We start from the raw sequence: 71338 nt of genomic DNA on the forward strand, positions 1-71338 counted from the left end.
CTAGCCAATAAAGTGAGATGAGCGCCACAAACCCAGAGTTGTCCGCGACTGGACCTAGTGGTCAGGGGTCCCTTTACCTTTACTTTTATGCAGATGCTTAGAAAGATGAGGTAACTCTAATCTGTATTTTAACTTTTGTATGTTTTAAAGTATGGTTGTGAATTTCCCCTGATTTTATTGTTTGATCTTTTTTGTCAACTGCTTTGAACTTTATTACAATCAAATGGTGTATACATTTTATGAAATAAATACAAATCGTAAATAAAAGAGATAAAATGGAACTGTGTCCTTTCAAAGGCATTGGGGTTGTGCTTGACCAGGAGTCAGACTGATATGCCTCCGAAAGTGCAAAATTCCCAGTGTGACTGTACCAGCTCGTGGAAAAAATCTGACAGCTCTTCCAGCCACTTGAAACAGTCATCTAACAGCCACCAGGAGCAGCGCTATTTAATATTTTAAACGCTATTACATTTTAAGTGTTAGTTAATATTTACATTTTTGTAAGTTGCTTTGAGAGTGCTTTTGTTGCTCCTTAAAGCAACAAACATGGGATGTGGGTGGCACTGTGGGTTAAACCACAGAGCCTAGGACTTGCCAATCAGAATGTTGGTGGTTCGAATCCCCGCGATGGGCTGAGCTCCCATTGCTCGGTCCTTGCTCCTGCCAACCTAGCAGTTCGAAAGCACAAAGTGCAAGCAGACAAATAGGTACCGCTCTGGCAGGAAGGTATACGGCGTTTCTGTGCACTGCTCTGGTTCGCCAGAAGCGACTTAGTCATGCTGGCCACATGACCCGGAAGCTGTACGCCAGCTCCCTCAGCCAATAAAGCGAGATGAGTGCCGCAACCCCAGAGTTGGTCACGACTGGATCTAATGGTCAGGGGTCCCTTTACCTTTACCTTTAAAGCAACAAATAAATTAATAATACACTACAGTATTAGCAGGGCCAGCCCACCCATGAAACCACATGAGGCAATTGCCTTACGCAGCAGGATCCATGAGACATCAGATCCTTATGTTGATGTTACTTCCCCCCTTGTTCCTGATGTAGATCTCCCCTCACCCCTTTTTTCTGCGGTGGCGAGGGGAATGCCATTTTGGGGTCCAAGATGCCTTGGGCCGGCCCTGCTCTTAGGGAGGCACAATGCGCAACGACTGGCTGCAATCACCGAAGCTCAGGCTACGACCATTTCGCGGAGCCTTCCTCCAGGTGGCGCTGCAGCCCCCGCAAGCGAGACTCCTCCGCCAGATCCTTGCGCGAAGGCGTCGCGTGCCCGACCTGTGCGTGTGCGAGCGGCTCGCGGGCGACTCCGAGCGTGCGTGGTGACGTGTTGGGCCCCTTGGCCCCGCCCCTTGCTGAAGCGCGGCGGCCGCAGTCTTGGCGGTTGCAGAGGGAGGTCGCGGCGGAGCCGGTGAGAAGCAGCAGCTGCCTTCGGCCTCGGCGCCCGGACGCTTCCGCGCTCGCCCTCACGATGTCTTCTGTGCCGGACGCCGCCGCCGGCGACGAGCTGAAGCAGACGAAGGAGATGGAGGACGCCGAGAAGTACTCCTTCATGTCCACGCTCACCAAGGCGCCCAAGAAGGTGCGGGCCGGTGGCCGGAGGAGCGGGGAGCTCGGGGGGCGCTCGCGGGGCGGGGCGGCAGCGACGGGGCTCGGCGCCTCAGGGCCTCCGGAGCGAGAGGGGCCGGGGCTTGAGCCCCCCACCCCTGAAAGTCACGCCCTCTGAGCGGGGAAAAGCCTTTCCTTCCCCTTGACCCCTGACGCGCTTGCAGGTTCAACGGGCGCTCTGCACATGCCCAGGGGAACTCTTTTCTGCGTCGGCATTTCTCGTGTCTCGGCGCTGAGACCTGGCCCTGAAAACTGGTTCCGGGGCTTAAGGCATGTAGACGTGACCCCCTCCGGCAGGGAGCGGGGACTGGGAAATAGGGGGGAAACTCCAGGGAGAGGAGGAGATGTGGAGGAGTCTGGAGCTGTGGTTCAGCTGTGGCAGCTCTGGGCAGCTGTAAGAACTGGGAAGGAAGGTCCTTTAGGACACGGATCCTCAGCTTGGCAGGCCTGGGCGGTGTTCGTGCGAACACTTTTCTTTGCAGCTGAAAGGCTGGACCGTCTGCCTCGAAGGTCTCTATCCCCATGTCTGCCAGTGGAAAGCATTTCCGTCTAGCAGTCGCAGAGGAGATTGGACTCTGGTTTCCTCCATCCACCTGGCTAGCTAGGAACAGTGTGGAGCCCAGCATGCATATGTGATATCTGATTGCTGTCTGTCAAGACTGCCCCTGGGAACGAGGTGCTATGGATGCTGTGCAAGCTAAAAGTGGCCTGTAGCTTTTTCCATATCATTATGTCTCTCTCTCTCTTTCACAAGTCCTCAGTATATTCTTCCAGTATATTATCGGTCCTAGCATAGCAGTACAGGCTTAATCCAGGCAGTCTTGTGGGAGCTCCCACAAGAGTTATTGCTTGACTTGTGCGAATGTACCTTCAGATAGAGGCATGGTGTCTTGTGCTACCTGGAATATGCTCTCAACTTTTTGTTCGTCATTGAGAATGTCAATCCAGAGATCAGAAAACGCCTTTGTGCTATTCCTAAGTGCTGTTTAGTAGGAAGGGCTATTTTTGCTTTGTATTCCTACCTGGTTTAGGATTTTCAAAAACCATCTTCCTGCAGCCTCAGTGATTGTAACTGTTAGTAATCATTGCTGTTAGTGGAGCTGTAATTGTGAACTCTTCAGTTATGCATGGGCAGATATAGCCAGAATTCTCGGCTTAGATTTCCTGTGGGAAGGAAGTCCTTCTGGGCTGAACATTGCGTTCTCCCTAGCTTTGTGTTGCATGGCTTTGAACTTAAACCTGAATGGAGTATGGCGCAAAAGCTTTTCTTGGGAGAATGGGCATTTTCCTTTTGATGGCTGAACTGAAGCAGAATTAAACTTGTGAAGAAAGTTTATTTCCTTAAACTCACATTTGAAACCTTTTGTGAAACCTTTTGTACAGCCCAACCTTTCAATGACTAGCAGAAACATTTTGGTGCTAGCTGGAAGATCAAACTTCATGCTTAGCAGGTGCCCAAGGACCACGCCTATAACATTCCAGTTTGCTCCACCTGAATATAATGCAAAACCATTAGTTCCACCTTAGAAAGTGAAATTTGAGAAACTAGAGATGTTATTCCTTTTGGCTTTGGCAAATTCTAAGTTACAAAATAATCACAAGTGTGTTAATAAAAATATACATACATACTTATTTTGCTGTGCCCATGAACTCCAGCAGGAAGCATTCCTGTCCTCCAAAATCAACTGTCAGAAAAGGGATATGGTCACCTATTCCAGACACACATCATCTCTGATAATGTTTCTGTAATTTGTGTGGAGTTGGTGGTTGGGGTACCTATCAGGACTGTTTCTGTGACCTTGTACTTTTGATGATCCAAACATGGATGGAGAACTGCATATATTAGGTTGGCAGAGGGAGGACGACCTCAGGTGGCAGATGCTGGGGGGATGGTGTCAGCAGCCCTCCAGTTGTACCCTTTTGTTGGAGGACAAAGCTGTAGGTGCCACATGAACTTAACTACACCTTCTAAACTAACCTGCTATCCTCGGCTGTGGTGGATGATACTGTCCTGTCCCTAGCCAACCTGTTCAGTTTCTGTACATGAAATGAGGCTGGGGCAGGGGCCTTGCCCTTAAGGTAACTTGGGCCAGCCCTGGACACACGCTCTCTCTGATCTGAGATCTCAGATTATGGAAAAGACATCCAAACCTACCTCATGAGTGTTCCCCCATTAAAAAGTGCTGTGAAGGGGTTGGCATCAATGCTATACTAGGCATGGCCAAACTTGGCCCTCTAGATGTTTTTGGACTACAATTCCCATCATCCCTGACCACTGCTCATGTTAGCTAGGGATGATGGGAGTTGTAGTCCAAAAACATCTAGAGGGCCAAGTTTGGCCATGCCTGCGTATACGTTCTTTATCCAGCTATAGTTATGCCATTGGTATACACTATTACAGCCAGTTTGCTTATTTGAGTGTATTTAGTACTGCATTGTATTGTATTTAGTTGTATATGTGTGGCCTCAATATCCCATTGAAGTATAACGTGCTATGTTGTTGGTTCGAGTGGTTTAGAAGAACACTGCAGGGAAAGAAGTTCTCAAATTTCTGGTTGCAAATAGTTGCTCTTTAAAGTTGCTTTAACTTTAAGCCTGTATTTAACTCCAATGTCGTCATTTATGCTACTTATATGGGTCTCAAGAACAGTTTGATTGAAATGTTGCTTAGAGAAATATAGAATGTGCAGCTAATTTCTGAGACTCATAAATCAGAAAAGACTGTTAAATCTTGGTTGATCTGGACATAAATTAATGTTTTCAGCTACCGTTTATTCAAATCTTATCCGATATGTAATGTTAATAGTGGAGTTCCTGTTACACAGTTTCCTTATCAATGTTTTTAAATGTAACAGAAAGGAGGTTTAATTGGATCTGTGAATTTCTTTGCCCTCATCTATTCCCAGAAGCTTGTCTGTTTATTTAGGAAGGTGTACATAAGGTATCTTTTTAAGTTTAAGCATAGTTTATTTATATGCCATTTCCCCACTGTAAACATATGCCCAAAGTGGTCTGCAATTTGAAAACAGTTTATTAGAAAACATATCAGGAAAACTAAAAGCAGTTAATTAACCTGATAAGTTAGTGTTGCAGTAGAATAGTCTAGACTTAATTTTGACATTGCCCTGTATATATGTATTTACAGGCTAGTAATAATAGGACTAACCAGTGCTAGTAGTTATAGTCTTGCTACCCTCCCAAGGGGCCACAGCAGCCTGGCTTAATTACTGTTCAGAGTGGATGGGGCTGTGTTCCCCCCACCCCCACCAAATGGTTCAAAGTCAGCTTAGCCACCTCTCCTCCAGAGGACTCTGGCATCAGTAAAAGGGACTTACTGGGAGAGTATCAGTGATGTAACCCCTCTTGCCAAGCCTTCCAGGTGTTCCAGTTGCTAGCATTGCTCCTACTGTGATTGTTGTGACTATTGTGTGACCTGATTTGTGTCGATTGGCATCAGGATGGATTATTGCCCATACATTGTTAGCCTGCCCAGAGGATCAGTGATGACTACAGCTAGGATGTCGGATTGGTGGTATGGATGGCCCTTTCTTTATTTTCTAAAGACTCATTTAAGGGGGTTTGTCTGTTCAGGGAATGGCCGTTTCGTGGGTGCAATGCTCTGTAGTAGGCAAGAGTTTTTGCTTCTGACTCCTTTGAACTCTGCTTTTACGAATTTAAATGAGTGAAAACTAGTGCTCAAATTATATTTTGCTTTTCATAAAATAAATAAGCCAAGACTTACGGGTGCAGGCCACTTAAACTGCCAAGGGTGTAATTGAGAAGGCTTGTTTAGCCAATGGGCTAAGGCACACTTTTTATATTACAGCAGTTAGAATGCTAATAGTATAGTGCTGCAGCTTTACCATAGTGCAGCTTGAGTTCCTACATACAGACTGAGGAGATAGGGTAGTATCTTAGTCACTATAAGTCTACAGCAGAGTACAACAACACCCCCACCCCTATTAAAAGAGAGTTCCTGGGTTGCTGTGGATGCCACAAAGCTCCCTCATGGCTTCTTTGATAGATTCAAGAAGAATATTTCTTTCTGTCTCCTCTCTCCGTCTTCCTAACAGCTGGTCAAAGAAAGTAGAAGGTCAAGCATATTTTGCTCTTCCACCCATACCAAATATAGGATTGTTTCCTTTCATTGTACTGTCATATTCTAGCACTCCTATATAATCCGTTAAAATGCTTCAAGCTGTGGCCTATTCCCCCGCCTCAAAGCTCTTACCACCACAGTGCTAAAATCTCCCCTGGAGTCTTTGTGAAGTACATTCATATCATGAATAACTCCTTCAGATATTTACAAGTGGCTCATAGATCTTCTTAGTTGCATCAATATTAATCAATCCCTCTATGCGAATTTGTGTTTCGTTGTTTGCTTTTTAAAAAAACCAACCTTACCATCATCAGCCTGGATGGTAAGGTTGGTTAGCATCAGTTGGTTAGAGCATGGTGCTGATAAAGCTAAGGTTGTAAGTTTGATCTCTGTATGGGACAGCTGCATATTCCTTCATTGCAGGGGGTTGGACTAGATGATCCTCAGGGTCTCTTCCATCTCTACAACTCTGTAATTAGGACACAGGGTTGTGTTTTACTGTCTTACTCAGAGTAGACCCATTGAAGTTAATAAACCTAAGTTAGTCATGTCCATTAATTTAAGTAGGTCTAGCGTTGAATACTAATCACAGCTTTAAAAAAATGTTAATAGCATGTAATAAAAGAAAACAAAGAGAGGTTAGGAGTTATAAAAGAGAGATTAATGTTCAAAAACAGCTTTAAGTTTTAGTCACTCCTTGGATTCCCCCCCCCCAAATCGTGCCACTCATGTAGGTAGCAAACTGAGGCAAGTGGAGTCATGTACTCCCACTCTACAGAATCCCTTCCAGTGACAACATATTAACAAGTATAAAAAAGTGTTACTCTTCCTCTCTGCCCACTTCTTTTTTGTGCTTCTCAGCAATCAGTATTTCTGCTTCTCAGCTTCATTGCTCATTGTAGCTCCCTCCAGTATGTTCCTTATGCTTACATATACACATTGGACTGACACTTTCCGCATTGATGTGGGGTTTTTTTTTTGCTTTACAATTGTATACTGTCAATTTTGTAAATATACCTTTGGGTTTCAGAATCTTAGGTGAAAAAAATTAGCAGCAAGATTGCTATAGGCACAAAGATGGAAAGATACAGCCCTACCTACTATAAATGAATGGTTGATAAAATTATTGGACTTAACTGAGATGCCAAATTAATGTGTTTAATTAGAGAAAATCGTTATTGGCATTTATTAAGGATTGGAAACTTCTTATGCACTTTTTGCATGAAAGAGAAAATGAACTTATAATATCTGGATCTGAAGATTGAAAAAATTAGCTAATAGAAAATAGACTAGGTAAAGGGACTCTTGACCGTTAAGTCCAGTCATGGACAAATGTGGGGTTGTGGCACTCATCTCGCTTTAGTGACTGAGGGAGCCGGCATTTGTCCGCAGACAGCTTCTGGGTCATGTGGCCAGCATGACTAAGCCGCTTCTGGCGAACCAGAGCAGCGCACAGAAACACTATTTACCTTCCCGCCGGAGCGGTACCTATTTATCTACTTGCACTTTGACGTGCAGGAGTGGGGATTTGAACCGCCGACCTTATGATCAGCAAGCCCTAGGCTCTGTGGTTTAGACCACAGCGCTACCCGTGTCCCATAGAAAATAGACTACTTCAGTGTTAATGAGTGAATACTATATTTGTCTGCAGGACAGAGAACTGGAAGTCTTTTTCATTTTCTTTTCTTTCTCTTTGCCCCCTTTTCTTCTTTTTTCTTCTGTTTCTTTTAAGATTAGATTTTTAAAGCATTTCATTTATTATGGTGTATCATAAAATGTTAGTTTGTACTGGGTATGAACTTTTGTATATAATGGACAAGTATCAATAAAAAAGATAATAAAAAAAAAGAATTTTATATGCCGGTTAATTTACCCTAAATGGTATTTCTCTACTGCTATATGTGCACTACAACTGCAACAGAAAACTCAAACTAGTTTTCTTATTTTTCTTAAACGAACAATAAGAAATTAGAAAATGTACAGTTTGTTGTGCTGAATAATCAGGAATCAGAATGTGACAATGCATATTTGTATATTTCCCTGTTCCTTTCTATTTTTCTAGCATATGTTCCATACATGATTTGTCAAAGTCCCAATTCTGCAAAAATATTGCAGTTTGAATAAATTGCATTTATTTATTTTGCATAAATTTGCAGAATTCAAGCTCTGATATCTTCTCCACATTAATACAGAACATGGATATATTTTGTATAACACAGTCCACTTAACACAAGAAACTCCTTCCTTTTTCCTTCCCTGCATGAATGGATATGAAAAATCCTCTTTTTTTCAAATCTACATATGCCATCTTGAGAAACAGATAGATTTCCTCTTAACATGCAATAAACTTCTCCAGTTTTCATTGGTTCTTGACCAATAGCTTATTTATATCTTGACTAGAAGCAATATTCTCAGCCAAATTGCTTGGGAAAAGATTTTCCCCCGCCTTAGTTTGGCCAAACCCTATACAGTGGTACCTCAGGTTAAGAACTTAATTCGTTCTTAACCTGAGGTACGACTTTAGCTAATGGGGCCTCCCGCCGCCGTGCTGCCGCTGCATAATTTCTGTTCTCATCCTGAAGCAAAGTTCTTAACCTGAGGTACTATTTCTGGGTTGGCAGAGTCTGTAACCTGAAGCGTCTGTAACTTGAGGTACCACTGTATGCCCATTGTTTCCCAATCCTACATTGCCTTTTAATTATATCTAAGAAGTAGCTGTGCTAGTGTTGCCCATGAGATTGTTGCTCACCCCTGCAGACCCACATTGATTTCTGACCATTCATTTTCATTTTTGTTATGCATAGAAATTGTTGCCCCAAACGTCTTGCAGGGTGTATGGGTCTCTGGTTTTCCTGGTGCCAATCTCTCAGCACATTTTTTGTGTGTGTTCAACATTGTTTGGTTCTAAGCAGTGCTTTTTTTTCTTAAAAAATGTTTGGGGGTACTCTCATCTTGACTCAAGAAAAATCACCATTTTATAGTTCAAATTGGGAAAAATAAATACAGTGAATGGACAAAAGTACAAAGATTCACAAAATGTTTAGGAGTATGTGTCCCCCCAGAAAAAAACTACTGGTTCTGTGTCTTTCAGAATTGGCCAAAAGCTGCTGCTGACAGGGTTGTTCATCCTAGAAGATAGCTAGGCAACCTTTAGAAGTTGCATTGTAGAATACAGTGGTACCTTGGGTTACAAACACTTCAGGTTACAAACTCCACTAACCCGGAAGTAGTACCTTAGGTTGAGAACTTTGCCCAAGGATGAGAACGGAAATTGCGCACCAGCGGCGGCGGGAGGCCCCATTAGCGAAAGTGCACCTCAGGATAAGAACGGTTTTGGGTTAAGAACGGACCTCTGGGACGAATTGAGTTCATAAGCCGAGGTACCACTGTACATGGTACTTGCTTGCTGCTTAGTGCTAAAATGTTTGTAGTAATGCAAATAGTTGTTAGAAAGCGAAAGACCTACTATGCTCCCCTTTCAACTTCCTGATAGCACACCCTGGCATACGGTAGATAATCCAAGGACTTATACAGGTAGACAGATGTGCAGACTTAAAATGGACTTACTAGTGCTTGAGTTGATAATAGTCATTCATCATCCCTTAATAGAAGAAAGTTTTGTCATTCAGATTCTTTGGAGCAACTCTGATGGATTTCCCAAGAGTCTCATTATGATAAGTGCTTCAGTTGTTGATGAAATGATCAGCTCTAGAAATTCTCAAGTTTGCCTATCTCCTTCTCTTTGTTGTTGTGTGTCCTCATAGCAACAATGGAGATGTGATTATTTTGCCGGTTGTGAAGTCTGTGAAAGACATACTGGGGGATGCTGAAGGGCTGTAGATTTTGAAACAGGCTTATAAATTTATAAATTTCTCCCCCCCCCCCCCGTTTTGCATTATAGATTAGGTTATAATGCTTCCTTTGGGCTTATGATAATCATTTTTGGGGGTTCCAGTTTGTGTAAACTTAAAGATCCTTTCCTGATTTATTCTGAATATTGCTATGGTAACTGCCTCACAGAGTGTGGTTGGAACACAGCAATCTTGTTTATGCATATAGAAACTCTAGTTGTAAATTATTTGTGATCTATTCAGTAACCAAACAGGAACATGACAACAACAAAAATAAACTACTAGGTGTTCTTGGGATCCATTAGCTGAAAATAGTTTTGTCTGATTTGAGAGACCCCCTTACACTGGCAGTATACTCCTCAGGTGGATAATCTATTGTAAGCTTTAAGAATGTCACTTTTTTCCATTCCAGGTGAGAAATGTGTGGCATAAATGACTGATGCAGATGTGTGAGCAGAAGGGCTTGTAAAATATCGTAGTTGTAGTCATAGTAGTAGTATTGTTGCTGTTGTAGGTTAGCAATTTTGCAGTTATTTTCAAGGTTGCTTTCATTGAATGAATTTTTAAGAAGTTATATTTCAATTACTTGATTGAATTTTTGCTGATGCCTCATAAGTTGCTGAACTTCTTCTAAAGTCATTGCATATTATTTACCAAAAGTACTCGTTTATGTTTGAATCCATTAGTTCTTGGGGACATAGCAGCCTTCAGGGCTTACCAGCACTGAACTTGCTATCTTTGGCTGCCCTTTGTGCTGTTCCATTGTGAAGTTTCCTCAACCAGAGGCCAAGTAGCTTTAAATGTTTGTTTTAGTGAAACACTGAAAGGTTTGTCTGTAGTCTTGTAGCACAACTTAAAAACCTTTTCCTTAGGATGTACGCAGTTCAGCATGCTACTCAAAACTGTCCCTGATGGTGACAACATGAAAGTGATTTTGAAGGAATGACAGCACAAGGTTGACTTGTGGTCATACAACTTGCTTAAAATCTTAGCCAATCCTTTTTTTAAACAAAAGAATCTAGTGAGCAGCTTTTTAGAAAGGATATTTCCTGTTGACATGGTTCAAGTCTTAGAGCTCAGGAACTGCCTTTTCCCTTTCATAGTGAGCTAGTTGAACTATATTATGTGTTGTGATCAATACTGTGCCCTTGGTAACAGGCTTATTGCTGCTGCAGAATCTGTTCACTTTAGGCTTGTAACGGGGGGGGGGGGAATCAACTAGCTTGCCATGGATTGGGTATTCTAATCAAGTTGGAAGCATGGTGGTGTATGCTGAGAATCCAGGCGTGAGGGTGGGACAGGGTGCTCTATTTCCGCGTACAGGTGGATGATCTCGAGCTAAATATCTGGTACCATTGCTCTCCTGGCACTAGGGGTGGGAGGGCTGTCATTCATAGATATCAGAACTAAAGCATGGGAGTTTGTTGTTAGAAATGGGCATAACCAGACTTATTGTTGAATCATTGGGAATTCCTTCTTCATCTTCTTGCAAAATTCTTTATGTAATTTGAACCTGTATTCTGGAAGCTTTCATCTTCAGCCATTCATCCCACACACACAAGAATCCTGGTCAGAATTTTGTGCATTCTTTTCCAGCCCCACAGGGAGAGGATTAATTTGGATCCAGGCAAGCTCTAAATAAGAGGGTATTGCCAATTCTTATTAAAGTTGGATTGAATGACTGTATACATAACAAAGCATGACCTTCCTCTGTCTCGATGAAGCTAATTCTCCTGTGTTCTCATTGCTGCAGCTGTGTGGGCTGAATATTGCATTTTGCAATTAAGCTAGGGCATGATTGAAAATACTTTATAGCCTGTATGAGACCAACCAAAAATGCATTTTAGGGATTGGGTTTTGAAAAATTATTATTATTCATTAGATTTCTTACACTCACTTTACCATGAGGTCCTAGAATGATTTTTAAAAAGGTTATTAAAATTAGTTAAAACAGATTACAGTTGAGAGATTTAAAGTTGTGCTTGAATCCTGCTTGCTGGTTTTCCACAGGCATGTGGTTGGCCACTGTGAGAACAGGATGCTGGACTGGATGGGCCATTGGCATATAAAAATTAAGCATATGTTGACTAATTCTGTGCAGATATTTCCTTTCCCGACTATCTGATATGTATAAATATGACTGAATAGTTGCCACATTAGGCAATACATTAAAACCATACCATTTGCCACATTTTGCTGTAAGTTTCCTTGAATTTAAGCTGCCTAAGTATTTGCTGCAGGTTTTCAGTTCTTTTTTAGAATGGTTATATACTGTAGCAGACAGGGTTGAACCATTTTCTACAATGGCTCTAATGCAAATGTGCAAATCTGAAATGAAAGAATTAATTAATTAATTAACTCTTCCCTGGATGCTGAGAAGCAAGAGCAAAGGGGTATGGTGGAAGGTGACTTTCCTGTACATGTTCCCCTGGCAAACCTCCCCCCAAGTGTTGGGGACCCTACTGAATGGGGTGAGCTCTGGTGCAGAGAGGCTTAAGAAGGAAGGGGGAGTCACTGAAAATTGGCTGGAGGTTCGTTCCAGGAATGGAGTTTTGGCCATGAAATGTGCCTCAGCTCCTTGCATCCCAACTAACTCCCATGTGCCACCCTTAATGCAAAAGAGACAGGACAACCACCTCTCATAAACAGTTTGGCACCCTTTTGAAAAGAAGTGCCAAAAATCACCAAAAGGAGGAGGGAAGTGTCTCACAGTGGTGAAAATTTTTGCAAAATCTGCCTCCTCCATTTCAGCTCTCCTCTACTTTCAAACGTTTTGACTCTTCCATTTTTTGATTGAGCACAGCTTGTTGTGTCATCCAAAACCAACAAATGGTGGTTTAGAAGATCACAGAACATCCCTTCTGTCATTTTTATTTGGATTTGTTCATGAGGTCCATAACTTTTAGTATATGCTGAAAGGGGTAAGTTCCTCCAGTGTGCAGGAGTTGTGATCTTTTCAACCATAAAGGATGTTTTGCTTTGTGTTTGGTGCTCACCGAGTTTTTCTTAAACCTTGTTACCTGCTTTACAACCTGTGGCTGAATATATAACCTTCATTAAGATCTTTGCCAAGAAACAACTTTATATTTTCCTCATTTTAAAAGCAATTAGCTGGTTTTTATTTAAGACCTTGGGGTAATTGCTGTCCATGCATCAGTACACTTAATATTAGTATGTTAATTTATAATGTGGCCCAAGGGTTGGATATGCTGGAAATAATGGCAGTCTGGATCCCCTCTTGACTCTTCCAGGTAATCAATTGGTATGCACCTTTATTGTGTCCAAATGTATTTTGTGTTTGGCGCAAAATGACATGGCTGCCACTGCACCTTTAGAAAAATCAAAATGGCTTCCTACCCACCCGCCCTGTATCAAACACTGTCTTTATCAGTGTCCCATTCCTAAACTTGTTCCTGTTTGGTATTGCCCCTGCTTTTAAATGATGCTAGGCCAAAAAGAAAGAGCAAAATCATTGGCATGGATCGGAAATCATGACCTCCCCTTTTTTCTTGCAAACTATCAGGTACTGCAAAATGAACTATTATTAATATTAATTTCATTTCTATGCCGCTTTATATTGTTAAGGAAAAACCCCTCAAATGTAACTATTGATGTGTAAACTTTACTCTCAAAAGGGAAGGGGGTGATTTGGAACTCTGCTAAGTGAGTAGTCTGAAGAACTGAAATATAATTTCATGTTGAAGCTCTGCAACTGACACATCAAGATAGCTTAAATTCATTTGATGTTTAAGTTGACTAAGCTAGTGGTGCCATGTACCAAGCGTGATGGGGTGAGCTCCCATTGCTCTGTCGCAGCTCCTGCCAATCTAGTAGTTCGAAAGCATACCAGCACAAGTAGATAACTAGATACCACTGTGGTGGGAAGGTAAAGGGTGTTTCTATGCTCTCTGGCTTCCATCACGCCAGAAGCAGTTTAGTTATGCTGGCCACATAACCTGGAAAGCTGTCTGTCTGACAAACACTGGCTCCCTGAAGTGATTTGAGCGCCACACCCCATAGTCTAAGTTTGACTGGACTTAACTGTCCAGGCGTCCATATATATATATATATATATATATATACATACATATATATCTCCTGCCCTCCTCGGTCAGGGCCATGCTCAGGGCGGCTAATACCAAATATGAATTACAATAAAACGTAATAGAAAAACCAACCAACCAACAACAACAACAAACAAACAAACAGGAACAACAACCTAAAAATGAACTGTCACGGATAGGATAGGAGAATACCACTGTAAATTCATTCAAAGCCTTGAAAACTCCAGTTCTGGATTCTGCAGTCTTTCTGTTCCTAAGTGCTTCCCTTTTATAGGTAGCCTTTGGCATTTATTTTTTTTAAAAAGTGGGAGTTAATGAGTTGCAGAAACGATTCACCTTTGCCCAGCAGTATTTGTAAGGCTGTAATGTTCAGCTGCTGGACATGGGCAAATCAGCTTCTAAGTAGCCCTGCTAGAATTCTTGGCTGAAACTTATCAGTATTCTACCCTAATAAATTGCTGGTGTATTAACACAGTAACAGCACTGAAAGAATAAATGCAGCAACAGGAATTACTACTCCCATAGCAACTGTGCAACTCCCCCACTAATCATTACATTATCCTCTAGCGGCTCCCCTAGTAATCACATACAGAGCATGAGTCTTCTTCATGCTGCAGCACTGAAATTGCATTGCTCCCAATACTTTGCTTCCATTTTCAAGGGCCTGGACAAATCAAGGTTATAAGAATAGGGAGCAACAGCCATTCTCTTTGTTGTATTTGGGCCGGACACTGTAATATTTGGGATAGAATTTCTGCATAAGGGAGATCTAAAAGTCTCCCCCCACCCCCTTCCAACCCCTGATACTTTCAAAGAGCTTCTCTGCTAGACATGCAGCTTTTGTGAAGCTCTTGAAGGTAACTTTCCCCTTCTTCTCCCCATTGCATGACAAATATCCCCTCTCCCAGCATCATTTTGCTTATAGCCTAATGCAGGCATAAGGCAGAGTAGGCCCTCCAGATGTTTTGGGACTACAACTCCCATCATCCCTAGCTACCAGGACCAGTGGTCAGGGATGATGGGAGTTGTAGTCCCAAAACATCTGGAGGGCCGAGTTTTCCTATGCCTGGCCTAATGTGCTAAGTAGCCAGGAACATGTAATATTTCTTTGTTTTAGAAATTTTGTATCTTGGGAAACTTTATAGGTTCAAAATATGGTTATATGATGATATTGGCCTTCTTATAGCCATCCGTTTTCTCCATGTTTCTTTCAAAGTAGAATCATGCCTTATCAGAAAATTGTCTTTAAACCACACAAGGAATTCTTCAGAAGTAGGTGTTTAACTGCTGCCCTAAGGCAAGACTGTTCTGTGTCATCTGTGGACCTCCCTCTGTAAATGTGTGGAGCTGTAGCATCTGTCAGTACTAACTGGGATTTTTGGTGGGTTCTCTTTTGATAATAGGCAATCTAGGGCTGTTTACAGATAGTAACTTCAAAGACTTGATGTTGCTATCGTTGCCCATAGCAGACACGCACATTATTTCTGGTCAAACATGTTTTGCAGGTTTTTAAAGTGCTCCAAGAAATACTTTGAAAGAGCCAAAACTGGCTCTGAGCACCATGATCAGTACTGCCAAAATAATAATATTAAATTAAATTAAATATTAATTTTTTTTATAATGAAGTCCCCCAGTTTCCCTCTCCACCTCATTTAAGAACACCTTTTCCCTTTAAAACTTAATTAGGGGTGGATATTTTTAGACCAGAAGCTGCTTCTGATGCCGTCTTGTCAATTTCACAAGTCATTGACTAGTACAGGGGCTCAAGTAAGTGACTGGAATTAGAAACGGGGGGTTGGGGGCAGGCATTCTCTTTCTCCTTCCCCTCCAACTTCCATTATTGCAATTGCTGAACAAGGCTTGGGTTACAGTAATAGTAAAGGGGAGATTTACACCCATTGCTCTACAGAAAAGTATCACAATGCAGCCTAAAATATGTGGCCTAAGCTAACTCCTGTCAGTCATCTCCAATTTGACCCTGGGGGATAATGCCCTGCAGTTTCAGGATGTCAGAGGAGCTTTCATGCTTTTGTATGACTGACACAAGCAGAACTGATGCATTTTTCCCCTCTCTTAAATCTGCTTTTTATTAAATATGACAACTTGCTTCCAAAAATAAATGAATTAAAACAATTACCATCCCAAAGCCTCTAAAGTTAGAAATGTTACAGGAGCTTACAAGAAAACAGGTCTAGGCTCCTAAGAGGAAATTCTGCTGAGATAATGATCTTTTCTATGGGGTAACCAATCTTTACTGATGGCAATAGTCATTCAAAGTAGTTTGGGTCTGCAGCCTAAATTGTAGTAGTAAGGATCACATTAAAAAAAATCTTTCTCTGGTTAGAAAGACTGTGTGAAAAGTACTTATGGTATTTTATTTGTACTTTAAATATATATATATACTTCTAGATTGTAGTAAAATCTCTATGCAGTTTATAAGAAATAGCAAAATCATCAATTGTTGTTGTTGTTTAGTCGTTAGTCGTGTCCGACTCTTCGTGACCCCATGAACCAGAGCATGCCAGGCACTTCTGTCTTCCACTGCCTCCAGCAGTTTGGTCAAACTCATGTTAATAGCTTCGAGAACACTGTGCAACCATCCCGTCCTCTGTCATGCCCTTCTCCTAGTGCCCTCCATCTTTCCCAACATCAGGGTCTTTTCCAAGGAGTCTTCTCTTCTCATCAATAAAATCATCAATAAAAGCAGATAAATGCAATTAAAAGATTAAAAAAAAATAGAATTAACAGTTCAAAAGATTAAAATGTGTCAGCATCTATTTGTCTGGGTAGACTTACATAAATGAAACTTTCAAGCCAATGGTGCAAAGAGTTCCCTGTGAAGAGGAATTTATTGTTAAAGCATTCTGGAAATTGTAGTTGTGTGAGGAGAAATGTTTAAAATAGCACAATACTTCTTTAAATGTATGATGCACATGGGACCTTACATTTTGTACTCTGGGAAGCAGGGTGCAGCATTTATGTTCACGTCAATTTATTCGTCTCACTGACTGCTATAGACATATTTTTTAACTTGGTAGCTTCTGTGCTGCAATATCTGGGATTGGAAATTCTCACCCTTTCCTCCATTTTTAATAATGTAACTTTAAGGAGAAATCACAGATTTTAGCAGCTGTGGCTTCTCATGTGGTTATGTAAGGCAGTGTGCATGGAACTTTAGATAAGACTCTTTAAAGTTCCATTTCAACTACTCATATATTGCACCCACAAAAAGCTGTCATATAAGTGGCAAAACCATCATTTACTTGGGCTCTGTCTTGGGACAATTGCTGGCTCTGTTCTGATAAAATGTAGAAGTCTGGTGTCAGAATGAATATGCTGTTATGAGCAAAAAGAACAGGTCATATTAGGACGTGCTGCGGCATTTAATTTCTGTGGAAGCAAAAGAGCAGTGTGCAAATTTAGTATCCCCTCAGTGCAAGTGAGCTCCTGTTAGGGATCACTCTGGCTCCCACTCTGGGCCCTGGGCAAAGACAGTCGGTGTCTCCCCTTCCGAGTACCTTGGAGGGGATGCTACATGTGATTAGCACAAAGACTCCAGGCTGGGAGCTTTGCCTGATGTTTCCTGGGGAAAAAGAGAAAGCACTTTGTTGTTTTTGGACTTCAGTCAATCCTGTATGAGGGATGGTAGCGGAGAGTTTATTATCTGGTCTCATTTCCCCCCCTGCCTCCAGTCGTAAACTGCTGTCATATCAGGTCTTTTAATTATTTTTAATAGATGTATTCTAAACTGTCGATCTTGACTTTCACTACAGTGAACACTCAATTTAGTAGCTCCCCCACCCTTTAAATTGCCATATACTAATGCAAGGGACAGAGAGGTGACTTTGCATGTCCATATTGTTTTGACATTTACGTCCGGCCTAATGCTCTTCACATACCTCAGAAACAAACATGCTGGTACTTATAGTCTGCTGACATGTAAGATGTGCTTATAAGGGGGAAGGAAACAAATTGGCATAAATTGAAATAATCCCAACTCCTTACCTCTTACTGTCCAGATTCTCCAGAGTGAGTATGTTAAAGCTTGGGGTATGCAAATAAACTGTTCAAACCTTCTGACAAGCAATAGTATTGCTTCTAGAGTTGTATCTTTTGGGACGTTGTGAAGACACTGTTTCCTGTTTGCAGCAGTTAGTAACATGAATGAAATGTTTGTTTGATTTGGGAACTCTAGAGGTGGAGAGGAGTGCCATCCAGCAAAAATATAGAGGATCTGCACAAGGAGATACCATGCCTGCAAATTTCATTTCTGTCCGGCTTTGCAACCCAGTTACTTCTTCACTGTTCATGAGTATTTATTTAGATTCCGACACCAACCTTCAAAACAGTCTTCAGTCACACACTGTTTATTTGCCCAAGTTGCTTTTTATTATGAATGGTGGCTGATCTTACAGGTCCATCCCTACCTTCTTGTCTTAAGTCAGCTGGCAACTGTGACTGGCTCTCCCAATTTGGATGAGATTGCAGAACAAGTTAGTTCACTTATAAATTGCTTCCCTCAACAGAGTGTCTGGAAGTAACTTACAAGCATAGAACATAGTGACAAAATTAAAAAAAACAAAAACCTTATGCCACAAAAGTTTTTTCCTCTTAAGGAAAGACACTGGCATGTTGAGCAATCTCCATGTCTTTGCCAAATGTGCTAGACAGGAAAGACTGTTACAAAATTGCACTAGCAGTTTTAGAACATCCTGGTGTGTGTCTGTATTGTGGGAACAACAGATCTTAGTGCTCTGTAGGTGGGATTATACCTCTGCTGGAGGCAATATTTAGTCACCTTGAGTGACCAGACAGTAATCAAACTGCAAGCTTGTTTTGTGAGAATGAAATTCGAGTCATGGCTGTGGGGCAAGAATAATCCAAGAAAGTTCAATTGAGGAATGTTGTGCGCTTATCTTCATAAAGCCAGAGGATCTGTCACTCAGCTATGAAGAGTACAGAAGAAAGTGATTGGGGTTACAGGAGCAGCCTACCCATGTCCTTTGTGGGGCACATGTTGCAATGTGTGGTGGGATAACATTATATGGCACCATGTGGAACAGCCTTCCCCAATCTGGTGCCCCCCAGATGTTTCAGACCAGCCTTTCCCAACCTTGGCACCCTATATGTTGTTGTACTACAACTCCCTTCACCACTGGACCTGCTATCTAGGGATGATGGGAGTTGTAGTCTAGCAGCATAAGGGGACTCAGTATTGAGAAAGGCTGTTTTACACTAATTCCCATCAACATGGCCTGTGGTCAGGGACATCTGGAGAGCGGGCTGAGGAAGGCTGGTTTAGAGAGTACAGCTGAGGCTACAACCATGGGATGTTAGCTTTAGCTTTTGACATCCTCATGCCTCTTCACTTCTGTTTGGTATCTGCCACTTTGCAGGATCAAGAATTTTGACTACTTCTATTTTGGGTGATATCCCTACTCCATTGTTGAATTTACTCCCACATGGTTCTCCCACCACCCCCTTGGGTGTGTTTCAGGTAAAGCTTAACTTCAGTAAAACCAACTGCTGTTCACAAGGCTGCATTTCACATAAGGTTGCTTAGAAATCAGAATGACAAAATAGCTCCAATTGCAGATTTTTATGGGCTTATATGTTTCTTCAAGATTAGTTTATTCCAGTCTCTAATTCTGAGCAAAGGGACTGGCTGCTCTAGTTTATTTCATAAGAACCATATGTGCTGAACAAATAAGCCACAAAAAGCTACGTGTTCTATTTTTTTCTATAAAAAGCAATTTAATGTGCTTAAATAAGTATAGTAATCTCAGGTATGCAGAGAACAATTTTTGTGCTGAGCAGCAATAATTTGCACCCTACAGAGCTTTTTCTTCAGTTCGTGTTTTTAAAGGATCTGGAGGCCTGTGAATGTTTTATTTTATTCCCTCGGTTCTTAGCCAAGGATAATCTTCAGGAAAAGATCAGGAGTTGGGCCTTAGGTTTGTGCACCCTTTAAAACATTAAAAGAAGTGAATGACCAAATTAGGAGATTTTATTCTGAGGGTTTCATTCTCTTTCATCAAGAACAATTCTACATTCCGAAATGGGAACCTCCCAATTTTTTGCTCACTTTCCCCTGAGGTAAGGGAATGCAAGAGCCTGTGCAAGACTGAGGCCTAATTCATTTCATTCCTGGAGGATAACTCATCCAAAGGCTGGGATGGGAATAATGTCGATACAAGCCTTGAGATGTCCATGTAGAAGTTGCTCTTTTTGTGCAGCAGTGCAGGTCAATAGCAGAAGGATCCAAGCTCTAGAATGTAAATTCTTCTTCCCCATCTTTATTATGGTCATGGAAAAACTTGTAGAAGAATTGTTCTTGTAAGTAATATTTTACTCTCAGGTAAATTTATTAAAATAATGAGAAATTTGGGCTGTGATTCCCCAAACTACTTTAATGGAGAATACTTCCAATTAAATGGTTGGTTCTTTTAAAATGCAGGATTTTCCAGCAGTACAAATCCCTACCCCTAGAAGAAGGCAAATGAACTCAAAGGCACTCTGTTCCTGGCTTACACCCTTTATCGGTGAAGTTTTTGCCATAGAAATCACTAGCTATTATCTACTATCCATTGATGATTTATTATTTTATTTGCCCTAGACTAACAGGTGCAAAAACATGAGTATTTTAAGGGTATATACAAGGATGTGACGAAGTATTTCCTGCCCAAAGATGAAAGTGAAGAAGAGGAGATTCTGGCCCCCCAAAAAGAAGGGAATTTTAAATTGAGTTTGAGCAGTTTGTTTTAAATATGGAAACTCTGCACAATCTATACATATATATTTGGCGTACATGCCATTGGTGACACTACCTATCATTTAAGGGCTTAATAAAACACATATGCCTAAGATTTTCCAACTGCATATTATCAGCTTTCCAGCAGCACATTTTTCCAACTCTAGATTTTGTGCCAACTACACACTAAAAAAACCCTTTGTTAAATTGTGATGTTGGTCCTACCTGAGGTAATAAAACTAAAACCTGTGGATTGCAGCCATAAAACTGCAGCCATAACTTTCTAAAACAGAAGGAAGTGTCCGTCTTGGGGAAAGTCTGTCCGTGAGAAAGGGTTGTAATTACAGTTGTGTTTCCTTGACTCTATTTGTAACACAAGTGGTTTATAAATGTTGGTCTACCATATTAACACATTACCATGCTGCAATAATGGCAGTAGTGCCAACAATACTAGATTATCACCTCTTTGGGTTGAGTAGCACTTGACATTGCTCCTTAGAATCCATCTTCCTGCCTCACCTTAAAGGTAGAACACAATCTCTTCCTCTTGACATAATGTACTAGGGTAAGGGCTGTTTACTGATGTGTATAATATGGTACAGCTCTCCTGCAATTGTACCAATTCAGAACGAAGGTGTGGATAACATGATTAAATGTGCTCAATGTTAAGAAAAGCTTTTCAGTGTAGGAAATTAACTCATGAGTTAGGATTTGAGATATGCTATCTTTCCTTGTCTCCGGAGTGTTGTAGCTTAGTTCTTGGGAAGCAAATTGGGTCTTAGGACAAATATGGTAGCTGCAACAAATCCATTGCATCAGTTGGCCAGCTACATATTAATGCTGGAATCTTAATCCACCTACCTGGGAGCAAGCCCAACTGAATTCAGTAGGACTAACTTCTAAGTGAATATGGTTAGGATTGGGCTATAAATAATCATTGATTAGTCCCCCCCCCCCGCTTTCCCCCACAAAAGCAATTAAAGGCTCTAGAGTAATGAATATTGAGCCATTCAAATAGTTTGCAATTAAAATTATTGCAACAGAATGTGGTAATTATAACATTTCCCCCTGCAGTAAACATGTATCATTCTTTCTTTCTGTAGGAAGAGACTCATGAAGTAGTTAGTTATTAAAGAAGTTAGTCTAAATAGCCCCAGGAGTAGCTTTTTGGAACACAGAGTACCTGAGATCTAGGCCAGTCAGATATTGCATTGTTTTGTGTTGCAGTGGAGACTATAAGGTTTAGCTTTGGTTTTAGTTTTTTTTATATGTGGTTTAACTGAGAATGTTGGTGGAATGCACTGTCACTGTCAATCTTGCTTTCAGGATTAAGGCCTTCAAATGTGAATATTTTTCAAGGTGTTACATACAACAAATGCAAGGTGAATTAATATTGGGGCTGGAGTATGAGAGGCAGGGGGACTAATAATGGTCACTAAGAAAAGTGGTTGGGGGCTAAGTGAGCCCAGTGGGAGTTTTGTCCAGCTCTCTTGGCTTCTGAATTGTCACCAGGCATAGCATGGGTATTTTGGAACTGTTCTTGCAAGTGTTCATGCTAGAAATGAGCTTTAAAAAATTGCAGGTAAAGGGCTTTATATAAATTCAGTCAATCAGTCATTCAGTGCAGATCCAATTCCTTATTTGTTTTTTTCTTTTAAAAATAATCTTTATTAGGTTTTCAAGAAAAAGTGAATACATAAGTAGAATAAGTTATCTGTTGAATGCCGATACAATTGCATTGCACTATAGTATTTCCCTCACTCAGCAAACAAACATACACAGAGCTATTATAACAAAAAAAAAAAATCAATTAATTAGTTTAATTGAGGCAAAACTAAATCCCACTTCCCCCCAACTAACAGACTTTTTGGTTCCAAGTATCTTAAAAATGTCCCGTTACCCCTCAACAGGTAAGTGTAGCAAAGAAATAGGAATTTACATGCAAACAATAATACATACGAAAAGAGCAGTTTGGGTCAAGATGGCCACACCCTCATATAATGTGAAGAAGGAGAGAAATAGTTTTAAGGTGATAAAATCATACCACTCTTCCACAAGATAAACATTCTTTGCTTGTCCCTAATGGCTTTACAATCAATATAATTTTTTTAACACGTTCTTGAGCTTTTCCTATTTCAGTCTTCTTTGTTGTCTTCTGCTTCCCCACTCCTTTACCTCTTATTTTTCAGTATTCAGCTGGAATGTGTTTAATCTTTTTCAAACTCCCTCAAGTGAATGGGTACTTAAAGTCCTGCTGCATGGCTTGTAGATGAGAACCTTAATTTTGTAAAAGTTCAGTTGTCAGGTCTATATGTCATAAGCCCATGCAGGCACATCCCAGAGGTCAAACTGGGGTAAGTAGGTCCTGATGCCATCTTATAGACTTGAGAGCCAATAGTCTTCCTAATATTAACAAATGCATTTAACAATTCAGGTTTCACAATAGAAACTCATTTTATATTGATCATGTTAGTAACTCTCAGTTGATATTGGGGATAGTATGTTTTAATAGTAATAATGCTTGGTTTGGTATTAGTCTTACAGTTAACCTTTGTTTACAAAGTAAGGGCGATGCTGACTTAAGTATGTATGAGCTTCATGGATTAAAGGTCGAGGGAGAATCTAAACTGTTTCCCCCTACATGGTGTTGAAGTATTGGGATCTAAAATATTTTCTTTGCTGCTAAATACTGTGCCACACCCGGTTAGGAAAGCAAATTCCAGCAGCGAAACACATGTGAGTTCCAATGAAAATATGACATTGTGAAGATTGTGAAGATTGCTTTGGCTTTGGGAAAAATTAAGTCTCTACCCATGGTGAAAAGGGGCAGTTTTCTGCTTTCCTGGGTGAAGTCAAACTAGCAGGCCTTGAATATAGCAAGCTGCCCAGACCTTCCCCAAAACACGTGCTTGGACGTCTACATTCCACAGCTGTGTGTGCAGGAGACACTCTGTACCAGTCAATATTGGTGTCAGAGAGATTTGAGAGAGGATTTTCCTTTTAATGTCATCTAGAGATCACAGCACATGAACAAAGAAGATGATATTGTGAGGTCAACTGTTGAGGTTGCAGTTGGGTCCTGTCTTTTTCCCAGGGTTGTATTCCAGCCCCGTGTCATACACCATTTTGGTTTCAGGCTAAGTTTGAAATTGATTTAATGCTGGAGTAATTCACTTCATTAGTAAGCTGCTTGCCATGTTTGATAATATTTTTAGACAGGACAGATTTTACTAAGCTGCAGAGTTCAGATGAGCGCCCTTAAAGCCGGTTCAGGGATTACAGTGGTAAATTCAGCAGTTGATTTCATTAGCAAGCAGTTTCCTATATCCAAATTGTCCTTTTTAGAACTTAAAAGCCAGATCCAAATGCAACTTGTTTGTTCCTCTTTGTATTCTGAAGAAATAGTGGTGACAAATGGGAGCACTGGCCAATTTTTAGCAAATGAATCTTTGCTCTGGATAAACAGGGACTTTTCTTGGGAGTAAATGGGAATCCACTGTTCGTCTGGAGCATTGGGAAAAGGTATGCTTATAGTTTCTATGCTTTCTCAACATAGTGGGAATTTGTTTTGACAATACAGCATTTGCAAACTTTAAAGTTAGTTTGTTACCAATATGACAAACTGTAACCTGGATTATTGATTATTTTTGCATGATGTCTTTTGGGTTTTGAATTAGAAGAATTGAATTTGCATGATGACTTTTGGGTTTTGAATTAGCCACTTATGGTGGCTGTCCTGAATTTTTTAAAAAAAAGTTTCCCTGATTTGTTTTAAAATAAATGTTACATTTATGGTTTACAGCAAAGACATAGGAAGCTGCCTTGTATTCAGTCAGATCATTGGTCTGTCTCACTCAGTATTGTCTACACTGACTGGCACTTTCAAATGAGGCAGTTTCTGAGGACATACCTGGAGATGCTGGTTATTGAACCTGAGACCTGTATGCAAAGTAGATGCCCTGCCACTGGGGTATGACAGATGTCTGACATTCTAACCACCTGTTAGGACTTGCACATATACTAGGGTTGCCATATTTCAAAAAGTAAACTTCCTGACAGCCACAAAGTTGTTGAACTTTTTTGGGGAAGCCTCTCCCCAAAATAGTGATTTTAAGCTTTTGGAGCTATTTCCGCTGCTTTTCCCACCACGTTGCCATACATCTGGATTTTTCCGGACATTTTGCCAATTCAGCAAAATTCCCCCGACGCCATTTTTACACCCAAAAATCAGGACATGTCAGGAATTTTCCTAATGTATGGCAAGCCTAACATATACCAAATGCCTCTTGCTGGATCTTCATATTAACAATAACGTTGTTACCTCTGCCACCCACCTTAGTTTGTTGCCCTTTCCTTGTGCATTTTCAGTTTCCAAAATTTCTGTTCTGCTTTTAAGGAAACCCCCTTTGATGTATTGCCACATATATAAACACATTCTAAACCTAGATTAACATCTTGATTTGTAGCAAATAGAGGAGTCTGGATTTTCAACTTCAGGTCTTCTACTGACCACCAAACATCAGCAAGCCTGCATCACACACTGTGTTGGTCATCCAGTCACTTGAAGATAGCTTTCACTCACTTCTAGGTCAGCTGTACTACCAATAGTACAGAACATAATCAGCGGTAGATCCCTTCAGACACTTCTTTGTTGCTTTATAGGATCGGAATAGTTATTCTGCCTTATAGGATTGGGACAATTATGGTGCATAATTTATTATGAAATTTCATATTTAAGCTACAGTTTCTCAAACTGCTTATAGTAGTATAGCCAGTCTTCCTGCCATTGTATCTTGACACCAACTTCATGAAGCAGACTGCCCAAAGGTCACTAGTAAGTTTTGTGGCTAAGCAAGGAATTGAATCTAGGTCTTGCTGTAACTGCAGACTGCTACACCACACTGAGTTACTGGCTAATGATCAAGTTTCCTTATAGATATGCTGATTAAAAGGCCTTTGCTTGGATGCCACAGAACAAAAGCACTTGAGGTATAGCTGAGAAGAGGTGGTATACACACAGAAACACAGACACACAAACACAAACAAACAAGCATGCATGCATATAGCAGACATCCTATCACCTGTGCTGAGAATGGATGTAGCTGCCCTGCCAGTTGAGGGCACTCCTTTTCTGACATAGTTCTGTAGCCCCCTTTTTCTTAGGAGGAGAGGGTATTTTCCTCACATGCACAGCTATCGTTTGTCTGATTAGGTGGTTGCAGAAGGGAGGTTTTGTGGCTCTTGGGGCAGGCAAAAGAGCCTTTGGCATCAGTTCACAGTTCCTTCTTAATTGCTCAAAGCTTTGTGGTCTGTGTTACATAGAGTTCACAGGACCAAAGTGCAGCTTTACCTAGCCTGTAAAATCTTGTTGAAATCTCATTTGCATATTTATGTATTTAGCAAACTTTATATACCACTTGATAATAAATAAAACTTCTAAGCGGTTTGAAAAATAAAGCAGACATTAAAGTTATCTACAAAATAAATCTGTATCTCTGACAACTTGTGTGTACTTATTTTATACTCACTGTAGTCCTTGATTCTTTCAGCAGCTAAATTTTTAAGGACTTCTTGGTGGCCCCAAGTGGTTATTTGAGCTCTCAGACCTAATGCAGACGTCTGCTCCCCCCTCCACTCTCTGCCTCTGGTGCAGTGGTGAAGAGGAAACCAGAAACAGCAGTTTTCATTTTAAACTAACTACACATTTGTTCTGTCCATTTTGATTAAATAGTTTGAAGAATAGCAGTCTTGGGAGGAAAATCCATCTTCTGATACCACAACAATTGAAATGAAGTGAAGTTTGTGTTTGTGCTTAAATCGTGAGTGATTTCATGGTGGTTGAGATGCCCAAGTTGTTTTTTAGGTTGTCAAAGATGCTTCATAGTTTTGTGCTAGTATAGCAGCTGAAATTCCACTCTAGTTGGCCATGGCAGTAGTGGAATAATGTAAAGATATTATGTAGATGCTCTTCTGAATAAAAAGGAAGCTGTAACAATTAAAGCCCTTGTGAGCCTATTCTTTACTTTGGGCCACTCTCCGCTTTCTCAGAGGAGAACTGGTTTTTCTGTGTGGCCTCCAATTGTTGATTGCTAACCTTCATGTTATAGCTGATGGCTTGTCTGGTAGTGCTATAGAGTACAGTTGTATTCCTGTGCTTTTCTGACTGAAGGAAATTGTATTAATTTACCAATATATCCCTTTTGGTCTAAAGATCTGCACAATTGTGACTGCTCAACATTTACAGTTGCTGACTTCTACTGAAGCCTTGAATACTGCCATATAACATGCAATTAATGGGACTTGACAATGCAGTACTTAAAATGTCAGAGGCCAATGAAGCTCTGCTTTCACAAGAACAAATTCTTTTGCTCCCTGTGGTGGTACCCTTATGGTGATAGCAATGGTAGATGATGTGATGTGAGGGAAGCCTAATTTAGGCAGATAATTTTGAATGCTCTTTCATCCATTTTGGTATCTACTTATTGTGCTTTTTCCATTTTTGAATGTCACAGCACTTCATTAATCCTATTCGTCATGCTTTTGTTCTTAGGGAAGCATGGCTCCTACACATCAGCTGTGGCAAAGAACGCGCACCTTTATTGGGCTAGTGAAAACAGGTCAGGGGGCCTGCCTGGCAGGGGAGGGGGAGAAACATGGTAGATTGAATTCAATCAAACCAATGTAAACAGATTATTTTAAATCACAAAAGAAAATAGACTTTCTTTATTTTGTCCTATTGTATAAATCAAAACTAACTAGTTTCTGTAGCATACTCCTTATAAACCTAGAAGAATAATCCAAAACAGTTGGGTGTTAAGCACACATGCTTTGTGAACTACAGGATCATCTCCTTGGGGGCAAATTTGGGCAATTGTTAAATAAACACAATTGTACGTATGCATAGACCCTAAGAAAGAACACTTGAGTAAGGGCTAAATGCCAAATAACTTTTAAGAGGCTGGGGTTAGTAATTACTGAGCAGATTAGTATTTCTCTGTGACGTGAAAAGTAAGAGAATTGTCCAGCAAAACTTAATTCTCATTTAATTTTATGGAAGAGTAAATCATTGAATTAATACTCTTCCTTTTTTAAGTTAATGGGACTTAAAACTTGGTTGTCCTGTTTAGTTGACATTCTTCAATGCTCACACTCTGCCACAGTTAATACATACACTACTGCATCAGTATACTTCTTGCTCAGAGGCCGCTCCCCTTCTTAAGTAGAAAGCAATCTTTAATTCTTTCTGTTGTAGTAATTAATGGATTCTATTTTAAAAGGTTATGTGAACTTTTGTTTGTATTATAATCAGATTTCATTTTCAGAGACACTAGATTTGAGTTTTATACATTCTGAAGACATGTGGAGCATTGTCCTCTACTGGATTTGGCTTTCATTCTTCGTTGCACTAATTCTTTCAACAGTTGAAAGGGCCGAAACATTAAACTTTGTTCAAGCTGGAATACTTCTCCCTTCGGGTTTCTCATCCAGGATTTGATTTGCTGAGTATCATTCATTGATAAGATCTGAATGCAGTGCAGAGTCTCTGGTAACTCACCAGCTAAGTATGATAAATTGATGTTTAGCATGGGAAATACTTTTGAACCTAGTTTTTATTGGTTGGTCTTATCAGTGAAAGTTGCAAAGCTCTATGCTAGGCATTTATTAAATAAAGATTAGACAGAAATAAAGCAAACAGGTTTATGAAGAAGGGAGTTCAGCACAATGAATTGCTTACTAAATCTCACTCATAAACATACTTCCTGACATGGTGAACAATGTGCTGTTCCTCTAGGACTTAAAATAGCATTTGACACAGTCTGTAGGGATTGGTTTGTTCGAAGTTCACTTGTTTTTGTTCCTAGACCTGGATGAAATCAGAGGGCAAGGTTAAAGTAGGCTATTGGTAGCACTCTTTTCAGCAAAGGGGGATTAACTTTTTACTAACTTGCTAACCTATTTTTTACTATTAGGTTTTAGTTAATGACCTCCCTTTTTGTTTTTGAATTGTCACTAGTTATTTTGCTGCTTGACATTAGTGAATTGTTTCAGATACGACACTAAGCCATGATGGGAATCCATTAATTTTTGTCAAAGACATTGTTAAAGCCTGCATTTGAATATAAGAGAGAAAAATTGGGGGGGGGGGCTGCCATAAATTTTATCATTGAAATAATTTTTGTGCATTATGAAGTTCAGAGCTTAGAAAAGCACCCTTCAGGCCATAATGGTTGAAAGATAAGAGGCAAGCCTTTTCCATTATATCCAAGACTTCTGTTTTTCCAGTTCTGGTTCTTGGCAATCCCATTGCTATCATGCTGTTCTTAAGGCCACACAAGCAGCACATGGGGCTGGTTTGTTGAAATAATCAAATCACATGGTGAGAACTGTTATGATCCCTGAACTATGTGCTTTGTAGAATTCAGGGCAGGTTCTATATTTTGAATCAGTTGGGGTTTTCAGGTTCTGTTCTAGTTTGATGTAACTTGCTTTATGAATTAACTAAACTATAAATGTATAAAACAAGCCTTTTTAATAGAATTGCTAGATGACTTTTTTTTTATTTGTATCTTGGTGAGTGACAGGGGCTATCTCAAAAACAATACAGGGAAGTTTTGCAGCAAATATTTGAATTGCCAGTAGTGTGTGGGGTCCAAGATAATGTCACTCCACTTTTTTTCCTTCTCTCAGCCTCTCTGATTCTGTTTTCTCTTATTGTTGAGCCACTTACTCCTGGGAGGAGGTGTTCCCTGGTACAAATTCTTTGTTTTCTTGAGTCTTAGAAGTACAGTGGTACCTCGGGTTACAGATGCTTCAGGTTACAGACTCCGTTAACCTAGAAATAGTACCTCGGGTTAAGAACTTTACTTCAGGATGAGAACAGAAATCGCGCAGCAGCAGCGGGAGGCCCCATTAGCTAAAGTGGTGCTTCAGGTTAAGAACAGTTTCAGGTTAAGTACGGACTTCCGGAACAAATTAAGTACTTAACCTGAGGTACCACTGTACTTGGAAGTTTGACCCACTTGTTCTAGAATTTTCATAATAGTAAGCAAATTGCAGCAGTAATTCTTTCTTTGCATTCAAATTTACTTTTTCAATAGTTTTTCCACAGTGCCGTTCTAATATTACATGTTTCTCCTCAGCCTAACGCTACAGATTTTTCTCTTGCTCTCAATCAAGGTGCTGCATGTGTTTAGTGTATCGTAGTTGCAGGTGGTACAATCCAAACAGTTCTTTTCTCACAGAAAAGCCAAAGTACAGTGGCGCCCCGCAAGATGAACGCCTCACAAGACGAAAAACCCGCTAGACGAAAGGGTTTTCCGTTTTGGAGGCGCTTCGCAAAACAAATTTCCCTATGGGGTTGCTTCGCAAGACGAAAAAAATCTTGCATCCCCCCGTGGTGTTTTTTCGCTTTTTCGCCCTTTTCTTAAGCCGCTAAGCCGCTTATCAGCTGTTCCGCTGATAAGCCGCTTAACAGCTGATCGCTGGAAGCCGCTTGACAGCTGTAGTGCTAATCCGCTAAGCTGTCAATGGGCTTGCTTCGCAAGACGAAAAAACCGCTAGACGAAGAGAATCGCGGAACGAATTCTTTTCGTCTAGCGAGGCACCACTGTATTGTAAGAGAACAGGAACCAGGTTTTTCCAAGACGTGTCTTGTGCTGTCAGTTGTGAGCTGCAGTTCCTGACTGTATGCCATTGTCAAGATGTTCTAAGCCCACAGCTCTTTCCTGGTTTATCTAAATTAATCTAGGGATCTTAATGTGGAATAGCTAGTATATTTGGTTTCTTATGATCACATTGGTTTTCATTACACACTTCAAATACATGATTGATTGATTGATTGATTGATTGATTGACTTGAATAGCAGTATTATAGTTGGCATATGACTTGGCTGTAGTTTAATGATCTAAATGTTTTAACTGTTCTTAAACCCCTGTATCTTTGGCTTACTGAAGGGGGGGGGGAGGATAAAGCTGGTATTCATCAAGAAAGTAGCATGAAGTTTGTTGTATCTAATGTAACCTTCTAATAGTGCAAGTATATGGGGGCGGGGGAGGGAAATTCACTTTTTGCGCAGAGAAACCGGAATAAAAGAGCAAACCTTTCTCCTAATGGGTTTGAATTTTAGCAAGCAACATTCTTCCCTGGATTGCTTAGTTGTTTGTCTTTGTGGAATGTGTGGAGAAGTGAGCCTGCTGAATAAAATAAATAAAATAAAGTGGTATAACTACGTATGTCTTCTTACTCCTTTGCATTTAGCAAATCCAGTTTGCGGATGATATGCAAGAGTTTAGCAAATTTCCAACCAAGACTGGTCGCAGGTCTCTTTCTCGGTCCATTTCACAGTCTTCCACTGACAGCTACAGCTCTGGTAGGTGTTTTTCTTTTCCAGACCTTTTATTTCCTGTTTAGCTGATATTTTGGGCAATAACCCTGACCCCAGACTTAAAGGCAATTGCTAACTTTCTTTCTGACAACCTCATTCAAGATTTTCAAAAGTATTGCAAAATACTGGAATGCATGACAGTTGTCAGTGCTAGCCTTATAGTTAGGGATGCATCTCTTAGGAAAAACACCACTCTCTCTCAAAACTTTGGCACATTCAGCTATGAGCCATAGTGGCTGCCATCTTTTGTACCCTTTCATGGTCTCTTGGAAAGCAAAGCCCCTTTGTATACCTCTGGTTTTAGTGATTACAAGTCATCACCTTTTCCTGTTCAGTTGCACGTAAAGCTTGAAAGAGTCCTGTGGTATCCCTTGTAGCATCCCTTGTGCATGTAGACAATACTAACCTTTTAGTTCTGTCGTGTTCTATGGTAGTTGACATGGATTTAAGAAATTTAATTCCATTGATTTCAGTAGATCTACTTCAAATATGACTTCAATAAATATCACCCCATGTATTTATGCACTGCTCTACCTTTACTGTAAAGCATCCTTGTAAGGTGTTTTAAGGACTTGGTATGTTAGAAAGGAAGCCTATTTTTTAATAAATAATAAATAAAAATCTGCCTGCCAATAATCTTCGAAGAATGTTGATATCCTGCAGTATTTGAAGCACACACGGTGCCACCTTATGCTAGTGTGTATAAGCCAAGAAGTGAAAAATTTGCAACAGGAAACCAGATTGACCAGGACACTTCTACTGTTTTAAGATGAATGATCAGAATGAAGTTAAAATAGCACAGATGGTAAAATGTCAGCCCTTACTAAGAAATACGAATTGTCTTAGTTTCTTTCGCGTATATTCCTTTCTTACCAAACACTTCTGTTTTGTTCTCTAGCGGCATCCTACACAGATAGCTCTGATGATGAAGTTTCCCCAAGAGAAAAACAGCAAACTAATTCGAAGGGCAGTAGCAATTTCTGTGTTAAGAATATCAAGCAGGCAGAGTTTGGCCGCCGAGAGATAGAGATTGCTGAGCAAGGTAAGGAGTGAGCTGCTGAAGCTTCCTTCTCCTTTGGGTACCACAAATTATATCCTGTTCGTCAGCAAACCCCCTTGGTAGTCGATTAGCTGTGTCAAAATGTCAGCAAGCAATGTAAACTTAAAACAAAAACAAAACCTCTCAGGATTGTTTCAACAGGTGTTGCTAATGATGCCAGTTGCAACTGTCTATGTACTCAGTCTTGTGAATAACAGCTGATGGTCAATACATAAACAGTCCCTTTTTACCACTTCTGTGTTAGGGACAAATTAAAAGGCCTTTATATTCCTTATATTCCTTTTCATTTAGGTTGCATCCTTGACAACTTCCAGCCTTTTCTGACTGCAGTGTTAGGTTGCCAGCATCCTTCACTGACATCCAATCTGACATTCAAGACAGTTGCCATTACTGATCTTTGCGTTTCTAGACCTTCTCACATATATAATTGTCTTTGAGCTGACTTACTATGGGAACCCAAGAGGATGACCAGCCAGTGGATGGCAAAAGTTTCATTGAAAACTTCTCTTCTGCTTTTGTAGACATGTCTGCACTGATTTCACTTAGAAAACGAGCTCAGGGGGAGAAGCCTTTGGCTGGAGCTAAAATTGTGGGATGCACGCACATTACAGCACAGACTGCGGTGAGTGCTCTGCAATTTGCACACCAGCTGCCTTTCATCTTAACTGCTACCTATGCCACTCACCTTTGTCCCTTTCTGAATAAAGAGATGAGTGGAAAAGTGACTCCGTTGTCTAAACAAGAGCATTTTTGTTGTTGTTGTTGTTTCTCAACCATCCTGATGTGTCTGTACATAATAGTGTTTGGCAAAGATTGCTGTTATGGCAGTTCCAGGATTCAAGTTGTCAGCAGTATCCGCTGGGTTTGGCTGATGGCTGCATTGTCTTGCATGGACTTGGGTATGCCTGATTTGATTGGGGGTTGGGTCATAACTCTGGCCTGGTATTGGCCAAATCGAGCCAGCTATTTCTGCTGCGTTTTTGGTTGATTATGCTTGCATCGCCCCCAGGTCTTGATTGAGACGCTGTGTGCACTGGGAGCTCAGTGTCGTTGGTCTGCTTGCAACATTTATTCGACTCAGAATGAGGTAGCTGCTGCCTTGGCTGAAGCTGGTGAGTACACAGCAGCGGCACAGAGATTCAGTATCAGAATTAGAAATGCAAATTCTGTTTTTATTAGGGTAGCACTTACTACTTCTGTCAGACTATTCAGTACAGATGAATACATGATGTACCGAGAATATTTGGCTGTGTTTGAAGCTCTGCTATCAGATTTGTACAGCTTGTCACTAACGATGCAACCTTTGAACAATTCATTTAAAACAAAATAAGACCGACTTTGTTTCAGGTAATTACATAAGAAAAGCCCTGCTTGATCACAGCGGCCAACCAAAGGCCTATAGCTAGCCCACATTCCAAGCAGCTGGCATTCAGAGGCACACTGCCACTGATGGTGGAGCAAGAACATAGTCATCATGGCTAGCAGCCATTGGTGGAAGCATTATTTTTGAAAGAAGGACCAAATTACTTAATAAGCAGAAATTTTGAAGCAAAATTCCTCAGCGATGAAATAAGTGCAATCTCATTTGAAAGAATTGTAGTTGGATGTAGTCTATCTTTATGCACATGGTGGCCTTGTGGAAAGATTTTTAGTTCTGTTTGTAAAATCACAAGTTCATGCTTTATCTGTGGATCCATCGATTAGTCTGCTAGTAGACTTATATTGTACTTTATTAGATCTAAATGTATGGAAGTAGCCATGTTGTATCAGTTGCACTTGCTTCATGTTAGAAATTGACACAAAGACTTTATGCAAATGAGCGGTTTAAGTACATAATTATGTGGAAATAAAACAAAAAAACTGGTGCAGACAATAGAATGAAGACAAATTTACTGTTCTTTCAGAAAAGATTTCTAGTATTTTTCTGTCACTGCTGAATATTGTAATCTTGTATAACTCTAACCCGTATGTCAGTTTGTACAGACTTCAAGGGGGGAAATACTGTTGCCAACTTCACTGTCCTAATATTTCTGTAAATTCTCTGCATACCTGAGTTGTTGGGTATTTTGCAAACCCTTCTCAGAGAGACATTCCATAGCCAGATGGACTCCGTTGAACCTGCTGGGAGAACCTAGATTATGCTAAGAGAGCTTGTTCGGCTTTGCTTTATTATGTTCTATATGCATCTCTTATCTAATGAAACTTCTATCACAATTTATTTCTTATGCTGAAAGTGCCATAGGACTTTGTCTTATACTGGCTCTGTTCCTGCATATTCTGCCAAGAATCCACTCTGATAGACAGTTTAGAACTAGCAAGCTAGCTACAACTGCTATTACATGTATAGTTTCAAGAGATCCCAAAGCAGATTTTAGATTGCACAGAAAAAATTGCTTTAATGTAGTCCATTTAATACAATATAATTCTTAACTAGGATGTGCTTTAACTTAGTTACAGTTCAGTGACCAGAGAAAGCCTCCAGAGATCAGTTTCTTGTAATTTATGTGTTGTATAAAGATAAAGTCTTTTCAAATAGCCTGGTCACTTAAATATGCTAAACATATGACAAAAAAGGCAATCCGGAAGAAAACAGTGGGGCAGCTTTCAGCATGGGTTAGGTAAAATGAGGGTGAGAGCTGCTTTGTGCCAGAACTGTGCTTATTTTGAGTCTGCTTCAAGCAGCACTGCTTTAAGAATGATCCAGCAAATTCATTTTCTTTCACTAGGTGTTGCTGTATTTGCCTGGAAAGGAGAATCCGAGGATGACTTTTGGTGGTGCATTGATCGCTGTGTTAATGTGGATACCTGGCAGGCCAACATGGTAATGGAGCATTCTCCCAGGTTTCCCATAGTCTCACACATTTGTTAACTTCTCCTTTGGAAGTGTATTTAGTGGCATCCAAAGAGGTACTTTAGGCACATCCAAGGGTTTTGACATGCCCATTGGAACTTCTGACTTAATCCCTTTCAGCAGACCACTGTGTATTTTTCTGTTTCAAAAGAGATTTTTCACATGGGTGTGGAGCTAATGTTTAGGAAAGACATTTTTTGGACATGCAGAACTAGTTCAGTGGTTCTTTGGATCTAGTCTACTGGATCACACTGTATTTAGTGTTCATTGTCCAGCCACATTCAACCCCTTTTCAAGTTTTCTCCTTCCCTCTCTCTTCTCCATTCAGTGGGGCTTAGCTGAAAGAATGGGAAAGTGTATTATGATTCAATACTTGTTAATTCCTGTCCATTTGCAGCTCAAATTGGGGGGGGGGGTGGTAAGATGAAATTCACCCTCCAAAAACAGGCAGCTGGTTTGGGTGATATGATGGGGATTGCAGCAAAATTACTAGCAGGTCCTGGAGTGGGCTGCTGCTTCTTTATTATTTTGTTCCTCCCAGTTGCAATAGCTCCTCTTTCAACCCTGCAGCCATTTTGTTTTCCTCAGAATGCCTTGCGCACACTGTGTGTGTTCGTGTGTGTGTTTTCTGCAGGGGGCGGCGGGGGGGGGGGGGAGATTGGTGGCTCATGGCAGCTGCATTCTTGAGGGTGAATGGCCAGGCTGCTGGGAAAGGAGCTCAGCTTTTTCTGTCACAAAAAAACCTGTCCTGGGATCAGTATGATGAGGGGTGGGTTTATAAATATAATGAAATAAGTAAAGAAAAACCTGCTGCTCATGGTCAGCCCCCACCCTCCACAAGCATGGCGGTGAATTTCACATGTATCAAATCTGTAAAATGCCACTCCTAAATTTACCACCTGTAAATGGGGTATTTAATTTGTTGGTGCAAATTTGCAAGTCTCAATAATTGTCACATTCATACTCTGTTTAAAGCACATCTCTTTCCCCAAAACAATCCTGGAAAATGTTGTTTACTCACTACAAAGCTACAATTCCCAGTACCCTTAAAATAAAGTTCCCACTCTTCTTTGGGGGGAAGACCTGTGCTTTAAATGTATACTGTGAATGTGCTTGGTGAACCAGGGGAATGAAGCACACTTGTTGGTTTTGAGCAAGTCACTCTAGCTTATCTCTGAGGGTTGTTGTGAAGATCAGAGATAAACAGAGCTATGTTGGAAGAAGGGCAGAATTTCACTGTGGCAAGGCAGTCGTGATAATAGACAGATATATAGAAAATGAGATTTTCTGAAAGGAGGATGCTGCCTAATGTTTCCTAGCTCTCAGTTATCACACTTCTTGCACAAAGTTGAATCATTAAAAAAGAAAAGAAAATGGCTCCCCCCCTTATGTAGATTCTGTTAATTGCCATATAGCTAAATGACTGATCAAAGTCACTAGAAACCAACTGAATGTTTACACACGATAGAATCATTCACATTAAAAAAATAAACTAGGGGTTGCTCACTTCATAGTATAATAAATGGTGGCTCGTCTTAGATTATCTATTTTTAAGAGAATGTGAGAATTGTCTGTCATATGTCCTTTGCATCTACTAGAAGAATTACTTCCCATGAAATTAATTGCATGACTTGTGTCCATTGCTGCCATTATGCTTGCCCAACATATATTTTCTTACGCAACACAGAGGCTTGTCCTCTCCCCTGCAGTCCCCTGAGCACCTTCAAAATCTGTTCCAGAGTGTTGGGGGACCCTCCAGAGCAGATCTGGGGTGCATGCAAGAAGAGGAAAGGGAAGAGAGTACTATCAGCAAGACCCCATACCCTTTGACTTGGTGTGCTAGATATACCAGATAAGCATAAATCTGCACTGAAACAATGCCATTTCATTTTAAGGGGAAATTCTGCTGTGGTTTTCCCTTCCTAATAAAGTATTAGTATATGCAATGACTTCTCTGTTTCATGTATCTACACTAGCTCAGGAAAAAGCTTTTTGTTGATAAACTGTGTAGTTACTGTATAGCAAACCCCTTAGCTATTGATTGTTGTTCCAGGTTTTGTTTTGTTTTTAAGATAATCGGCTATAGATGAGCATCCCCTATTTCTTTTTCTGTTAGGTCAATTATGAAAAGGTAGATTATCCTTCCTCTGAGTATACAGCTTGAACCAGTTTTCCAGCTTCCACTTGAATTTGTGCGATAAAATCTAGTACTGGTTCTCTGGAAGTATACCTCGTAGAAGTCGTATATTTCTATTTATATGTTAGAAAACCAGGCCAGGTTTGTTGCTTGGACAACATCGTGCACGATAATAATGGTTTGTGAAGCGATATCAGAGTTCTGATCCCTTAATGGTTATGTGACTTAACAGTTTAATTGCCTAGAAGTAATCCTGCTTTGTGCCTTAAAATGAAGTTACATGTGGCATGCAGTATAAATAGCAGAATATCTTTGAGCTAATTATATTTATCTTATTTTCAGATCTTGGATGATGGGGGAGACCTGACCCATTGGGTTTATAAGAAATATCCAAATGTATTTAAGAAGATCAGAGGCATTGTAGAAGAGAGTGTGACAGGTGTGCACAGGTAATCAACCCCAAAGGATCCTGCAAACCTTTGTTTGTCCTTCAGTATGAAGCTTTCAGAAGTTGTAGGGCCTTGCCCATATCTGGTAAGCAAGCATCTAAAAATTAAAGCTCACTTTTAACCATGATGACCCTGTGGGATGGTAATAAGGATGGGGGAGGAATAAATAACTCCATAAAAGAGAAAGGTATGGCTGAGGTAAGGCAGAACCTAGGGCCTTTTCTACTATTTTAGTTCCCATACTGTTGAGCCATGGGGCTTCTCAAGTTTAAGCTCAAAAATTGCCATGTTCTTCATGCAACATTCCTCTGGTTTCCCTTTGGCACATCTTATGTTTATAAAGAAGGAGGAATGCATTTTAATGTCCCACTGACCATTCTCTTTGGCCTGACTATTCTTCCCTATACTTTGGCTACTCATAGAAACTGCATGAGCTGCTGCTTGTTCTTTTTTCTCCTTTCCTCCTTCCCCCATGGGTATTTCAGTATCCAGTACTTGATACAGATGCATTCAGTGCTAAGTTACCAGTGGTCATGATTTTCAGTATGGTTTAAAAGAAACTGGCTTTTGTGTCAGACAATTGCTCCATTCAGTTCCATATTCTCTACACTGAGTTACAGTGGCTCTTCATGGTTTCTGATAGGAGTATTTTCCCAGTCCTACCTGCAAATGCCAAGGATTGAACTTGGAACTTTTGATTTATTAGATCATTTACTGTTTTGTATAGTTTACCACTTAGCTATATTTCACAGTTGAATATAATACGGGGGGAGGAACATGTTTTTCTCTCTCTCCAGAAATCGAGAGGCGTAGTCCATTAATCACTTTGGCTTACTCACTGATGTGAAGCATTTTATTTTTATTTTGCTAATTACACATATGATGGCTGCAGGAAGATATTAAGGGTGCTATGTACATCAGGCCTAAATACAGCTAAATTCCCTTATTCTTTTTTTTTTAAAAAAAATAGAACTCTATATTTACTGGAAGCAGAAGATGTTTAGGGGACTCAAGTGTATATTGTAAGAATTGGTACTTCTGCTGTTGCTTGAAGACAAGATGCAGAGGAGACCTGATTAAAATGTGGTCCTCAGGCTGTTATTGAACTCTTAACACCTGTCAGCCTTGCCAGAATAGCCAGTGGTCAGAGATGATTGGGATTGTCATCTAGCAACATCTGGAAGGCTGCAGATTAACCACAAATATGGAGCTTGGGTGTTAGCCCAGGGAACAAATTAATGTTCTGCTGATTATCCTGTTTTTTCTCACAGTATTCAGTTCTGAAATCTTCTCTTTCTCTCTTTTAGGTTATACCAGTTATCAAAGGCTGGGAAACTTTGTGTTCCAGCTATGAATGTAAATGACTCTGTCACCAAACAGAAATTTGATAACTTATATTGTTGCAGAGAATCCATCTTGGATGGGTGAGTTTGGCACTCAGCTTTGGGAGTTGGGAGTTAAAACCCTCAGAATCAGCCCCCAGCTTCCATATTTTTCCTATTCAGCTCCTTGTGTTGTGGAGTTGAATACTACTGTGATCGTATTATCTGGTGGCCACATAGGGTCATACTGCTGTGGAATTAAGAAACATTGGCCACATTAGGGCATCTCAATAAACCACTCAATGAACTTCGGCAAGTCTTCAGCTCGCATTCTCCACCCTCTCCTCCTCCTTTATGACTGGGAAGAGGACTTCAGAAGCATTTGCTTTTGGTTTCAGCTAATTGCAGCTTCCCGTTTAACCCAGAGATCTGGTTTACACTTAGGATAGTTGGTTTACACAAGCCTGTTTCATGAACCATGGCTTGAAACTGGCTTGTTCTTGCCAGCTATAGTTCCATAAACCACAGTTCCCAGTTCAGATGAAACAGGAAGGCTCAGTTAGTTAAAATCAAAAGTATGTGAATGCTTCTGAAGTCCTCTGGCCCATGCAGGACAAGGAGAGGCAAGCTCCAGATTTCCCGTGGCTTGTGCACGTTACAGTTTATCGAGACAGCTAAGCAAAACCATTGTATTGAATCAAGCATGTATTTTGCATGTGGTTAACTTCTCAAAAAGAGTCTCTTTCTCTCCCACAGCCTAAAGCGGACAACGGATGTGATGTTTGGAGGAAAGCAAGTGGTGGTGTGTGGCTATGGTGAGGTGAGTTGTAGCCTGGCTGATTCAGCAACTCTCATTAGTGTACAGTACAGTACAGTTACCTTTGCTTTAGCATTCATTACCTTCTGTATTCATGATCTACCTTTTACTAGTAATGACTCCTTATGTGATTACTATAAGGAGCATTAGGAACAACTTTTGTTGCAGCAGAAGATTATGCATCCAATTGTAATGGCTCTCACGGTAATTGCAAGCTGATGATACTAGCAAGTGTTTTCACATCATTAGAAGAGTCTCTACTCTCAGCTGTATTTGTACAGTAAAATCTGGAAAGAATTTAAGAGGTGATTAGGGCACATATTATGGTTCAAGTGTGCTGAAATTTGCGCAGATAACAGTGCTTCAACATGGGTGCTTCCAGCAATGTATGAATAGCACAATTGAATTATGTACATTTTAGGGCTAAGCTACATGTGCTGCGGCAGCTTTGTATGCTAACCTGATTGGAGCTGCTGTAGTCATGTTAATAGGCCTATGGGGATGGAGGGAGGTCTGATTTTAATGGCAAAATGAGCTCTCTAGTGTGGAGTGGAGAATCTTTGCACAGCTCCTTTTTTGCAGCTGAACCTCAGTATTGAAGTTACCTTGTCTGGAAGAAAAGCACTTAGGGGGCAGGATTGTGTAAAGGGATATTAGGGAGAGTTCTGAACTCCTCTTTTTCTTATTAGTGCTTATCTGATTCTTTCCCAACTTTTCATATAGAGAGACAGGAGCAGTGGAGCTATCATCCAAATTTTTTAAAAAAGATTAGGCTATAATTTGTTTTCTAGTGTTCATATGTGGACAAACTAAACCAGTACAGAGTTTTAACACATGGCAGAGTTTCCTACCATGTGGTTCACTGCATTACTAGAGAAAATAGTATACATTTTTTTTGCCTTCTTAATGTAGTAAAGGTTGCCCCTCTCCTGTGGCAAAAGTTTTCACATAGTAGAATGTAGTAAACCATGTCCGCTGCTGTCTGTGAGCAAAACAAACAAATGGCATTTATCTGAGTGATGAGAGTTGAATGGTGACATTTTGTTAAAATGAATATTTTAGCTTCCTGTTTTCGTTTTTCATTTTGTTCAAATCTCATAATTCAGAGGATTTATACACTTCAAGTATTTGCTGTTCTGGTATGCTTGGGAGGATTTTTTTTAAAACTGAGAAATAGTGCTATGATGCCTCTGAAGCTAAGAGACTGTGTCTGTATGCTATTAATATTGACTATAAAGTGATTGAAGGTGGGAGTTGGTTTCTCAGGTTTTTGTTTTTTGTTTTAAAATGCCTCAGTTGGGGAGATCTGAAGACAGTGGATACTCCAATTAAAATAAACAGGAATATACTGTTTTAAAATATACATTTAGAAACCAAGCAACATTATCTGTCAATTCCCAAAACCATCAGCTTCCATGAAGAACAAACCAGGAATTAGAGATAAAACACTGGTGCCATATTCATGTAGGGATACATAGAACAAATCTATTCATTCCACAGTACAGGTGTGCCTTTTTTCTGCCTTAGGGCCTCAGTAACAGTCAACCAGCCCTTTGAGGACCGCAGGCTAGTGGTGGGCATGATCAGTGTGTACTTAAAGATGCACACTCACTACATCCAGCACACAAACCCACCCACACAGAGTCATACATGCCCCCCCCCCACACTTACAGACATTCAAGTGTGTGTTCACACACCATTTCCCCACCCAACCACCCTGGAAGGATAAAAGCTCTTACAACGTCATCCCCATTACACATACAAATGCATGCATGCAGTCCTTACACACATACATTCGCTCTGTTACATACATGCACAAATCGTTCTCTTTCTTTACAACTGGAGGAAATGCTATATTTTACTCTGTGAAGGGTAAAAGACAGCATTTCCATTCCTGCCTATTTGGCTCTGAGATAGGAGAGGGGAGAAATGCTGCCTTTTCACTCTGCATCTCTAAAAAGAAGACAGATAGCTTTATCTCCCAATCTGAGCACTATGATTTCTGTCTGCAATTCTAAAGAGCAGGCAGCAGAGATTTTGTTTCCCGATCTCAGAGCTGATTGCCACAGTTCTGAGATCAGGAGATAAAGGGCTATGTCTGCCCTTGGAGATTGCTCTCCAAAGAGCAGGCAGAGCGCTGTATTTATTTGTTGGCTTGTTTATTTATTCCTCCAAGCATTTAAATAATAAGAAAAAAAAAGCAATATGGTAATATTGCATGAAAGCTAGACAGACAGGATAAAAAAGAAAAGTATATATATCAAAAATAAAACTGAGCATTATACAAAACATGGATTTAAAAATTTAGTAAGGTTCAGGGACCAGAAAAGCTTGGGTAAACTTAAGTTTTATTCTCAGTGCTAAGCTATAGCTTAAAGCTACAGCTGCAGGAGCTGGTGTGCTACTTCCCACAGCTTGCCAGGCTGGATCTGGGCTGTGGGTTAGCCAACCCTGCCATATCAGCAGGGCGGGAAGCAACTAAGGGTGGAGGAAGAGCAAACCTAAAACCAGAATACTACAAAGTTAGTCACTGGTGACTGCATTACTATAGTTGGGTATATACAGAAGTCAGCAAATTTTCCAGCATTTCGCATGTGATAAATTGGTCTGAATTCACCCTGTGCATCAGTGAATCAACTGATTGTATATATTTTAATTTTTGCATACACAGTGGTACCTCGGGTTACATACGCTTCAGGTTACATACGCTTCAGGTTACAGACTCTGCTAACCCAGAAATAGTACCTTGGGTTAGGAACTTTGCTTCAGGATGAGAACAGAAATCGTGCAGCAGTGCGGCAGCAGCAGGAGGCCCCATTAGCTAAAGTGGTGGTTCAGGTTAAGAACAGTTTCAGGTCAAGAACGGACCTCTGGAACGAATTAAGTACGTAACCAGAGGTACCACTGTACCGCACTTCATGGTCCTTTGGCTGCATTGCTTACAAAGGGGGAAAGAAGACAGAAATGGGCTGTAATCCAACAATGTTTCTCAATAAATCCTTTGTTTTTAAAACACTTGCATTTGCTTAGATTTTGTAGTTGTTTTTGTGTATTCCAGGTTGGAAAGGGATGCTGTGCAGCTCTGAAGGCCCTGGGAGCCATAGTTTGCATCACAGAGATTGATCCTATCTGTGCTCTTCAAGCCTGGTGAGAAATGAGGTGTTACAAATGCTGCTGTCTGAGAGAAGAAGCCTTTTCTTGTATTGCTTGCTGTTCTTTTTTGGGCTACTTCAAAAGGTTAAAATTAATTAGCCTACTAAAGAAGAGCCTCTCTCTACCCAAAACTTCACAATCTGAGGCTATACATGCAAGAAGACATAAAGCTTCAGGGAATCTTCCATTTCCTTCCATTTCATTTGGAATTGATTGTGACCTTGTACCTCCATATGTAAGAGTCCTTTCCCTCATATCAAATCAAATCAAATTTTATTAAACGGTCACAGACCAGATTAACTCGTACAGCTAGTCAGCGAAGCTAGTTTCCCTCATAAGTTTGACACTGTTCTGTTAATAATGGCTAATGAATAGTTTGCCGAAATGCATTTTTCAATAAGAAGAATATTGGGATGGGGGGAGGAGGAAATAAACATGTGAATATCCTCTTAAAGAAGTAGTAGATGCCAAATACTAGGATAGTCATTGAGAGCTCCAGCAGCACTAATCTGATGTAAGATGGAATAATTGTGAAACTCCAGTAAGATTAATAGAAGCAGTAAAATTTAACTGGATATGCCATTTGACTACTCCGCAGGGTTTTTCTAAAAAGTAGGATAGAATGTCTACTTTAAATTTTGAGCTCATAACGATTAATAGCATTCTGCTTTTAATAGATCTTGCAGAACTTTCTTTTTTACCTCTGAACACTCTGATCTTTCTCCAGAAAGCCCATTTCTCTTCAGACTGCCCCACACAACTTGTCCTTTTTCAGAACTGCTACAGATATCAGGAAATGTTGAAGTTATTTCTCTAGTCCCTGCCTACTGAGCATAGGAAGGATATCAGGAAATGTTGAAGTTATTTCTCTAGTCCCTGCCTACTGAGCATAGGAAGAGCTTCGGTGTCCAATAAGTCAATCTTCTGTAACTTACCCTAAGATCACCTGCTCTCGACTAGTAAAATAGCATATCCTGTTTCTCTTTATTTCTTCTGTTGCTACTGTTGTTTCAGGCAGTGTCGGTTATTTCAATAATACATGTGAAAAGGATTAATTTATTGGCAATTGGTAAAAAGAAGGGTGAGGTATAAGTGAAACATCTATATGAAATGTTTGAAAGTATGAACCTTAAATAAATCATGTGTTTCTCCCTCTGTTTCTTCCAAATATAGACAAGGAGATAATGATCTCCATTTTAACTGTGTGTTGCTTTTAAAGAAGCAGAGGTTCAATTATTGTAGAATGGGTATCTAGCAAGTTTTATTATTAACAATATAACTTGTAGTTCAATAACGCACATTAATGACCCCTTTCTTCAAAATCTTCACACCTAATAGCTGTTCAAAGCATAGCTGAAAAAACACTTCTGAAAAATGTATTGGTGAAAATTGCAATTATTGTTATTCATGAAAATAAACTATTGCAGCAGTTTTAGTCAAACAGCTATATAGGAATGCATGTACATAACTACAGTGTGGCATTGTCAGTGGATTCTCTAAGCATCAATCAAATGTTGGGGAACAGAGTTTAAGGTTTAAAACTTAAATAGCCAGAGCAGCTTGTTCAGTTTCATTTTGCCATGTTTGATGTCCCTTTAATCTCTTACCTTCTCTTTGGCAGCATGGATGGGTTTCGGGTAGTGAAACTCAATGAAATCATTCGCCAAGTGGATGTTGTCATAACTTGCACAGGTAAACCAATCTGGGAAGGACTTTGCACGTGTTTTGTTCATATTATTCCCATCCACTCCACACGCTGAAATCCTTCCGATTTTGTCTTTTTGACCAGTAACAAGTAGTAGTGTTTCCTCACTCAAACTGGAAACCTGCAAAGGATATAAAGAGGACATAAGTTGTATCTCTTTCTATTGTAGGTTGTATCCAAATAAGTAATTGTGCAAGTGGAATGAGTTCCGCTCTTGTAACCCCCTGCATCTTTACCATAGCTGCTCTTAGTTCCTCCCCATGAACCCTCTGGAGCAGATTTGGAGGAAGGCAACATTTGCATGGGGGAGAAGAGGGAGGGGAAATTACACTGTGCAAGTAGCTCATGCAATTACTTGGTGGGATTCAACTCACTGTATTTGGATTAAAGTTGTAGCTATAGATAAGGGGAAATTTGATGGCTCACCTGTCTGAAGCTTGCTTTAGCTGCCTCTTTTTACTGCAGGAAACAAAAATGTGGTGACTAGAGAGCACTTGGACCGAATGAAGAATAGCTGCATTGTATGTAACATGGGCCATTCCAACACTGAAATTGATGTGGTGAGTGTCTGTTAATCTTAATTATACTTTCAGTCATCTTAATAAATCCTAGTAGTTGATCCCTGCCTCAATCTCTCCTAGGCTAGTCTTCGTACCCCAGAGCTAACCTGGGAGCGTGTACGTTCTCAAGTGGATCATATAATCTGGCCTGATGGCAAGCGAGTTGTTCTCCTAGCTGAGGTATGTTGGCAAAGGCCTAAACAGAAGCCTTTATAGGGTTCATCATAAGGAATTGTGTCTCTTATTTTCAGGTTCCCAGGGTATTGGAAGGCTAATAGAGTGGGCGGCTAGCTATGTATCAAGGAGAAGCTGTTCTGCTGAGAAGAGAAGATGATGCAGGTGTCCTTTGGGTAGTTCAGAGTTGTTGTCTGACTTGAGCTTTATAGCAGAGTTCCAAAGCTAGCCAGACCAGTGGGAATATGAAGATCTCAAAAGTTTTTGCTAAACAGATTTTATTCTCCTCACTGCTAAATCATGCCTGTCCTTTTCAGTTCATCATAGATCTTAACCTTTCATTAGGAAAGGAACCATTAACTATCTAAAAACATCAGTGGTTATTAGTCTTGGTTTGGCCACATTGCTCCTGGTTCAAACTATGCAGTTATATCCCATGTTTGCTGGGCCTGAAGAGTTTAGCATTGCACTTGAATCTGAAATACTGCATTTCTATGTGGTGCTCTCTGTGCACAAGAGATGATTTCTCAAAAATGTTTTTTGTTGTTGTTTCCCTGTCATTCTAGGGAAGACTTCTGAATCTGAGCTGTTCAACAGTTCCAACCTTTGTTCTGTCCATTACTGCTACCACTCAGGTACATGATTTAGCTTGAAGGTTCCCCTGCCTTGCTTGATGCTGTATTTATGTGTTTGTGGGGATGGAAAATATAAGATACCATATTTATATTAGTTTTCCAACTCAAGTCTGAGGAAAAGCCTAGTTAGAGGATTTATTTGAACTGCATTTTGCCTGTTAGTTCTGATCTTTAAATAGAGGCATTGAAAAATATTGTTAGCTAGAGTTCTAGAGAATATTATGTGCTCAAGACAGGTAATGCAGAGCATATGAACTTGCATATTTATTTGAAGTACTCATCACAGATGAAATTAAATAAAATGTGGATTTTGAAGCAAAGGCTCAACTGGAAGGGAATGACATGGAGAACTGAGCCAAATGATCAACCGAGCTAAAGAGGGAGCAAACAGGTCACCATGGGAGGAAGTTGTGTCGCTTGCTGAAGCCCCACCCCTTTACAACTTGAAGCCCTGCTTAGATCTCCCATTCGTTTCTGAACTTTTCCTGTCTTATTGCCTACATGTGTTTCAGGATTCCCCCCACAATGAAATATCAAGGTTCTCAAGATCACCAAATCCAGTGTCCTTTCATAGTGAACCTATAAATGAATGAAATACTTATAATTGCTGCTTCTCACTTATTATTATGCCTTCTTCAGTTTTAAAAAAGCAGCATAACTGTCCACTGTTTTGGTATCTGTTTATGGCTTTGAAAACAGAGTTTGCAGTCTGGAGAGGTTAAAAACTAAGGAAACAGAGTAGATGAATTGTTTGTTCAGCTGAATAGTGTTACACACATACAGGGGAGATTGGCCTTTCCCCTCAGTAAAATGCCTCTATGTACCTTAGCTTGTTTAGGCACTAGGGTGAGTCTTAATAACATTTTAGCATGTTTACGTTCCCTATTTTTTTTCCCTACTGGCTCAGCAAAGATGCAACACATAGATTTCCTTTTCACTAACTCAGTGTATTCTGTACCAACAAACTCTTCGCTGCAGTTTCAAAAAAGAAGCTAGATCCACAGAACTGTTGTGTCATTTATCCCAAAAGCTTGGACAACCACCTCTAAGCTGAGTGTCTAAAGTATCAGTGCTGAACATAGACTAATAGGTTAGCCACCAGGCATGTCAAAACTACAATGCTAACTTTTCAGAGTGTGCTGGAAAGAATTGATAAAGCCTGCAGTTGTTACTTCCAGCATCTCTCTGATCTTCACAGGCTCTGGCTTTGATTGAGCTTTACAATGCTCCTGAGGGACGATACAAACAAGATGTGTACCTTCTGCCTAAAAAGATGGGTGAGCAAACAATGGTAGAATTTTTAGCTGCTGCTTGTTGATCAGTGAGCGGTAGCCTCCTCTCTTGGAACACCAGGCTAGCACAGCATGTACCACTGTAATAAACATAGTTTCTTCGCCACATGTTTGTGCTGGGCCCAGCCATGCTTTGAGAATAGGAAGGAATTTTTAAGAACTTTAGTATATCGAGAATTTTAGTATATTGAGGCCTTATGGGCAATGCCCATCCCTTTCATGTCAGGCTTCAGAGTTGAAATTTAGATGTTTTGAGATAACTTTCCTCTTTGTCTGAAATAGCGATATTTTTATTAGTCTGTCTGCTGTGATTGTAATCCTGGGTATATAAGCTAGGGATGTCCCATTTTGGGGATAATACTATCAAAAGATGGGAAAATAAACCTTTGAAATAAAATTAAAAATGCCAGGGGTCTGCCAGTACCAAAATACAAAATCCACTAAAAGGACTACATTGAATTTTAACATTCTTCTACAGCATGTGGTATATACTTTTCAGGGAACATATATTTGTTATTTCTTTCTACATTGATTGAATGTCTTGAATATGAAAAATACAAGGCAGAAGCATCTACTGTACCCTCTGGCAAGAATTGTTAAATGAAAAACACCTGTTAAAGATTGAGTTGAGAATGAGAGATTCCAAGGCCATTTCACCTCTTAGGTTATAACTTGTCTCATGATTGAATTCAGGGTAAAAATGTTAAAAGCCAAAGTTCCAGACTGAATGCTGTGGGACAACACACAGCCAAAAATATATCCCGCCTATTGACTGTCTCTGCCTCAGTATTCATGTAATCGCTGGTATTTGTCCATAGTGTGAAATAATTATAGATGAGCTTTGCTAGACCTGCAAGTGGCCTTCCTTATTGAGCCTAGCATTGGTGGGGAAAGCTTTCAGGAGCAACTGGTTAAAGATGTCTAGGTGCTATAAACAGGACCTTAGAGATTCTAACACGTCTTCCTGTATTCTTTCTAGATGAGTATGTTGCCAGCTTGCACCTGCCTTCATTTGATGCCCATCTGACAGAGCTAACAGATGATCAAGCGAAGTATCTGGGACTTAATAAAAATGGACCCTTTAAACCAAACTATTATAGGTAACCTTCTCCACTGGGGGAAACTAGGAAACATATAGGGACTTTCCTATAATTCAGATACGACAACATGAATTTTAATTTTTTGAATAGTTTTGTTAGTGTGATGAGCAGGGTAGTTGTGAGGCTTCTCTGAACATCCTGGAAGGAAGATTGGGGTTCAGATAATAGTAATAAATACAGGCAAAATAGAAAACCCTTCTAGCTTAATTGTCTTGATGGAAATACAAACATCTAGTGCCAGCTAATGATGGATTTATACACCAGGCAAGGGAAGACTAGAATTGGACTGGCAGTTCTGATAACCTAAGGCAGGAGTGCCTCCACTTGATCCTGTGTCTTGGTGGGCGCCCAGTGCTTGACTTTGGCTTTCTTTCTCCTTTACTGCAGGTACTGATGGACCATAACGCTGAAGGACCAGACTACATAATCTACACAAGAGCTTTAGCAAGAATATTTTTAAAGAACATATTTTTTGTGTTACTTCTAAAAACTTTTTTATTTTTTATTTTATTCATGTGATTTTACTGCCCTCTCTTATTCTCTTGAATATTCCTCTGTCTTTGTGTCTGACTTTACAGACAACCTGGGATTTCCCTGCTGCATCACCACTAAAATAGTACAGTTTCAGCTCCTCAGCTCTATTACTAAGGAAAGGATTTCCCTGGGTAATGAAGGGCATTCCTGTCCTCTGGTCATTTTATTTTTTAATTTAAAACTTTCTGGAGCACCTTAGTTGTAGTTGGTAGAACTGCAAAATATTAAGAGTACTATTTTTTCTGTGTGGAATTATCTACAAATTCTAAATTGCCTTAACGAGCCCCAATTTATTAGCTGCTAGATCAGTGCTCCTTTTCCTGTACTGGAACAGAGTTATATCTTGTGGCCAGTTAGGTGTATATTCAACAAATGCCTAATATTGTGTTGTGAAGAAACAGTGGGACAATTTCAAATACTATTTATTTTTAGTTAGGCTATTTTTCCTACATGAAATATGTAGCTGCATGCCTGATTACACCAATCCTAGGTAGATTTTAACATTCTTTTTGAGTTGCTAGGGTGCTAATCTGAATTGAAATGGCTATTGACTATCCACTGTCTTCACTTTTCCATAGCTTTTATATGTTATGTTTTTTCTTTCTTTAAGTGAAGATGTACCAGAACCATATTTTAAAAGGCAATGGGTGAGAATTCCTTTTCCTTCGAGTTTGGACATTTTTAAGGTAGAATCATAGAATTCTATGAATATATCAGTAATACATTGCAGAATTGGTAGGGGCCACTAAGAACCAAATCAGTCCTTCTGAGCTGAGATGGGTATCTCCTGTGCTCCATACTTTCATTTGTCCAGCACCGGGGATATTTGGATGATGTAGTTGCTTAGCTTTTCATATCTTACAAAGCCAGTGTGGGGGACCTTTGGCCCTCCAGATGTTGCTGTACTACAACTCCTATCAGCCCCAGCAAGGGATGATGTGAGTTGTAGTTCAGCAAACAATTGGAGGGCCAAATGTCATCCCTCCACTGCCGCCCACACCTGCTATAAAGAATTATTCATTGTGTAAAGCACCTTCCCTCCATCTTCAGGCTCCATTTGTAGCAAATGAATATTGAAGGTGGAATCCCTTCCCATTGGCACTGCTGTTTTAAGTGCTCTGCTGCTTTAATTACCTTGGCTTAGGCTAGCCTATTCTGTCTGGTTATCTTGATGCACTGGTACCTCTCCTGCGAAACTACGGTGCAGCCAGATTTCACATTTTAGTGCCATGAAAGAGGAGGGAGCTCATCTTTAGAGAGGCAAACATCAGGCTAAGGAAGGTGGTTCAGGCAAATGCTGCCTGCATCTGATCACTTCAGACTTGTGCTGAAGTCTCGAGGGGCAGTGATGAAAAGCTAGAGACTACTGTGAATCATAGTGAATATATGATCAACCTTGAATTTCTGTGGCTTTTTATGTAACCTTTGCAGAAAACTTGATGTAAATACAGATTACATTCCTAGTTCCATCTTCTTGAAATCTATTCCACTATTGTATGGCATTGGCTGTGGTCCTTCCTGATATCCTTCACTGAGGAGAATAATTTAACTGTGATTTGATGAGGAGTCTGAGCCACCAAACCTTTGCACGTTCATGCTTGCTCTCTCTTTCTCAGAGCCCTAGGTGACCTTTCTCTTGTACCTTTGGCCCCAGATAGCTGTCTGGTTCCTTTCTAGCAGCTACAGGGTGGCCACTTGGCCTTGCAGAATGGCTGCAGGCCATTGACTGACTTGAATGTGGGAGATCCCTTTGCCTCCAGCTCCTCCTGCCCACCCCCTTTTCCAGAATCTGACTTACATTTGGCCAGGCCAAATGAACTCTGTTCTTCCTTTTTGTTGAAGTGATCTCAGACCTGAGCATATGTGCTTCCTCTCAGTTCCTTCATCAGGATGGTGTCTTAGTATTTTGTTTTTCAATTTCACACCTCTAATACTACAAGTTCTGATCCCGGAATTGGCTTGGATCCTTCTAAGCCAAACAGAGTGCGCTCCCAAATGTCCTCCATAAAGCTCAGGGAGGGCCTCTTCATTCCATTTGTCTGCCTCTGTGTTGCAGTGTCAATAGATACCTTAGCTAAGGGCTTCATCTCTGTATAAGCCATGGAATAAATTCTCATGCCTGGCAACACCTCAGTTCAGTCAGAGGGAGCATGTTATAGCATCAACCCAGGTGGGGATAGGTTTATTTTGTATATGAATGATTTTTAATGAATGCAATATTATTCCTTGCAGATGAGCAATAAATCATTACGCAAAATCTAAATAAAATGATTAGAAAAATACCTCTGGCTTGAGTTTTTAAATAATCTTCTAAATAATCAGTGCCACAGTTTGCGCTGTCCAAGGAAACAAGTTGCCAGCACACTTTCAACTGCAAGATTCCAGTTTTATTCCATCCACAAAGCAAATCATTTATCTCATAGGATGTCTGTGGGTTGAGAAGATATACAAATCCCTGATGTCAGAGCTCAAGGAAGAGCTTGGTATCTCTGCTTCTCTTCCTCCCCGAAGTAGACTTTACAGCAGGAATGGAGAAACCCTACTCTGTGAGTCAGATGTGGCCTGTAGTTAGCCCTTCAGGGGTGCTCAGTGGGAAGCAGCTGAGGGGGGAAATGCCATGGTTTTTTAAAACATAACAAAACATACCAAAAATATACACTATGCAAATATGGGTAAGTCCTAATAAAATGTTATCAGTCTTTATGAGAAAACAAAATTCTGTATAAATTAACTAGGGTAAATGCTTTTGTTGGGTGAAATGCGCACTTTCAAAATGTTCCTCTGAAGTAAGATCTGTTGGAAGAAGATCAAAGTAAATTTTAAAAATGTTTCAGCAGAAAGGTAGATTACTGTTCCTTGCAAAGATGCAAAAAAAATGTCCAGGCAATCTGCAGTTGCACGCATGCAATTTTCAGGATGCAGATGCATTTTGAAATTTTAGGTTTCAAATAGCTGTAAGACACAGCTTTGCAGTTCCTCTGTACTTTAAACATTGCTTGCATTTCTCTGATGGAATTACTGATACTCTTTGCCTTTTGCACAATTAGCATAGATACAACAGTGAATAGGAGCTTTACTCTTTTAAAACTTTTTTTTAAAGCTTATGGAGAAAATGGAAAGCAAATGGAAAGAAAGTGGAAATTTGAGTGGAGTTGCTAAGAAAAAAGCCCCTTCTTTTCATAGGAAATACCATTTTGTATGTCTCTGTATATGTTAAGAATGTGTGATTGGTGTGTTGATATGGCCCCAACCCTACTTTTCACCCTACTTTTAGAAAGTCCGCTGAAATAGAATCCTATATCCAAGCTTCCAGAAGCAAACACATTTCTATTGCTGTCTAGCCACACTGGATGCAAAACAAACCTAAGCTTGTTCCCATTGCTAATAAAATAGTGATAGTGTTAGGCTTTCCATGCAAGCTTTAGTTGTTGAGTTCACATTAACACAACCTACACTGAACTATTTGGTTTTTAAAAATAAATAAATGGTACGTAACATTATTTCTATCCCTATAAGTCCACAGTCCATAAAAGAGTGTGTGGATATACCAGACATCTTGATCTTGCTTGCTGTAGTCCAAGAAACTCTTCTCATTGTGGTGGGCAGAGGCAGTTCATATTGTTCCCTCATTTCTTTCTTGTGAACACATTTCACATCTTTAATGCTTTCTGTTTGTTAAATTGTTGTGACTGAATATGGCCTAAAGCATTCTGCAATTATCTACAATCCTTTTTCACAATGGACCATCCCTGATTCCATTGGACCCCCTCAATGTCAGATGTTCCTATTGCTACCACACCTTTCTGTTCTGCTTCTGTATGGCTACTAATACTTTAATAGCCTGGTCATGTGCATACTGGTTGGTGGTCCCCAATATTCTCAAGTAGCAGGCAAGTGAAAGGCCATCCCACCAGTGCTACATCACAGATATGCCAGTGATGCTATCACAAGTGTATATTTCAAGCATTTGTGACTTTTGCCAATGTTTTTGATAAGGTAAGATTGTACAGTACTTTTATTAATGTCCTTACAACTACCCTACTGCAGGTTTTTTTGTTTGTTAAAAATCAGCTCATTAAAAGATTAAACAAGCCAAAGGTAAAAATGATAGGATCCACATAGTGTTCAAGTAGGTTTTCTTCTGCACATGAATAAATACTAGCATGAGCTGGAACGTAGGGCTCAACTTGCAGAGTGTTAATAATGAATGTCCACGGTGTCTCCCTCTTTCCAAGTTCAAGATGCTGTTAAAGTAGTAAGCAGGCAGATCTTAAAAACATGCAGCAAACTGTTAACACTGAATAGTGGCTTGCCATGGAAACTATTTAAATACAGTGCTGCATTGCAATATTAAAGGCACTGATGACCAATGCGTTTGGATTCATAGAAATTTGGTAAGGCACTGTAAGACTGCACTAAGAAACATTAGGCCTTTTAAGCCCTATCTCAAAGGCACACTGTTCTATTTAAATAGAATGCATGGATAATGGTAAAATCCTTATTGAGCTGCGTCACAAGTGCAACCCTAGTTGCTGTAATAGATTTTTCCAACATGTGCATGTAGGAGTGAGCGATCCAGAAAGTGTGTCGCAGATGTGCGTCTGGGACCCTTTTTGAAATGTCCAGTTTCTCTTTCTTGCCCTTCCTTTATTTAGATGCGTACCGGTAATTTTCAGAGCGCTTGCCAAGTTCCAACGAGAGTCTTGTGGCACATAACGAATTTATTGTGCCTTAAGCTTTTCTATTTGAGTCTCCTCTGTCAGATGTACGAAGTGTCCTCAGTTGGCATGAATATATGCGTAAGTGGGGGAAATGTGAACAGTGGAATCGAATGACGGTGAAATGCAGGAAGTGCCTTCTGTATTGCACTGCCGTTTGATTCCGGCGTTCACAATTTTTTCTCTCCGCCCCTGCGTACAGCCTGTGTTTCTGTGTTTGAGATGACGATTTGAGAGCTAAACCCTTCTGCATAAGCGCGTTTCCCTTGCACCGTCTGTGGGACTTTGCGTGACAGCTCCCGGCTATGGCCAAACGAGCCTCCGTCGCCTTGGGAACCATTTGACAGGCTTTACAAAAACCGGAGAAATGCCAGCTTTCAGGCAGCGCCGCCTTTAAGAGGATAACGCGACGCAACCAAGATGGCTGCCGCGCCAGGTCACAAGAGTCCTTTGATCCGCTGGCCATCCTCAATCTGTTCCTGTCGTTTCCATGAAACAACAGCTTCTCATCTTAGCCAAGCCCATCCGCCACGCTCAAGATGGCGTCGCTTCCTGCGAGAACTTAGCGCTGCCTCGGCCCAGTTCGCGCGAGAGCTGCCGGCGCGTCGAGATGGAGCCAGGCGGCGGCGGCGGAGGTCCGGGCTTGCTGATTGTCAACAACAAGCAACGGGGCGCGGGGCTCGGGCTGGCGGCGCCGGCGACGCCGGGGGTGAAGGGCCGAGAGCCCAACCGCAACCAGCGCAAGGACTCGGAGGTCAGGCGGGGCGGCGAGGGGCTCCGGGTGGGGGGAAGGACGTCTCCTCGCCCACTCGCCGCTTCCTACCGAAGTCTCAAGGAGCAGGGAGGGAGGGAGGGAGGGAGCGGCTCCCTCTGGGTGACTCCGGCTTCCCTCACCTGTCGGGCCTTGCATGTCACCAGCGGTTTAAAAATAGAGATGAAATAGACGGGGGAGGGGGGTGGGGATGTCCCTGCGCTGACAGTGGACGTGCAATGTTTAGTCTCCACCCAAGCCTTGGCTTCCCTCCCCTCCTTTACTCCCGCGAAGCCATTTCCCAAATAAAGGCTCTTTCCCATCCCCATCACGAAGAGGAGCCTGCCATGGTCACAAGGCAGCTGCTGCTTCCTCTTCCTGCAAAAAGTGCAACTTTTGGGAAAACCCTCCCCATCCTTTTGCCTTTTTAAAAGGTGTTTGCAGCGCAGAAGCTTGCTCACAAGTAAGCTGCCCTGTGCCCAGGGGCTCTTACGCTCGAGTAAGGGTTGCCTGTAGGGTGACAACCCGGAAGGTTATAAATCGGCAGTCCTATCTGTACACATTTACTTGGGAGTTAAGTTCCGTGGGTTTTGTAAACTCTGAACAGATCTTGTCCAGGTTGCACGGCAGTCTGCGAAACTTGAGTTCCAGGCAAGCCTTAAAAGTGCGAAGTTGCCGAGCAATGTGGCAAAGCAGGTTTCAGGGAGAGGAGCATTGCCGTAGTCATCTGCAAGTTACCATAGTAACAGTGAAGCTGCGTGGGGAAAGTCGAGAGCCCTTTCATGCTGAGCCTAAGTTTTATTTTAAACTGTCCTCTTCACCCAGGGTTATTCGGAATCTCCAGATTTTGAGTTTGAATATGCAGACACAGACAAGTGGGCTGCTGAGCTGTCAGGTAAACTGTGAACTGCTTTACTGTAATATTGTGCTTTGTTTTGAAACAGTTTCATTTTATTATAATGGATGTTGCTACAAAGTAAAAATCAAGCCTATGTGAAAATTCAACGGATTTGTTTGAGTTGCTGCTTCCTATATTCATTGTTAGTTGCTTTCAGGTTTTATCTTGTGATTACCGCTGTGTGAGGAAAGTTGTTTCGAGTGGAAGTGATATCCACATAAAAGCTCTCAGTTTATATTTTAAACAAATAATTCTGCTATAAATAAATAGTGTGTCTTAGATTTTGCTTTAAGTATACATATGTACTTTTGAATATTCAGTCAATATTATGTGTTACTATTTTACTTCAATGGGAGAGATGTGCAGACATTGCCCAGATTCATCTATCATGTTCCGCTTGTAAAACCCAGTGCAAGGACAACTGCTAGAGCAGTGGGGCTTTTCCACCTCCACTGTGAGCCCCCTGCACCTTCCCAAATTCACTCAGAAAGGTATCCAGTAATAGGAGATATCCAGTAACAGTGCAGGGAGGGAGGAGAGGAAAGATGGTTCCATCAGGCAACCAGAAATCCTTTCACTGATGGAACAATTTCCTTAGCGCTATGCAGAATCCTACCCATTAGGCTTAACCATTGCTTGTTTCTGTAACTACAGTTAAGTGTTGCTTACACCTGAATACCTACATCATGGTTAAGGGTTGTCTGCAAACTACTTATGTTAAGTCATGAGTCTGAAGTAGGTTTGTAAACCATGTTTTGTATTAACCATGGTACATCTACATCAAGAAGTTTAGTTCTTCCTGCATCTCCAGGATCTTCCCTTGCAAAGTTATGAGCAGGCCTCATTGGTGTGGTTCCCACCCTACAGGGGCAGGGCTTAGCTTGAGAAAGCTCACCCATGGTAGCAATTTTCAAATAATGCCATCTTCTCTAACACTCTGTGTTATGAACATTCTTCCACTTGTCATGACAAATAGCTGTCTCCAGTCATGTTGCTTTAAACCGTGCTCAGGTATTGTATAACATATAACTTGGTTTTGTGTATTTATTATCTCATGGCAGAACTGTACAGTTACACTGAAGGTCCGGAATTCCAGCTCAACAGAAAATGCTTTGAGGAAGATTTTAGACTGCATGGTAAGAGTGATGTATTGTCTTTTTGCTGTGAAAATGTCTTGTAGAGTTGCCTTGTGTGTGCTCTAGAAGTTGGTCTTTGTGTGCTCAAAATGTAAGATCTTTCTCTTTGTGATAGAAATAAAATACCAAAGGATTGATTGCTAAATCAAGTATGTTCTTACATCTTTCCATGAAACTTTGCTTTTATTTTAATCTATTATTATTATTATTATTATTATTATTATTATTATTATTATTTTGGATACCTCCCTTCATCCAAAGATGGTTCACAACATAAAAATACAAAACGTGAGCACAAAATACATACCGTCTTTTTTGCACCATAACACTCACTTTTTTCCTCCTAGAAAGTAAGGGGAAATGTCTGTGCGTGTTATGGAGGGAATGCCTACAGGTGGCGGGGGGAATCTGCTGCTGTCGTGAGCAGAGGATCCATGGTTCCCCTTCCTTCCCTCCTCCGTGGCTCGCTTTGAAACAGCAAAGCGGGAGAAGAGCCGCTGAGTGGGGAGGAGAGAGGGACAGAGAGCCTGCTTCTTTAAAGGAGCAGTTCCGGTTGGTTCCTTTAAAGCAAGCAGGCTCTCTGTCCCTCTCTCCTCCCCACTCAGCTCGCTAAATAGCAGCAAGGTTTTTCAGCTCGCTAAGCCGGGGATGAGCTGGGAGGAGGGAGAAAAGCAGAGCCTGCTTGCTTTAAAGGAGCAAAGCGGGAGAGGAGAGGAGCCTTCTCCCCTTATACCCCTCTTCTTCATTATTAGCAGCATCCTTCTCCACCCACCCCACGCATGCTCCTTGTCCCTTGAGTGCTTTTCCTTCCCTCCCCACTTAAAACGTAGTTACAAAGCACGGATCCACATGGATCCTCAGGATTTTTGCACTGGGTCACCCCAAATTCACCGTCAGATCACATAGCATGTCCATGGCTACATCTTGCACCAAAAAAAAATCACACACCCACTGTTGCCTGGGGCCGCAGTGGTGCAAAAACGTGGTTACAAAGCATGGATCCACATGGATCCTCGGGATTTTTGCATTGGGCTACTCCAAACTCACTGTCAGATCACATGTCTGTGGCCACAGCATGAACCACAAAAATCATACATCCACTGTTTCGTTTAGAATATTTTTTTTCTTGTTTTCCTCCTCTAAAAACTATGTGCGTGTTATGGTCAGGTGCGTATTATAGAGCGAAAAATACGGTAATAAAGAACCCCCAAACAAACCAATAACACCCCTCCAAACCAATGACACATTTAAAAAGGTATAGAATGTTTCAACAGCCGTAGCCCTGGTTATAGAGAAACCTTTTCATCTGGTGCCTAAAGGTATGTAATGAAGGCTTCAGGCAAACCTCTCCATGGAGAGCATTCTACAAATGGAGAGCCACTGCAGAAAAGGTTCATTCTCATGTTTCCACCCTGGACCTCTCATGGAGGAGGCAAACAAAGAAGGGCCTCAGGTGATGATTGCAGAGTCTGGTATTGTGGTCCTGAGCCATTTAATAGTTTGTATTTTAAGCAAATCTTGAGTTTTTGGAAGCAATGGAAGGTATTTAAGGTAAATGAGAGGGCCTGATATCATAGCATAGGATCCTTATTTATGAATTTTCTGAATGTTCTAGTGTGCCAGTCTGAAGGGTCCTTACCACAGCTTTTAACTCATAAGAATTGTAAGGGCTTTTGGGTTCTTATGAATTCAGCCTGACCTCCCAGACTCTTCTAAAGCAAAGTTGCCCTGTGACTTGTGAGGCTAAAGCTCCCTGATCTTTGAGGGTCTGTTTTGTAGTTTCAGAAAGCAGCCTTATATCAAACTGTTTGACTTTACAGTGCTGGATAAAAAATGGACAGAGTTGGACACCGATCAACATCGTACCCATGCCATGAGGCTTCTTGATGGCCTTGAAGTCACTGCTCGGGAGAAAAGACTGAGGGTAGCCCGTGCCATCCTCTATGTTGCACAAGGTATACCTTTATTACTGCCAGAGGAAATTCTCAGTTATGAAATGTTTGCTAGTTGCTGTGTAATGTCTTCATGGAATATGTATTAACATGGTACTTGAGTGAAACCAAGCCTGTTTTTTGAAAAAGAAAGAAAGAACAGAGATGAAGGAAATTTGTTTGTTACTACCTTTATTGCATAAATGACTGAGAGCAGTATCCTACTAAATAGATCCACTAGTGCAGAGATTTCCACTTGTACAATGAAACCTCCTCCCTCTCTGCCAAATATGTGTGCCAAATCTGTTCCAGAGAGTTGAGGAGAAACCCAGAACAGATTTAGGAGGTGTGCAAGGAGAGGAGAGAATGGAGAACTTCTGTTGTACAAGCAAAAATCCTTGCACTAGCAGATCTATTTAGTTGGATACCACCCTTACTCAGTTTCATTTTTATTTTTAGTTGTTTGGGGCTAGATTCTAGACTTACAATCACTTTCCATAGTAAACCAAGATGGTTGTCCATCTTTGTTCATAGTGTGCCTGAACATCAGAGCTGACAGAGACAGCAGTTTGTAATTGACTATCACATATGTAGATATAATTAACCTGAGTAGCTGCTATTATCATCATCATCAAAGTTATATCCCACCCTTCCACTCAAAGGAGCCCAGGGCAGCAAGCGCACAAATAATGATACAGTTTAAACATTTAAAAGCAATTCCAATTGAAATGCAACCTGTAAAAGGCTTGTTGAAAGAAGAAGGTGCCAAAAAGACAACAGAGGTGGTCCCTGTGTAATATTTAATGGGAGGGAATTCCAAAGAGTGGGTGCCACATCACAAAAGATCTGATTCCTATATTTTGCAGAATGGACTGACCCCCATGCTCAGTTAGTTATCTGCATGAGGCCCTCACCTACAGAGCAGTTATTTGTTGGGTAAATAAGGGGCAAGACGATCTTTCAGGTATCCTGGTCCCAAGCTGTATAGGGCTTTATGCACCAAAACCAACACCCTGAACTTAGCCCAGTAACTAATTGCCAGCCAGTGCAGTTATTTTAGCAGCTATGTAACATGGTGGCAGTAGCCTGCCACAGTGAGCAGTCGAGCCATCTCATTTTGCACTACCTGCAGCTTCAGGACTAACTTCAAGGGTTGCCCTGCATAGAAAACATTGCATTAATTCAGCCTGCTGATTACCAGCACATGGGTGACAGTGGCCCAGTCCTGAAATGGCCATAGCTGTCGTATTGGCCAAAACCGGTAGAAGGCACTCCTGGCCACTAAGAGCACTTGGGCCTCTACTGACAACTATGGATCTGGGAGCACTCCTGGATGAGCCTGCTCTTTAAGTGGGAGTACAACCCTATCCAAAGTAGGGAGTTGGCCAATTATTAAGAACCTGCCACCCAAAACACTTCCATCTTGCCAGGATTCAAAGTCAGTTTGTTGGCCCTCATCCAGCCTACCACCAAGTCCAGGCAGTGGTCAGAGCTTGCATGGTCTCCATATTAGTACAGATGCATGATATTGCATTAGTGACATATTTCCATTGCACCAAATATTCAGGCAACAGAGGTTGTTCGGTGGGATTATCCCTTGAGATGTTGGTGTGATCAAGTGCCATCAAGTCCCACTGGAAGCCATGTTTCATTTTATAATTGTGTAACACTCTTGTTCTCTGTCCTGCAGCAGGTTCCAGATGCTGCAGGAAGCTGACATTCTAGCTGGTTGTTTTCATAGTACCGTATTATAATTTTTGTGTTATTTTAATTTTGTGAATTCTCTGCCCTTAGGCATAAGAATCAGGAAAAACATATCAGTTATGAAGAACAACAACATGCTTTATCTGTAAAATGGAGAGCAAATTGGTATGATTTTTGTTTTTGTGGCTGCAGGCACATTTGATGAGTGCAGCTCTGAAGCTGAAGTTCAGTCCTGGATGCGATACAACATTTTCCTTCTGCTTGAAGTTGGCACATTCAATGCTTTGGTGGAACTTTTGAACATGGAAATTGAGTGAGTTCCATGTTGCTGCAGAGTTGGGCCTCTGAGAGGAATGTAGGCTGTTTAGATAGCCTGGTTATGATCTGCCCCACCAGGGTATATATTTTTACAGCTTGTGAATGATCAGATGCCAGATTCATTCTGGTATTCATCAAATTTTTATCTGATTCCATAGAAAGCCCTAGAGTTTAGGACTGGAGTTTTAAGGCAGTAGGGTAACACTGCAAGTTCTTTTCACCTACCTTTCCAGTATCTGATTAAGAAATGCTATCTTTCTGGTAATGGAAATAAAACAAGTAATCTAGAATAATTTGATTTTTAATTATTCATTTATAATAATTGTATTAATATTATTAATGATACTATATTATAATACTTTGTAGTGCCAAACAAGAATCCCTTACTTTTGAGGATGGCGTTGTTGTTCTTGCAGCTAAAAACTAAACACGGATCGATAGAAAGATTAGTATATACTGGACTCAGATGAATGCCTCTCTAGCCCACTCCTTTGATCTCGGTAGGATCAAAAATGTTCCTACTCAGTTATCTTAAAAAAAGGAACACAAAGTTGTTATAGAATGTCTAGTAATTTGGTTCTATGGAGCAGATGCTTCTCTCGTAGTTGAATTCAGTCCAGTTTGTAAGATCTCATAGCAACTGTTTTGGGCAGCTGCTGTTGGATATGTAAAGGAATTAGAGCATGTGCAGAGTGGTGCCTAGCTGCAGAGAAAGACCACAGGATATGCAAACTGTACGCTGCTGTTTTCATGTTATAATCTTAATGTGTAAAAAAAGCCTTTGATCCCAGATTGTCGGCAGCAAGAGCTAAGTTGATGTTGCTTCTTTTCTCTCAGCAACAGTGCTGCCTGCAGCAGTGCTGTGAGGAAGCCTGCCATCTCCCTGGCTGACAGCACCGATCTGAGGTGAGGAATATTGGCATATAGGCCACAGGTGTGAAGAGATTTCCCTGTGAAGGACTCATGAGTTTAAAAGAATGCTTTGCTTTCCTTTCCTCCGCAGCCTTTCCTCTATTTGCATATTCTCTTGTGTTTTTTTTGAATCTTGGCATTTAGAGTGGAAAGGACCTTTTACACCATATAGTGCAACTACAGCATAGCCTTCCAGCAGGGGTGGTAATATTTTTTCAGCCTGAGGGTCACATGCCAATAGTGGACAGGACAGAGGAAAAAGTGGGCAGAGCAACTAATGTGAATTTGTATACCTTTGTATACCAGGCGGTTTCTTCACACACATCCCTCTGTCTTCCATCCAGGCAAGCAAGAAGCATGATCAGAGTTCAAGGGACATATTCCAGCTAGGCAAAACACTTAAGGAGAGGCCAGATGAGGGGTATGGCTAAGGAAGAGACTTGAGTACCTGACAGAGAGGCCCAAGAAACTGCATCTGGCCTCAGGTCTGAGGTTGCCCATCCCTGCTTTCAGTATCTACTTGAATACTTCTCTGACATTTGTGCAAGAATGAGATTTATAGATTTGATGCAGCATACTGTTGTGCCTTAAGTTGTCTGCATTGATCTAATGGACTTGGGTGTGTGTATGAAAAGATAGGTAACCAAACCCAACGCAGCTTTGAATAGAGTATGTTAGGAAGAAACACTGTGTACAGTGGTACCTCGGGTTACATACGCTTCAGGTTACATACGCTTCAGGGTACAGACTCCGCTAACCCAGAAATAGTGCTTCAGGTTAAGAACTTTGCTTCAGGATGACAACAGAAATCGTGCTCTGGTGGCGCGGCAGCAGCAGGAGGCCCCATTAGCTAAAGTGGTGCTTCAGGTTAAGAACAGTTTCAGGTTAAGTACGGACCTCCGGAACGAATTAAGTACTTAACCTGAGGTACCACTGTACTAGCTAACACGGTGTGCTAGTGACGGTGCACCTCATCTGTAGTGAAACCTCTATAGCTGGAAAATGGCGAGTTCTTCCAGGAGATGCTTGTGGTTTATGTAAAGATACACCCACTAGAATGAGTACATTTTTTTTTAGCAATACAGGTTGCTAAGCAACAGTCACCTTGGCAATATAGGCTGTGAGCAGGAGGAAAATGCTGGCTTCTTTCAGTAAAACTTGTCATCTTCTCGTTGTGCCAAGCATATAATGTTGCTACTTCTGATGAAGCCGGGGGGGGGGGGTGAATCACTTGTGCACACTTTGCTAGTCTAGCCCCCTCTCTCCTACCCCTGCAGTTTTGAATAAGCTGAGCCATATTGTCAGAGTTTGCCTTTCTAACCTGCTTGGTCTTTGCAATCCATTTTTGCAGGGTGCTGCTGAATATTATGTACCTTATCGTAGAGACTGTCCGTCAGGAATGTGAAGGAGACAAGCCTGAGTGGAAGACCATGAGACAGACCTTTAGAGCAGAACTAGGTAAGGATTCTGTTGCTGCCCATTTTGTGTTTGTTAAGGCTGTTTTATAAGTCTCTTGATTTGAAGTAGGTATCAGTAAGCCGGTAAGGTGCAATTACTTTGTTGCAAGAAAAACTGCCTAGCCAGGTGTGGAAAGGTATTTTTTTTTTCATTTGAGCTAAATGGGCAGGATGTTTAGAACTAAACTGAAGCAGGGACAGTGTATACATAGACCAGAAGAAATACAGTGGTTATGGACAATATAACGGCTGTTATGTTGGACCTACTAGTGAATTGACGGCAGAGGATGGGGTTGGAATATATACAGCTAGAACTGAGGCATCTGCATGTAACAAGGCCATCGCCAATGTATTGCCTTTCAGGGGCACCTCTGTATAACAATGAGCCATTTTCCGTGATGCTCTTTGGAATGGTGACCAAATTCTGCAGTGGCCATGCCCCACACTTCCCTATGAAGAAGGTGTTGCTGTTGCTCTGGAAGACTGTCCTGGTAAGAGGGTGTTGCCTATGAATAAAGATTGCTTCTTTTGCTGTAACTAAAAACTCTGTCCCCTTGGGATATAACCAGGATTACACAAAGTGATGTGGTGGTGCTGTTTTAATTTCTTGACTGAGATCAGTTCAGAGACAAGCATGCTTAGCGTTTAAGCTCTAGGACATGCATAGGTCCAGAGTCCTTTTTATTATTAAAAGCTCTATTGTATCTAACCAATAAATGTAAACCACTACAAGGATGTATATGTGTTGTATGATAATATCCTAGGTTGAGTTTGTCACCACCATTGAAAGATCTGATGGAAACTTTGCAATTCACAGCAGTGGGGTTTTGGGGGTGGGGATATTATACCCACAGGCACAGGACCAGTCCCTTTTCATGCACTGTGCAGCGCACCTACAAGCTATGAACAGTCCTGGGTTGAAGCAGGATCTTAGATAGTGACTTGAAAAAAAAATCCCTTACTGATCTCTTCCATCACTGTTGACAAAACAGACACACAGGAGAGCTGCTCTGTAATTTGTTGGGCTTATTCAACTCCTTTCATATGTGTCCTGATAATGCCATTTGGCACATCCCTGTAGCAGTGCTGCTGGTTTCTTATGCTGGCTGCTAGCTGACTCTGGGTATCCTCAGGGCTTTTTGATTGCTTGAAAATAGCAGATGGCATCATGGATACAAGCCTGAGCAAATCAAGCTGCCATTGACACACTGGAAGGAAAATCATTATTAATGTGAAATGAGGCTTCGGGGTTGTTTTGTTTAAATTAACAAATTTATAGATATTTTGAAACTCGGAAGAAAGAGATGAGTATTTTCTTGCTGACTAAAGTATCTTAGGAAGAGGTTCAGTTTACATGGGAATCCTAGGACTGACAAAGAAGCACACTTGCTGGCCTAAATTTGAAAACCAGGCAGTCCATAATTTTATTTAATTATGAAATGTTTATCCCACCACACCAAAATGTTTTAATTTTTCATATTTAAATAAATTATTTCTGGATATTGACTAGAAAAGTATCCAAGGTTAGTTAATAAATGGACTTGCAGTGCACTAATACATAATCTTTTTAAAAAGAGCACAGGAATAAAAGAAGTTATTTTAGTTGGTGACCTAATGAAACTCATACTGCATACATTTGCCTTACCTTTTCTTTTTCTTTTTGAACTGCTGAAATGTATAGTTTAAATACTACATTTTGGTGCTACAACTAGGATGCTATAATATAATCCATTTGTGGATGATAAGGACATATTTTTCAGCTGTTTAAGACTAAATGATTATGAAATCAATAAAGTGCAATGTTGTTGCTAGTTTTCAAAGGACCTACTTCTGTGATCAGTTCAAAGTGGTCCAGCTGCCACTCAGCTAAACACACCTATTTCAGATAAGTCTACCTGGCTTTTCCAGAGTTCTTGGTGTTCCTCTGGCTGCCGAGTAAAGAGCATAATAGTACAGATACCACAGACAGGTAACATATGCTGCTGTTTAAACTAAAGTGGTCTTTCCCTGTCAGTGAGTGGATGAGAATTGCCCGGAAGTCTCATGTAAGCCCCTCTGAACTTCTTGAAGAAAGAGAAGGATATGTTAAATACAGTGGTACCTTGGTTTTCGAATGTAATCCATTCCAGAAGACTGTTCAAGTTCTGAAATGTTCAAAAACCGAAAACTCAATAGCCAACAGCTAGGCCTCAGGATCTTGCACTCAGCAGAAGCCGCATGGCATGTTCGACTATCGAGGCATGTTGGAAAACCAAAATGTTCATCAACGGAGATATTCCAAAGCCGAGGTACCACTGTATGTGTGTCTGCTAGGAATGTGGAGCTCTCAGCTTCATGAGCGAGTGTCTTTAACTTCATTTGTTTGAAAGTTAGCTGTGAAAATGTTTCATATGAGCACAAAGACAGGTTTAAAATGCTATGTCCTTTGGTCTCTGCTGTGCCTTCTCATATACACAAATGGTTCTTTGAAGAATGATAGACATTCCTATAACTGCAGCAAATCCTCCATTCCTCCGTCTTGGTTTACCTTTAACACACTGGTTTTTGAAGGGTTTATGAGTGACCAAAGAGATAATGGAAGTGTATGACCTGCAATTATCCTCTTGCCGTAGTGCACCCTTGGAGGATTTGAGGAACTCCAGGATATGAAAGCAGAGAAAAGGGAGATGTTGGGGCTCCCCCCACTTCCTGAGGATAGCATAAAAGTGATTCGCAACATGAGGGCTGCCTCCCCTCCAGCATCTGCTTCTGATTTGATTGAGCAGCAGCAAAAACGGGGTCGTCGAGAGCACAAGGTAAGTCAGGGTACAATCTGGGTGGGACGTAATCTTCTTTTGTTTAGGAAGACACTGAACCTAAGGAGAAGGCAGACTATAACATCATTTGCTGTGTGTGTATTCTTCCAGGCTCTTATTAAACAGGATAACTTAGATGCCTTCAATGAGCGAGATCCCTACAAAGCTGATGACTCCCGGGAAGAAGAGGAGGAGAATGATGATGACAATAGTCTTGAGGGAGAGACATTCCCTCTTGAAAGAGATGAAGTGATGCCCCCTCCTATCCAGCACCCACCGACTGACCGACTGACCTGCCCAAAAGGTTTGCCTTGGGCACCCAAGGTCAGGTGAGCACCTATACAGGATTGTTGTATTTAAAGAAAACCCCAGAACTGGAAGGCTCTCATCTTCAGCCTCAAACCAGTGCTCAACTACTTGGTTAGTGCGCCTAATAGATTACTGAATGTGATATGTGCTCTGGCTTCTCGCATTGATGTTGTGATGATGTTTGGGAGCCTTGATGTCTTTGAGGATGCTTGAGATCAGAAGAGCCATTCTCATTTTTTTGTGTCTAGCATATTAAGGAAGTTCATCTCTCCAGGGCTTTGTGGTGAATGAAATATGCAATAATCTTGAGGAGCCCTAAAGTTCTATCTGAATATGATTCCCTTCTCTTTTCTTCAGAGAAAAAGACATTGAGATGTTTCTGGAATCAAGTCGGAGCAAATTCATTGGCTACACCTTGGGAAGGTGAGTTAATGGAGCCCCAAATTTGTTGCCTCTTAGCTTGTTTGTAGTGGATCTCTTCTTACTATGCAGCTAATGTGTTGAGTAACTGGCGGCATACACTTTTTCCTGAAAAAAAGTAAAGACAGCAAGTTGTTCAGGCTTTGTTATTTTTTTAAGCATTCACGCAATCGTTTCTCATCCTGTGTTAAGCCACTACTGTGATACTGTTCGGACACTGAGTTTCTGCTGCCCATCTTGTCAGCTCCTGAAATCTCAGGAGGTCTGGGCATGCAATCACAATTTTACCAAAATAGCTCATTTGTATCACTCATGATGTTTACTGGCTGACTGGTTTTGCTTTCACCCCCTCTAGTGACACTAACACAGTCGTGGGGCTGCCTAGACCCATTCATGAGAGCATTAAAACTCTTAAGCTGGTGAGTACTCACTGTGTGGACTTCTCAATTTGCATGTGTAGAAGACATCTCATCTAATTGGTTACTGCTTGTCCAGGCTAAGAAATATATCCTAAGCAGGAAAAGTGCTTGAATTTACGGTGCTGCCAAGATGATGAGGTTAACTGTCTCTGCCCGGTCTCTTTATAGCACAAATATACATCTATTGCTGAGATTCAAGTACAAATGGAAGAAGAGTATCTGCGTTCTCCCTTGTCAGGGGTAAGTATCATAGGGCAAATGTTCAAAAGGGGGAAGACGTGGTTTAGAAAGCATGTGCATGAAGAAGTGGAAGGGGAAAAGTGTGAATCTCTAATTTGGAACTGGACATTTGGCTGATCTTTGCTATCTGCATATGCTGGGAGTTGGTCAAAGAGTTGATCCCTCCTGATTCCTAACCTGCAAATCAGATTATTGGCTTTGGATCATGAGAACTCTGCCCACGAGACACTCTTATTGGAAAGAGAGACTTAGGATCTAACCCTTATGTGGTATGATGCTGTGCAGTTGCCTCTGGAAGGAGTTCTTTATTAAGGAAAGTTTTGCTGAGTTTCTGGATGAATGCTCTTAATATTCTGACTAACTTAGCATGCACTTGAGGTTGGAATGAATGATGCTATTATCTCCTTGTGTTAATAAAGGGGGAAGAGGAGGTTGAACAAGTTCCTGCAGAAATCTTGTACCAGGGTCTACTTCCTAGCCTGCCACAGTACATGGTGAGTTACCGTTTCCTCCTAATGTTCATTCCCAAAGCTTCAGCACACCCTTTTCCCATTTCTTAAACTCTAGACTCGGTTTGCATTTCACTGCTGGCTTATGCAAACTCCCATTCTGATATATCTCTTCTTTGCTTGCCAGTATGTGACAAGCTATTTCCTTCGATGTTTCATGTTCATCTCTTCCCGTTATGAGTTTCCTTCTCCTCTTTCCTGTTCTTTGGCACTTCTGAAAGCCTTCTTTGCTTCACTCAACTTTCACCCACAGATTGCCTTGCTGAAGATCCTGCTGGCTGCAGCCCCCACCTCCAAGGCCAAGACCGATTCCATTAACATCCTAGCAGATGTTTTGCCAGAGGAGATGCCGTGAGTCTCATTCTTAGGGGGAAAGCATATGGTGAATGAAGGGCAAAGGCAATGAATGGATGTTTACTTGACATTCAGTGGTTGGGCGTTGAGTGGGCAGGCTGACATTTATTTGTATATTTAGACAATTTCCTGCTGTTCTTTATATAAAAAAAAAATCAAATGCTTTTCATATGATGGAACATTTGATTGTCTTGAACCTTGCAAAATGATGTGTGCAGCCTAGAATTAAGAGATCTGGTAGCAGAGAAAAGAAGTGTTTGGACTGGACCTGGAAAGCTGTTTTAAAATGGGTCTCCTTAGAAATAGCAGGCCTCTTAAGTATGGAGAGGGATGTTAAGTCAACAATCTCTTGAGAAGCTTCAAGGCAGCTTAAGTGGTGATGCTCGTGCTTCAATAGAAGACCTTTTTTTGCTGAATTTGAGTGTGTCATTAATACATGCACAGTACTTCTCCATGTCTGGAGCAACAAAGATTTCATAAGATTGGTAAATAGGTTCTGCCACATAGCATACATGGGTTCAAGGCAGTACTTTTTTAAAAAAAAAAACTTTTGTTCTGCACAGTACATCCTGAAGTGCTTATGTTGGCAAATGGAGCCACACACAGCTTGTTGAATTCTTCATTTTATTGACATATTAAACAGAGTCAGGAAGGGCTTGGAGAAAAGTATTGAAGAGTTGCCATCTCTTCCTTGATCACCCATATATTAACTAAAATTAAAGCAACCTTCTTCACTGGCCTGTAGAAAAGAGAGACCATAAAGTGCTACTTAAAGGAGAATTGCCCTAAAATATAAATAATAGCATTAAGCACAGACAGATCTGCCCTACCACAGTCACCATCACAGGCCGTCAAAGCTAATATTGCTGCTTTGCCTTCCAGAACAACTGTGTTGCAGAGCATGAAACTAGGCGTTGATGTGAATAGGCACAAAGAAATAATTGTAAAGGCCATTTCTGCTGTTCTGCTTCTACTGCTTAAGCATTTTAAGCTAAACCATGTCTATCAGGTAAGCATGAAATGGCATGAGCAATCAGCATTGGAATTGAAAGAGAGATTGAAGTAAATCTGGAATTTGCTTGGCTAACCATTCTTATCACATCTGTTTCCTGCTCCAGTTCGAATACATGGCCCAGCACCTAGTGTTTGCCAACTGCATCCCCCTTATACTGAAATTCTTCAATCAAAACATCATGTCATATATCACTGCCAAGAACAGGTAGGTGGGAATATCTCTAGCACACCTGTATCCCAAAACGCTGTGACAGGAAATGTGACACACTATTTTTGCAGTGGGACATCTGGATGGTATCCGGATGGGATATCTAAGAATAACTAGTTATCCTCCACAATTTTAACTTGCAGAAAGGAAGGTGTTTCATCCCACTGATAAACAAAAACCTGCTGAGAAATCATTCATCTCCACCAACACTACTACTTGTCTGTTAAATGGATAGCTTTAAAATGTGCTTGTTTGAAAAGACATTGAGTGACGTTCATGTAGATCCCATGGCCATGAGTGTCACTGGACTCAACAGACACCATTGCCCTAGTGGACTAAAACATTACTAAGCAGTTGGTTGATCTGCTTATTTTTCTTGGCAGTAGGTAAGTATCTGGGATAGGCAGATATGGAAAGATGTGCATACATGAAGCCTCTTGGTTGTTGCCAACTGAATAGCAGCAGGTGGAGATGATGTCACAATCATTTTTCTCATATGTTTGAACCTGGCAGGGCCAACCATTTTGGACACGGTATATTTGACTAGATAGGTCATCCATTCTGATCCGTTTGGGGTGTTTTGTGTTTTTTAGCATCTCTGTTTTGGATTACCCATACTGTGTGGTGCATGAGCTGCCTGAGCTGACTGCAGAGAGTCTGGTGAGCTAAACTGCCTGGACAGAAACATATATAGCCCAGGGGTGGAGATGGCATTGTCAAAAAGGGGCAATTTCTCACTTTCCTTACTTGGTAATATTTCCTTTGTTTTGCTTTTTTTCCTATAGGAAGCTGGAGACAACAATCAGTTTTGCTGGCGAAACCTGTTTTCTTGCATTAATCTACTTAGGATACTGAACAAATTAACAAAGTGGAAGCACTCAAGGACTATGGTGAGTAGAAGGGCCTCCTCTCATAGTACTGTTAAGGCTTTATTGATCATGTACCATCATTTTGGCCTTAAGCAAATGGATGTTGACGAAGGCACAGATGAAGTCTTAGAAAACTGAGAGTGTTCCTTTGCTTTCTCAGATGTTGGTGGTATTCAAGTCTGCACCCATTCTGAAACGAGCCCTCAAAGTGAAGCAAGCCATGATGCAGCTTTACGTTTTGAAGCTTCTCAAAGTGCAGACCAAGTATTTGGGGCGACAGTGGAGGAAGAGCAACATGAAGACCATGTCAGCAATCTACCAAAAAGTGCGGCACCGGCTCAATGATGACTGGGCTTATGGCAATGGTATGTCCTGGATCTGTCTCTCCTCTTTCCACCCACTCCAAGTCTTTCATAAGCCTTTAACTGCTATGCCAAGCCAGTTCCCTTAAATCACCCATCTGCCTTCCTGTTAACAGATCCCATCAGAAATTGCTAGGAGCGCATGGTGATGGCTCCACTTATCCTAAACAGAGCAAGCTGAGGAATGTGCTTCCCCAGCTCTAAATTGATGTTGCTTGATAGACAGTGTGGTACAGTAACTATAGTGTTGAACTTGGACCTCATAAATACATGTTCAGATCCTTGCTATGAACCATACAGTGTAGTCTTGGACAAGTCACTGGGTCTCAGCCTTAAACCTATTTTCTACAGTGGAACCTCAGTTTTTGAGCATCTTGGAAGCTGAATGATTTGGAACACAAACACAGAAAACCTGGAAGTGATTGATTCTGTTTTCAAATGCGCCTTGGAAGTTGAACTGCTTTCTGCTGCATGTTTTTCCATTTTTTCAATGGATTTTGCTGACCATCCATTGATATTCAGTTTTTGAACGTTTTGGAAGTCAAACAGTCTTCTGAAACGGATTACGTTCGAAAACCGAGGTTCCATTGTACTAGAGTGACCATAAAGGATATGATGGAGTCACTCCATACTTCTTCATAGAAGGTTGGAATAGAAATGTGAGATATTATTGATGTCTGTGTCTGCTGGGAAGTCCCTTTGCATCTCATCCCTAGCAGTTGTATTTCTGCCAAATCTGCCAAATGGGATCTGCCAAATGGGATGACATAATGCTGGACTGCCTGTATAACACTGTAGGGCATTTTCATTGTGAGGGTATGACTGGAGCTCTTCTGCTCCTTTAGCTGATTGTTTGCTTCATGACTTTTGCAGATCTGGATGCCCGTCCTTGGGACTTCCAGGCTGAGGAGTGTGCTCTGCGTGCCAGCATAGAGCGTTTCAACTCTCGCCGTTACGACCGAGCACATAACAATCCTGATTTTCTACCTGTGGATAACTGTTTGCAGAGTGTTCTGGGCCAGCGCGTAGAACTGCCTGAAGATTTCCAAATGAATTATGACTTGTGGCTGGAAAGGGAAGTTTTTTCTAGACCCATCTGTTGGGAAGAATTGCTCCAATGACGTTTGAGAAGAGGGAATCGGAGCTAGTACATGTGCCCAAGGACAAGGCAGCTTCTCTTTGGTCAACAGGGCATAGAGAGAAGAGATAAAACTGGTTTTTCATATGGCTTGTAATCTGCAGTTCTTTCCTTCTCCTCCAGGTGGCGGCACGGATTTATACTGCTCTCAAGGTCCTAGCAAATATGGCTTTCCTACATCTTTTGGGCTGCTTCAATTACTGATTGGTTTAGAAGGTGCTAAATGGATTCAGAGTAGTTCACTTTGAGACTCAGATCAATTGAAAAACGCTGAGCAAAATACCAGTGTCAGCTTTGATTGCTATTCACGTGATCCTTGTTGGGCTTCT

General features: G+C 41.0%; 2 protein-coding genes and 1 long non-coding RNA gene across 6 annotated transcripts in view; 2 read left to right on the forward strand and 1 right to left on the reverse strand.

Moving 5' to 3' along the window:
• Positions 1–1259: 1259 nt before the first annotated feature.
• Positions 1260–50829, forward strand: AHCYL1 (adenosylhomocysteinase like 1; the record flags this gene model as incomplete). 3 transcript variants are annotated; one of them, XM_083745193.1, is made up of 17 exons in its annotated part: positions 1260–1582; positions 30632–30743; positions 31657–31800; positions 32340–32440; positions 32828–32930; positions 34545–34639; positions 37149–37255; positions 38563–38679; positions 39334–39397; positions 42453–42541; positions 44169–44239; positions 44718–44812; positions 44894–44992; positions 45553–45621; positions 46820–46898; positions 47893–48013; positions 48401–50829. In XM_083745193.1, exons 1-17 carry the CDS (start codon positions 1472–1474, stop codon positions 48405–48407), a joined length of 1584 nt encoding a protein of 527 aa, XP_083601319.1. In that variant the 5' UTR covers positions 1260–1471. The 3 variants fall into 3 exon arrangements, 2 of the variants coding, with proteins under 2 accessions (XP_083601319.1, XP_083601320.1); XR_014565798.1 differs by lacking the exon at positions 46820–46898 and having other exon boundaries at positions 1347–1582; XM_083745194.1 differs by lacking the exon at positions 48401–50829 and having other exon boundaries at positions 1347–1582; positions 47893–48017.
• A 2657-nt stretch (positions 50830–53486) lies between these two features.
• The window catches only part of STRIP1 (striatin interacting protein 1), a 19485-nt gene continuing 1633 nt past the window's right edge, over positions 53487–71338 (forward strand). Inside the window, exons 1-21 of one of the 2 annotated variants that reach the window (XM_083745175.1) lie at positions 53487–54019; positions 54842–54911; positions 55976–56050; positions 57871–58005; positions 59878–59998; positions 60841–60909; positions 62267–62373; positions 62736–62863; positions 64985–65167; positions 65279–65496; positions 65834–65899; positions 66252–66315; positions 66484–66555; positions 66975–67049; positions 67318–67415; positions 68301–68427; positions 68537–68637; positions 69234–69300; positions 69426–69530; positions 69670–69874; positions 70745–71338. The exon at positions 70745–71338 is cut by the window's right edge and continues 1633 nt beyond it. In XM_083745175.1, the coding sequence (XP_083601301.1) occupies positions 53756–54019; positions 54842–54911; positions 55976–56050; positions 57871–58005; positions 59878–59998; positions 60841–60909; positions 62267–62373; positions 62736–62863; positions 64985–65167; positions 65279–65496; positions 65834–65899; positions 66252–66315; positions 66484–66555; positions 66975–67049; positions 67318–67415; positions 68301–68427; positions 68537–68637; positions 69234–69300; positions 69426–69530; positions 69670–69874; positions 70745–70992 (2598 nt within the window). In that variant the 5' untranslated portion in view covers positions 53487–53755 and the 3' untranslated portion in view covers positions 70993–71338. The remainder of the gene's footprint in view (positions 54020–54841; positions 54912–55975; positions 56051–57870; positions 58006–59877; positions 59999–60840; positions 60910–62266; positions 62374–62735; positions 62864–64984; positions 65168–65278; positions 65497–65833; positions 65900–66251; positions 66316–66483; positions 66556–66974; positions 67050–67317; positions 67416–68300; positions 68428–68536; positions 68638–69233; positions 69301–69425; positions 69531–69669; positions 69875–70744) is intronic. The other variant, XM_083745176.1, reaches the window with a different exon arrangement.
• LOC310847440 lies at positions 65862–69226 on the reverse strand. The gene is made up of 2 exons (XR_014565803.1): positions 68854–69226; positions 65862–65997 (listed from the first exon to the last, which is right to left on the reverse strand). It is a non-coding gene; the product is annotated as an uncharacterized lncRNA (long non-coding RNA).

The sequence above is a fragment of the Podarcis gaigeae genome (assembly GCF_964106915.1).
Source record: "Podarcis gaigeae genome assembly, chromosome: 6".
Lineage (NCBI taxonomy): Eukaryota > Metazoa > Chordata > Lepidosauria > Squamata > Lacertidae > Podarcis > Podarcis gaigeae.